Below are 60,948 nucleotides of genomic sequence, written 5' to 3'. Positions count from 1 at the left end.
AGATACATGTTGTGTCCCGTGCCAGATATAAACAGTAGTGTGTGGATGTATATTTTCAGGCTGTAGGTTCACAATTCATGTAATTCTTGTCAAAAACAAGAAAGTTAGACTAGCTAAAGAAAGACAAGTCCAGATACAACGCAGAGATTAATGTGTTGTATTCACAGCACAATAAATTCATCTGGAATACTGAATGGAGATTCTCATTATTCAGTGTGTATCACAACAATTGGCAAAAACATTAACTAAAGTTAACCCTCGTGGGATGCTCAGACACTCTGGGTCCATCTATAGTGAAACTGTCCTCTTCGGTGTCGTTGCACAGCGGGTCTCTGGCGCCATCTTGCGGCCACGCGGTGAAGGTGCAACCACAAGTGGAGCGCGGAGCCTCCGTTTTTTTTTTTGTTGCCAGATTGTGTCTCTCTGCCAAGTTGAGCTACACGTCAGTAGGGGACCTGTACTGGTGACTGGACGTGTGCAGCGCGCGTCAGACGGTTCCCGGATGCACCGAACAGAAACATGGAACGGGTGGTGGTGGAGGTGCCGATCAACAACGGTGAGACACGTTACCACCTCCACGTCTCACGCGCCCTTTCGATCACTTTATATCGACGTCTCTCCTAAACGGCGTTTGGTGCTTCTCTCGCGTCGTGTGCACACGCTCCTCCTCCTCCTCCTCCTCTTCCTCTGACGCGTGGTTCGGCATTGATCGCGCGGCTGTAGCCTCTGTGGGTGCTATCAGGGCTTTACGGGCCATTCGTCTCGTGTCCGTGTGTCCGTGCTTGTAGCTGCTGGCTTCCTGCACGTGTGCACAGCACAGTGGCCCACTCATTACATAGTTTAGATCCCATTAGATTAAACTTTATTGGCATTGCGCAGTCGGCCTACAAGTGCTGAGACAAAGTAATGGTGTTTATTATATGTATGCATGGTAATAGCATATAATAACACAAGTAGACATGAAGTAACCCACTGACCCCCATGCTCATCTCACACTTATCAGTTTAATATCACTTGTAGTCTTATTCCAGGAGCTGTCATGGTTTTGGTCCAGGGATAACAGTGTGCTTCTTTAGGTAACAGTGATTTTAGCACTGGCTAATGCCAAAATTGGTCATCTCTTAAGCTGATAATTACAATGATAACAATAATAATAATGTGGTTATGGGGCGTCATCTATTTTTTCTCGTTTGAAGAAGGCCCAGACTGTCCCTATTCATTATTCTGTTCTATCTCCAACCTTTAGGTTTTTCCCTCGCTGGCCACTCCACGACCCCACGGAAGCGCCAGGTGCGCTTTTCAGCGCGCCATGACATCATCCTGCTGCGGGAGGTTATCGGCCAGAACCCCTTTGCCTCCAAAGAGCCAGGTTAGTCCGGTCCTGAAAGGGCCGATCCGCCTGAAAACACTCAAAGTCTTTTCAGATGCAGTATTGCAGTTCCCGCACAAACGTGGACATGTAAAAAAAAAAGCTACAGTGACATTTAACCCAGGAATAAGTCTCTCTCTGTATATAAATCTGTAATAGCAACTTACAATGTGTGACTCAAACAGTAAAGTTTCCTTTTGCGCTGCCATTTAACAATCGTACATGAAGAAATCCATCACATAACAAGCAGAGAGACCAATAAAAGGGAAGACATGGTGTGCTTAAAACCTGTCCCCTGTGTATTACATTTGTGTGTGTGTGTGTGTGTGTGTGTGTGTGTGTGTGTGTGTGTGTGTGTGTGTGCGTGTGCGTGTGTGCGTATTGTTCGTCATCAGGGCGGATCTGGGCCCGTGTGGGGGAGATCATCACTGCAGCGCTCCAAGATGAAAACTTTGAGGTGGATGCCAGGAGGTGTAGGGAGAGGACCATGCTGCTGCTTGACTACTACAAGAAACAAGACTTCCCAAGTCTGCGCAGGTTAGTTTAGTCACCAGGAGCAAACCGTGCTGTTTCAGGAGGAAATAACCGCAAAAAGTGTAATGTGTATGTGTGCTTTTGGTGCATGCGCTCAGATTTGGAACAGAGAGGTTGTACGCCCAAAAGGAAGATCTGCTCCACGAGGTTTTGGAGCTGGAGGCTGAGAAGGGGCTCCTGGCCAGCGGCGAGAACACAAAGTACCAGGTGGGTGTCGCGTTAGGAGAAAGAAGGGTCAACGTAGGTGACACCACCAGAACTTTCTCCTAAAACTTTCTCCTGCTGCCACTGGGCTGGTTTAGAGGGAAAGATTGAGCGTATTATTTGCAGCTTATCACACAGCTTCATGCTGCAATATCTTTCTTTATTATGTCAACAGCAGTTCTTCAGAGTTACAGACATGTTATTGGCCAACTGAAGACTATGATTCATCACAACTGAGAATACATGCATATTAAAACCACAGACTGTTTTATAGTCTAGTGTAGGGCTGGGCAATACGGCATATTGGTATATATGAGAGTGTACATATTGAGAGATATATTTTGGGTATTGTCTCTTCCTAGCTTTAAAGGACGCATTACAGTAAAGTGATGAACTTACCAGAAGGTTCTAGCTGTTCGGTTATTTGGCATTACACATTTCATTAAATCATGAATTTAATTATTGATGATTATTCATAAAAAATATAATTATTTTCGCAATATGGTTGTTGAGGTATTTGGTCAAAAATATTGTGATATTTACTTTTTTCCTCACGCTCTTCCTCTTTTCTCCTCATTCTCTTCCTCTTCCTCATGCTCTCATTCACTGGTCTACATGTAGACCAGTGAATGAAAAGCCCTTGGTCAATGGTCTCGTCTATATTGCCTGAGATGAGACACATTATACAATATGTTTTTAGCTTCCCTTGCACAATACACCTTCTATCTGTGATCTGTAACTTTGAAACTCATTCCACACTTTCTTAGGGAACAGATGCCCATTATCTTGTTGCACCTCGAGCTGATTCACATTCTTTTTTTCCAGTTCTAACACTTCATTGGATCTGAGGCTAGCCAAAGAAATTGGAAATCCATGTCAGGAGATGTGTTCAGGTTCCCTGTAACTCCCTGACCACTTTTCTTGTCTTCCTCTTTGTCCCATTGACCAACAAGATCATTTAGATTCCAAATCTGTTTACTGCTTATACACCACCACTGCCGCTGCTACAACTACTCTAGTATTGCTATTACTATAGTGCAACGTATACTGCCACCATTGGTAACACTTGCTGCTGCCGCTCATTGTTATTAATGTTGAAGAAGTGATGTTTTTATATACATAATCTTGTCCTTATCTTGGTTAGGATGATGAACTGAGAAGGCGAGCCATGGAAGAGCTGACTCTACCAGAACAGGACAAACCCGACATCACCATCACTCAAACACACGCTGCAGGTAAAAACTTCCAAACAATAGACGTGACGAGACTTGAAAATCACTTCAGATTCGACGGTTGAAAGAATATTTATTCATTAATGCCCCTGAGGTTATTCTATCTCAATCGTTTCATCTGGCTGAGCGGCAGAACACATCTCGTCTAATCGTGGAATATGACTCCGTACGTGATGTTTGTGTCTTGAAAGATGTTGCATACATTAGGGGAGTGAGCCACTGGGGTCACAAATACTGCATCTTTTAACTAATAATAAAGGCCGTCAAGAGTCAAGAGTAACTGCACACAAAGTGTTTCTTTTTAAGCTATAAACTAAATGATATGACAACACATCGATGCTGGTGTTAACATTGTCATTTACAGCTAAATCTATAAAGATCAGCAAATGGCTCAAAAGACCCTCAATCGGCACTTTACAACGCTGTGACACAAATGTGTGGATGAAGGATTAAATTGGGACATTTTTTTAAATTTCCTGAGGGTGAAGTTACACTATCGTATTTAATCTACTCTGAGAAAATAGGAGATTTGAAGAGATTTGATCACTTGCATCACTGAATTATTTGAAAGTATTTGCCCTTCCCAAGTGTCCTTCTGCAACTCATCCCTGCCAGCTCCTTGGATGTTGCTCTCTAGCTGACTGTTTCTTTTCAGAAATTAGTTCATTGTTACATAATTACTGTTTACAGCAGAACCAGAAGATGGCCACGAAGAAATGGCAGAGCTTTCAGCGGCGCCCACAGCCAAGAGGCCCTGCCAGTGCTGCTGCCAGACCTACTCTGAGATTCTCAGCTTCCTGGAGAAACGCTCGGAGGCGGAGCAACGGCTACGGGAGGAGGAGCTTTCCCTGCGCCGGGAGGAGCTAGAGATTCAAAGGAGTAAGATTTTCCGAGAGTAATGTGGTGTGATTTTAAATCCACCCTTGGGATTTTGCTTGTAATGCATGTAATTTTGCATATAATCAAGGGTTTGTCACAGGTATTATGACATTGATTGTATCTAAAATGTGCCTGTGTAACCGAGAAATACGTAAAATTCTCATGAACTTTACGTTAAAGTTAGTCTGATAATAATTCTGAAATTTTAGAGGTCTGGAACGAGGCTAAACTAATGTAAGAAAATGAAATGGGAACCATTATTGTAAGAATGTATATGTAATGTATCAGTGAAGTAATTGATTAAAATGTGAGAGATTTATTCAGTTACAAAAATGTCAACTAAAAAAGTTGTCTTCAAACTGTTATGTTGTCCTCCTCCTTAAGGGGCATTGAACTACAGACTTAATTTCCATTGTATTTTTATTCACAGGTAAGATCTCTCTGGAGAGGGAACGTCTGGCAGCTGAGAGAAAAGAAAGGGAACGTAGATTTGAGCTGGAGAGCCAAGAGAGGCAGGTCATCTTGGACCTGCTGAAAGAGAAGGTGCTGAAGGGCTGAAGAGCTGCATCACCTGCGTCTAATGCCATCTTCTACAAGAAGTCTAAGCATGAAATACGAGGGGAAAAAAAACATAGTTGACCGCATAAACGGAGAAGGGAACCAAGGAAACAGGAAGTGAAAAAAGATCAGTCGCCATCGCCAGGCCATTGTCAACTAAACCTACAAATGGAGGGCAGTGAAGTTAGGTGTTCCACGTTTATGCAGGCGTATACTTTATGTGTGGCTGGTGCACAAAGCGCCTTAAAAAGACATGAACTTGCAGACAGTGTTTAAAAGCTGCAATGTGTGCATAAACCAGCTGCACATAGCTGGCCATGTAGATCTCGATAGACACTCCCTGACTTGTTTTCCTCAAGGCACGGTCTGCATGAGGATTTAAAAGCGCTGCAACTGCTGGAGTGTCACCTGTAAGGGGTGGAATGCACAAAAGGGTGTGGTGGGTGGTGCTGTGTCTTAGGTGTGGCGGTCGCCCAAGCCAGGCAGGATCACCTTGTTTTCATGAGTCCTGATCACACCGTAATCTATTCTGGTGCCAGTATGAAAGAAACTGAGGAACAGCAGATGTTTGTTCAAGCAGTTCACATCAAAGTTGTGGTGCAGCTCAAGCTTTTGAAAACTCTGTAGCGTTGCACAGTGATGAGTTTAAACATGCTTTATTCAACCCCTTCTTTTTAATTTGAAGACATTTTGATTAAAGTAGAAGTAAAATTATATTTTACTGACTGTGAATCCACTGGTAGGCACTTTAGTACCCTGAACAATACAAGCTATTTAGTGGTTGTCCACATTCTATAGATTATACTGGAAAAAACGTTTTTATTTAACCAATCTCCTCAGTTTGATTTGTCGTGGAGGTTTAGTTAACTGACATCGGTTGCATAAACATGGGATTTATGACAGCAGAGCTTTTTATTACGTGTTCCACGGTTTTATTAGATGACACTTGCTAATGGACCTCTGTATATTTTTCATTAAGAAAATGCTATTTTTCTTCAAGTCCACATAACATAACCTATGTTGTATAAAATGAAAGCACCAAAAATAAAAAAGTAACGTGTGACACAATCTATGTTTTTGAACTTGCACATGACTTCAGTTAGCATTACAGCATTATGTGGGTTAGAAATTGGCCCATTTGTCTCACTCTTAACCACAACTGAACTATACTTAAGTAATTATAGTCCATGCTAATTTACACTTCTCCAAAACATGTCAGAAATAAATATTTTACTTTTCCTTCCACTACATCTATCTGAAAGCTTGTGAATACTTTGAAGAATCAGATTTCACAAACAAAACAGACAATCAGGTTATAGGATGCTTGTTTAAATGACCTAAAAGCACGGGGAGCAGCTAAAACTAACACCTCAACTTTCTGCCTCATCTCAGTTTTCATTGGTATTGTACCAATAATGTGACAGCTACAGCATATCAAATCACATATGTCATAATCTGAACGGGGCAACTCTGGATAATAATAATAAGCTTGTTTGCTGATAAATAAAAAATAAATTCAAGATAAACTTGTATTTGTAACCCAGTATTTTACACTGCGTTATTACTGCTTTTACTTTAGTTAATAATCAGCTTTATTGGCCATGTGTATGTACACATGGAATTTGACTCTGGTTACACATTACTCTCGTCATACATATAGACATATTATATACAAATAAACAAGAGAAATATATTTAAAAAAAGACATTAAACACAGAGTAGAACACAGAAACTAAGCATATGAATATTTAACTAATATGTACAACATAAATATATATTGAATAATATATATGAACATAAGAACAATGACAATGCATTTTGGATATTAGTGCAGAAAGGTTGTAATAGTGCAAAGTGTACTTCTTTCTCCATTTTAGCGACTTTAGTCACAAAACCCAAGTATGGACTCACCCCTCTAATCAACTACATCTGACAGTTGGTATATTTAGTGCAAAACAAACTTTCCAACAACCACCCGACACATCTTCTTTCGGTCGTTGCGCCTTTAATTTGAGGTCACACGAATCCCACGCACTGATTGGCCAAAGACATTTCTTACACGTTTACTGTTTCGATCTGGTTTTTCTATTGGTCCGGTTTCAAGTCACTCCCTCGCTTCATCCACCCAATGAACGTGCGCTCGTGGCGCTTTCTGCCTTGCTGCGACCGCATTGCTACAAAGTTTACTGTCGCCACACTTGAACGTTAGCAGCGGAGTTTACAAGTTATTACACTGTAGCGGCGCCCGAGTCAGGCTTTTAGTTTTTTTTGGGGGGGTCCATTTCAGTTCGTCTTCATGATAACACGAACCGGTGTTTGTGTTCTGGAGACGGGAAAGAGTCAGAGACCCGCGTAGAAACAGCGCGCAGCTTTCCATCTGCTGTCGATTTACTGCTAGAACGGGGGGGTTCTCTCTCTGTGTGTGTGTGTGTGTGTGCGCGCGCGTGTGTGTGTGGTGCTGGTCGTTGTGACCAGCGTCGCATGTGGAGCATGTGCGCGTGCTTGTTTTAGTTTACATACACTGTGGCGTTGCACAGCTTCAGCACGATTTGTATTGTCTTCCAGAAACATGCGTCTAGTTGGTGGAAGTCTAAAACCACCCATAGTTTAGATTTCAGCGTAGACACGGCTCTAAAGGACGTTTTTTTTGTTTGTGTGAAGGAGGTAAACGCAACACCACATTGGTTTCTGAAGCAATATGCCCATTAGGCGTTTCGGGGGTCACAGGTCTCTGGTCTCTTTCTCGCATACTCCAAAGCTGTCGTACGGTTACAAGACAATGAACGTCTCAAAGAGTGGCTACCGAGTCTTTTCCGCCAACTCCACCACCGCGTGCACCGAGCTGGCCAAGAAGATCACAGAGTAAGTGAGTTTTGACTGTGACACACATTGATGCCATTTTCCTGTCTGTGTTACCTGACATCCCCCCTGACGCTACACCTGGGAGTCGTCCAGGTGACCTGAGGCCAGTGGGTGTGCATTGTTTTGAATTCAGAGCTGTTTTATTGACACACACACACACACACACACGCACAGTGACACACACTGTACATAGTGTGGAAATCGAGTGGTCGGTCTGAAGTCTGAACTCGCAGTAATAGCAGCACTAAAGTAGTTCATGTCTGTACTAAGGGAAGAATACACACTTTTGTATTGCAAGGCGACTCATTCCTCATTCCACAAAACAGTTGGGTTGTCTACACTTCTTTGTCCAACCCCTTCCATGCATCACACGTCTCATCACGTGCAACAACAACTTAAAACCGGTTTCAGCATCAACACTTGATCAGTTCGTGGGCACCGTTTTCACATGATGTAAAAACAACTTGCTATGTAACCACCTTTTACAAGTCGATGTCCTTAAATGGCCTCATTGCTATTTCAGTGGCCTTGGGATAATCAATCTGAACATTTCTTTCCATGAATTTAATCCAACTTGAAAAAACTTAAAATACTTTGCGCCCCCCCCTTAATCACTATTTCCCTTTCAAGTATCATCCCAGATTACCACTAACAGCACCCCATGCACAACGCCACGTAGTGAGGATGAAAGATTTTTCCTTTTGGATTGTGTCCAATGTGTTTTTTTCCTTCTCTTCTGGGTGTTGGTGTGGGGAACTTAGAAAGCCTCGTCAAGGAGAATCATTATGATGAAAGGAGCAAGCCGTGCAGATGCTGCTCTGTCGAGGGAGAAAAGCAGGGCATGGATAAACCCCGCTGGACGCTGCTTGTGGCAGCCAGGCGTCTTTTCTTAGAGGCAATTATTCCTGTGGTGTTTTTTTTTTTTTTTTTTTTAACTAGTGAAACCAGGAAGGATGTATCTGAATTATGTGAAAGTACAAACGGAGCAGGTGAACCCCTTTTTTTCCGCTGGCCTTTCGACATGTCACTGCAGGGTAAACACAGATGTCAATGATGCCGTTTAATTATGGCCCTGTCTCATCTGAGTGTCCGGGGCCCTTGTTTTTGTGCATTCTTGCTCGCTGCAATTAATTTTGATCAATTACACCTGTGTTTGCCCTGCTATGGCTGCTTTGACAGGGGCGTATCCGTTTGTATTGCTACTAAGAACACCGACCCAGATCTCTGCAAAAAGAAAATCTGCTCTTGTTGGCCTACTGAAATCGGGGAGCAGCCATGTTTTTTCCCTCTGCAGACTTGTCAGACAGCCAAGCCGAGGTTACATTGCTCGCACAGAGGGAAAAAGAGCTCATAGCTCTTTCTCAGTTTTCACTGTTTGGCAACCGTACAGAACATTATTCGGGAGATTATGTTGCCACTCTGAAGCCGAGTAGAGCTTTTCTTGCAAAGCAACGGTTAAATAAAAATGCGTGCACACAGAAAATGTGAATGGATATTCACTCTGAGGTACATGTGATGACTGGGCTGTGTGTAAACCCTCCCCAAACTTAAGTCATCCTTATTTTCAAGACCCTGTAATTCCTCTGAGAATATAACTAATTCAATGCAATGCATGTGAGAATACTTCAATGATATTCTCTGACTGTGTTTTCTATTTGTCTGCTTAATTGCCCCGTAGTCATCATACAAATAAGGCTTCACATACAACAAATGAAACCGGTTGAGGTACGTGGACGAGGCTGCGGAGGCAGAGAAGCAGGATCCCTACTGTCAAGGCCTTATTCATCTGCGGTGTGCTTTTTAAACTTCCACCAAGTTCATTCTTTATCGTGGCTTGGCACTGTTTTAGGTTTTTATAATGACCAAGTTTGCGCCTGAGGCACAGCTGTGTTCATGAAGCCTGGGCTTGTTCAGAGATCGGCTTGTTTTGCACTGAAAGTTAAGATCAACTCGGTCAATGTTTGTGCCAAGTGATTTCATTATCTTCTTGAAGCCGGTAAGAGATTTACAGTCCTATTGCCTTCCCACCGCTGAACGTAACGCAACCTTGAATGCATCGGATTCCTTCATGGTTACCGCATTCGCTCCAAATCACTCGTACTATTACGTGACACGCGCAGCCACAGGGGATGCGTTTGAGAAGTTGGGGCATGTGAAGTTGGTATGTCATAGTTTGAAAAGTTACCCAACATTTTTTTTTTTAATGGTTTGTTAGTCTTCCCATTTCTATTTATTTGTTAATACTTTTATTATTTGGTCAATTAAATGTCCAAAACAAGTCTCTTTCTCGGATTCCAAGTTGATCAAATGTCTCTTTTTGTTCAACATAAATCCCCAATATGCAATAATAAAAAACAAAGCGGTGCCTATGCTGGAAAATTAGATTACCCAAATAGTTGTGGGTTATTTCTCTATTAATTGACTAATACTACAAATTACTTGATGATCATACTCTTTTTTTTCTTTTCTTCTCAGAGTGTTAGGCCTTTTGTGGTCTGGTTGATTCATTAAGCTGCTTGTCACAATAGTAAACACTAATAGATGAGTAGACTCTAGAACATTTACACATTAATGTGTGTGTCTTTAACACCCTTTGGCCTGTTTTTGCTTTCCCAGACGCTTGGGCGTGGAGTTGGGCAAGTCGTTGGTTTATCAAGAGTCAAATGGAGGTAAGCCTGAAAAATATCACATTCCACAGTGAACGTCTTTAGATTAATGAGTTTGTGGTCTCCCTTGACTTTGCACTTGAACCCACAATGTGTGTTTGTTTTTTGGGGGGGGGTTTCTGTCTTTTTTTCATTTTCAGAGACTCGAGTGGACGTGAAAGAGTCCGTCCGTGGACAAGACATCTTCATCATTCAGACCATTCCCAGGTTAGACCCCTCCATTGATGCCTTAATGGTCTGTATCTACAAAGAATCGTATCACTCTGTGTTCATACAATGAACCCTCCGGTAATCGTTAACCACCTCTGAACTCCGCTGAGCTTTTCAGCCTCTTCTCCAGCCCATACGTTTAATATTTGGTCAGCTCTCGTCAGCCTCGTTTCCAGCAGCAGCAGCGCCAAACTTTGCCTGGCATAAAATAACAGGTCGACAAAATTAACAACTTAACGGCGAGGATAAGTGAACGTCTAGCAAGCTGAAGACCCAGATAAAGCATAAACGGATGACAAATGGCATTAAATAACTAGGAACTTGGAACTGCCAGAAAACAATTTTCAAGCCAGTATTCTTGGAATTACTGTGCAATCAATTGAAACGAGTCAAAAAGTTTCTACTTCATATACTCGCTTTGTGACTCTAGTCTTTGTCATTGTGCATTCAAGATTCCTACAGCATCCATTTGCCCGCTAGGTTCAAATGTAGTTTACCTTTGCGCCACACTTACTATGCCCTTTCACTCGTGCCAGGGGAGCCCTCTGGTTGTCCTTGTTAATGAGTTGTCTGAAAGATAACCAGAGGCCAAAGGAGAGGACATCACATTGTGAGATCTCTGGTTTCAACAAGCGGCCGAGGCCAACGAGGCGACATACTGTCTCCTGTTACGCCAGCAGCTCTTCACCTTTCTGAAGTAGTGAAACTATCCTCTTCATCAACTTGGCAGACGTGGTACTCTGTCAGAATCTCGCCACAGATTGAGTTTAGAAATGTCCCATGAGCAAGTATTTTCTTGCCTGCAAGGGGGTATTTGTTTTTTCTCTCCTGAAAACAACTTTATAATTGGGTCATGTTTAGCTATGGAGTTAAGGCGGTGTTTATTTTGTTACAACCTTAACTGTATGACAGCAATCAGTAACTTCCAAGGTTATTTTTGGCTTAGGGATCAGTGGAAAGGCTGGTTAAGGTGGAGTCTAATAACAGGGTGTGTGATAACAATGGAAATAAAAACAGGTTATAAATGTAACACTGTCAGGGGTTTTATTCAGTGTTTTATTGGATGATAGCCAAGTTAACAAACATTGAGCCGCTGACTCATCAATGCTCATCGACATATTCTTCTACGTCTGGATCGTCTTTGTTTTCGACCATTAGCTCAGACCAATTATGTACCAGCATAATGCCTTTTGTGAGTTGTGAAATCTAATGTTGTTCAATGTGTTTCTCAGAGATGTCAACACGGCCATCATGGAGCTTCTGGTCATGGCCTACGCCCTGAAGACGTCCTGTGCCAAGAACATCATCGGGGTCATTCCCTACTTTCCTTACAGCAAGCAGTGCAAGATGAGAAAGAGAGGATCCATTGTCTGCAAGCTGCTAGCGGCCATGTTGGCTAAAGCCGGTATGGACTGATTTGTTATTTCCTCCATCCATTATGTAGTTAAACCTATTGCCACTGATTTAAAGTCAGGTAAACAGACCTGAATCACATTGTCCTCTCGCCTTACGGCTATTGCGCCAATTATGAAAATGATGTGAGCGTGATGACTCGTAGCACCAAGTTGGACCTGTGGTCTGTTCCAGTTGGGTCTGTTGGTGTTGATGGGCAGATGTAATCCTATCGCTTTTGAGCTGTGCAAGCTTTTGGCTGCCGTCCATGTTTGTTTTGGCACAAAAGCAAGCAACAACATCATGCACGCATACCTTTGGCATTTCAGGGCTAACTCACATCATCACCATGGACCTCCATCAGAAAGAAATCCAGGGCTTCTTCAGCTTCCCTGTTGACAACCTGAGAGCTTCCCCATTCCTCATCCAGTACATCCAGGAAGAGGTGAGGCAGAGTGACACTGGACACAAGCACAGCAGGGATGGTGTCCAGCTGGACATCAGAGAATGAGTTTTGGAACCAATGTATAGCTAATATTGTATTATTTTTCCTCAGATCCCAGACTACAGGAATGCCATAATTGTTGCAAAGTCCCCATCAGCTGCCAAGAGGTAACCAGATCGCCTTAAGTTCTCATCCTGCTGTCGTAGTGTAGAGTTTCCCGCTTTCGAGTCACATTATGATATTTTTTATCTTTACATATAACCACTTTTTTCTTTGTAGGCGTGTTAAAGCTTCTGTGATAAATGTCATTTAATTTTTTCCCCCTGCACATTCGTTCATATGTTTCATTTGTTTGTCTCTTGCGTGTCTCTGTCCGCCTCAGAGCCCAGTCCTACGCTGAGAGGCTGCGACTCGGGCTGGCAGTGATGCACGGGGAGGCCCATCATTCAGAGCTGGACATGGCCGATGGACGACAATCTCCCCCGTTCTCTCCCCCCGCTAACCGCACCACCCAAGGACACACCGGCCTTGAGCTGCCATGTAAGACACCCAACCCGGCTTTCTGACTGATTCTGTATGGCTGGTTGTATGGAAACAAAGTTGTTCTACATATTCCACGGAGCCTGCTCTTCTTGGCCCGGTGCCTGGTGAAAACGCCAACAATGTGCCGTGGGTGTTTCCTCACATCTTTTGTCTTTTTTTATTGTTCCCCGCTCAGAGAGAGCTCCTTTTGTTAAGCAACAGTGACAGGGAGAACCTCCAGTCGCTCATCATTTATTTTTCCCCAGCAGTTCAATGATGAGTGGAAGTTGTGAAGTGTTTTCCGGTCAATCACAAGCCCTTTTTTGTTAATTTATAATGGGGGTCATGTGTGCAGCCATAAACGGGAGCATAACTGCATTATCAGCTGGGATCCTATTAATTGTTAATGGAGTGTTTCCACTGCAGACAGGAAACGTTCCTTCCTCCGGCTTCTTGGCCAAATAAAGAGAAACTGTAACTCCTGACCAGTTCTGCTCGTTTGTTGGGTGAAGTGGAGAGCGACATTTCCAACAGGGGAGATTAGTGCTCGAGTTTTGAGCCGTGTGTTTATCGGACTGTGCGAAGCGCCGGGTGCCAAGTATGGCTGTGTGGTGTACCGGTTCCCATACGGTATGAATTTTTCATATAACGTAGCCGTAACAACAGTTGTCGCTCTTCAGCAGGCAGCAACATTTATTTTTCACATCTCATCGCTGAGGGCGCAGCGGTCAGCGCTACTTGTATTACGTGTATTGAGATGGAGTCAGGGTTTTTAACTTTATAACAACAATTAATATCCTACAACTAACACTCTTTAACATGGTAAAACATCAAGACACAACAGTTTGTGACACATAAACAATTTGTAACACTAATAATTGTACATTTATAAAATTACACTGCCGAACTGCATGCTGGGTCCAGCTCGCCCACTATCACAGAAGCTCTGGGGTTTTTTTTCCACCCAGATTCCGCTGGGTCCTAAGTCCCTCCTTGTTTAGCTCCCCCTCGACTTAGAAATGTGTTTTATGTCGACCGTCTCTTTCTCTTCCCCAGCAGGAGCTAAGCTGAGTCACACTCATACAGCCCTCTCTCTTTCTTTCTCTTCACACACTCATTGATTAGGTGAAAGGTAAATTCATGGCACAGAAAGGCTGATTAACCCTAAACACAGCTGCTCGTCCTTTGTAAACCGATGTAATAGTTTTGTTTTGGATATCACGTAAGTACTCTGTAATGGTTTGTGTCCACTGTCTAATTGTGCGATGACATTTCTCCTCCATCCTCTATCTCTTCTCCCCCTCTCTCCCTCTAGCAGGCAGCAGACATCATGCTCCATTTCCTGGCATAGAGCTCCCAAGTATGATCGTAATGCTTGAATCCATTTTGCGCTGCCTTTTGACGCCTCCCTGCATGGAATGACTGAGTTACTGAGGCTTCCACTTCCATTTCCCATCTGAACGTTCAATAATCATGAACACTTGTGTGATCAAGTTTAGGCAGCGATGGCGGATTAGGCTGTTGTTAAGCTGCAAGTTGCAGCACATCATCGCATTTTAAACTGCTGCCATAAAACCGATTTGTGCAGCACGTAGACTCTAAATACCGTATACCAGGATCTCAGCATTTTACTGCACTGCAAGTTCAGATTAACGGATGTCTCCCCAGTGCAGCAAAACTGTGAGCCTATTTAATCTTTGGCCTCTTCCTGCAGCCAAGATGATGTCATCCTTACTGATGTAAGATATTTCACACACTGACCCGAGCTTACTGCTGAGGTTTTAAAGGAATCTACACGTCATCTGTTCAACAATAGCATGGTTCACAATTAGTATTTTTGATTGGACTAGTCATGTGAGTTTACATCTGGGTCAAACGGGACTTTCTACAAAGATATTAAAAGGAATTGGGGAAATGAAACACGCCCACCATAAGTTTCATCAGCATACACGCAACTTGTTTTTGGTAATGGAAAATACTTGGGTCATGAGATGAAAATTGCTTTTCCCTAAGTGGTGAGGCTAATTGTTGGAAGCACTCGTTCTCATATCCTTTTTTCAGGGAAAATGTTGAATTATTACAGGAATAAGAAACTGACATGGATGATATGATTTATGTTCTTCTAGTGTGTGATTCTCAGGCTGCCTAATATTTCAAATATAGATGAAAAAAGACCCATCAGAGACATAAACCAGTCCGTCATTGAATAGCATAATGTTTAATGAACCCACCTACTAGATCTAGCTTAACTTGGAACACTGATGATTGTGAACTAGAGATTTGAATGAATGTATTGCTTGATTTGAACCTCATGTCAAGTGATGATACCCCTGCCTGATTTCTTCCGTTTTGGCTTCTTTCTGCTTGATCTGCTTTGAGTTGAGGGCTCAAACGGCTTGATTCAAGTTTCTTGGCTTCTTTTTCAACCCTGTAACCATTTGAAACATTTTGAATTTGAGTTTTTTGAACAGATGCCTTGCTGGTTGGTCTTGTGGTGGATTTGGGAAGGGACCTCTGAACGTGCCTGGTTTGGAAGAAGGTTTTTGACATGTTAGGTGCCCCGTTGGGACCCTACAAGTGTACTACGGATGTGGTGGGTTCTAGACCTGGATTGATTATTACTTTAAATCCCAAATCTGAATGAACTCCTCAAGATATTTTAATATGCCATTTGGGGTTGAGAGAATTCCAATTGGGGGGCTTGGATAAGCGTCAAGATCAATTACGTTGGGAAAAAAAAGAGAAGGTGTTTGACTAGATTACAAATAATAATAATCAATCCTGTTCTGTGGTTCCTGAAAGAGGCTCTGCTCTACAGCCACTTGGTCATCTCCCACATCCACATGCAGCTGCACCATGTAAACCCATCAAGTCTTGGTCTGCGATAGCCTGCAGTTATTGGATCGGTGCCGTGGTGGAAGCTTGCTGGGGTAGAGATGTCTTGCATGTGACGTTTGCAGGTTTTTAACCCAGTCCCTTCTCACCTTTTCCACTCTTACGTTTATCTCACACCGAGAATCCGTTCCTGAATGGGGTTGGAGGACGGAGCCCTCCATCTTTTTTTGGGGAAATAAACATTCTGTCACCTCATCTGTGTGTTTCAGTAATGATGGCAAAGGAGAAGCCCCCAATCACTGTCGTTGGAGATGTAGGCGGCAGGATCGCCATCATTGTTGTAAGAGTGCAAACGTTTATGTAATTCATTCCTCCTTTTGAAATGAAACATTTGAATTGGAGCGATGCAGTGTGAGGAATTGTTTTATTTCTTGGAAATCATTGTTAATTATGCAGGTTTGTGTGAAAGATTATTTTATAATTTGTGGCATTTTTTTTCTTTTTTTTTGTGACTTTTCTTTCTTTTTTGTGTGCACTACCTGCATGGCATGCCACCTCCCAAAAAAAGTCTTCTCAGAAATGTCCTGCCCTCCATCAATCTAAATGTATATGTTTTTCTTTTCTCTTTGATGCCTAACCCCGTGGACACTTCCTCAGGATGACATCATCGATAATGTGGAGGACTTTGTTGCAGCTGCAGAAATCCTGAAGGAGAGGGGTGCCTACAAGATCTACATCATGGCTACACATGGCCTGCTGTCTGCAGATGCCCCAAGAATAATAGAGGAGTCTTCCATCGATGAGGTAAAGATCATGAGTGGATCTCGTCACTGGAGTTAAAAATCAAAGAGTCAAAAGGTTGATTTGTATCTACATTTAGTAAACTGATCTTATTAATATTGTATGTTCAATGTAATCCAATCCTTTACCAATAATCTAGAACAAATACATACTGTGGATCGAAATTTTGCCATTCTTTCACCTGTAAATACTTTTCACTAGTTTGCGTATATTGATTGATCTTCCTGAAACAAAGCATGGTCACGGTTTTGTGACTTATCCCTATTTATTTACGCTCCATTAGTAAGACTTTTCATACGTTCGTGGTGCCTTGATGAATGTCTCGGGGAGGTTTGAAGCGAAAGAAAGATAACATCCCTCGTAATGCAAACCTTCTGACGGACAGACTTTAACTTGAAGGGGCCTATCCTATCTGAGCACATGTAATTGCATCCATGGTTGGTCTTAAAATACGGACTGGTCCGGCGCATTAATGGCGCATTGCTATCTTTCTTAGTTTCCGCCAAGTATTTTCCTTTTTTCAGATTGTAAAATGCGTCTACGTAGACGGATATTTTGAGTGACAACTTATTGCATTCTGGTGAGTTCTTATGCATCAATTTAGGGCGGAAATGTTTATTTATGCAGGAAAACACAAAATCCTCTGTCAGTCACTCAGAGCCCCCCCCCCCCCCCCCCCCCCAGGTTTCTTTTAAGTCTCCACGCCGGCTACTGCGTCCATCCAGTCCGTTCTCCTGATATCTCGGGAACGCCTCGATGGAATTTCTTCAATTTTGGCAGAAATTCCTTTGGACTCAAGGATGAAGTCAATCGTTATTATGACAATTTCACACACATGACTAAGAGGATAAAGTTATGAAGTGACTGACATGGATGTGAACTGCAACATGACTGGTTTGCAAAGGGCATAATGTATTACGGCCCATTCTGCATCCCAACTGTTTCACTAGCTAAAGGGAGTTGAACCACTAAATGCTCTAAATGCACTTTTAAATGGGCCCACACAGCGTGATAGCCTTTACTTATACTTTGACTTTTGTCTGTTGGTTTGTGGGACTTTGTTTCCTGAATTCAACCTCCCATCAAATGTATTGGCAAGATGTGAGTGTGGAATGGCTTTAATTATTGGGGCATCCTATGTCATGACAATGAGGTTTCAACATGAAGTAAATAACTACTCTAACACAGAGGGGGTTTGTTTCTATACAGAGTAATGTGCTCTTATCATTTCCATGTGGTGTTTGTAATGCCGGCATTATTCCCAGACTATGTACCGCCTCAAGCTGCCCAACTAATCAAACGCTCATGTTTAGAGTTGGATTCATAAAGTTGTAGACATTCAAGTTCAGAAGAAGCTCCATATTTGTTGTTGATCTGGTCTCTTCTAGCTTGATAGTTGGATCAAAAGGCTGACACAAATGCACTAAAGCTGTTGTATTGCGCCTCCAGGTGGTGGTGACCAACACTGTGCCGCACGAGGTGCAGAAGCTTCAGTGTCCAAAAATCAAAACCGTGGATGTCAGTATGATCCTGGCTGAAGCCATCCGGCGGATCCACAATGGAGAATCCATGGCGTATCTGTTCCGCAACATCGCTGTGGACGACTGAGGCGACACACACACACTCACTCGCATTCCCACACACACTCACTCGCATTCCCACACAAACACACAAAGAAACCTGTTGGTCCCGTTTGATTTGCTGATAATCATGTCAAGAGATTGGCTATATTCCCTGCATGGGACACATGAAGCAATTCAAATTGTGCTTTAGTCCACTGATGATGCATAATGGGACTGTACAAACTGTTTCACTCCACTAATACTGTATATGCTTCCTACCATCTCAAAAACATAAATGGCACAACACAATGTATCATGTGCAGCCTCTCGGTACGCTGCAGAATTTGGCAAATAAAACAATTAATCTTGGATGGTCATTTTTCTCCATGTGCAGATTTTAAGCAACACGCGCTTGGATGTGCATGAATAACTGGATGAATGTAGCACGGTACCATTGGGGCATTAGTCCAGGTTTCATTTTGCATCGTAAGCGTGAAGACGTTCCTGGAACGGCCAGACATGTGCAGCCCAGAGGCTTCACACCTGAAACTAAACTTTCAGAAGCGGTTTCAGTCACAGCCGAGGCTGCTCGCTTCATGAAGCATGACGGTTCAAACTGTAGCTGTCAGCTTCGTTTGGATGAAAATGCTCATCATAAAGCATGAGCCAGAAGAGCTCTGCACTGCACGAGGTGTTATGTCATTTTACGGTTGTATGTATGTATGTTTGTTCCACGGCACTTATAAGGAAACGCAGTACGGTAGCGGGCGTTTTGGTGGAACGCTGGCAGGGTTCCTGGATGTGCCTTGATTTCTTTTTTCTTTTTTATCAATCCTGCTTATGTGTGAGAGACATTATCTAAAATTAACCTTTTCCTTCCTGAACTAGTTAGATGGCAGATAAAATGTAGCGTTTGATGCACAAAATGTGACCAATGATGACTCTCCGTGTGTTTAAAGTATATAATCAGTTGGTCAACCTTTTTAAATTACATTTTGGGTCACGATGATTTCCAAATCTAACTTCTGACTACCAATTAAAGAGACATCCATTACTACTTTTTACCCATGATTTAAATGTGCGACTGAGTCTCTCTCTCTCTCTCTCTCTCTCTCACATGACATGAGACCCGGAGAAGAATACAAATAGAATAGACAATAGATGTGACTCATTATGTTTACTCTTCTGTAGAGGCAGAAAATGAAAAGCATTCCTACTTTGCTGACATTTCAACACTCACTCACTATTACTCTTGCTGTGTTCTGCCCAGGACCCTGAACTTGTTCTAAACGCCTCAGAGTTGCTGTAAACCCGCTGAGGAGCTTTGACCAAGTCCAGGGGCCAAGACCTCTGAGAATTGAGTCCCAACTGTATGAATGGCTTCCCTCAGTGCGGCTAATACAAGCAATACTGACGTAAAGGTAGCGCACGTGAAACGGCTGTCCAGAAATCCTCAAATATCCACCGGAGACACAAATTCAAGAGGAACTCCTCGCTACGAGGCGACAAATCCACACACCCGTGTGACCGAAGCTTCTAGGCCGCATTCCTCTCGCAAATGAACAAGAACTGAGTGCGGAAGAGTTTAAATGTGTCCTGAAAGAGGAACTGCCCGCCAACGTTTACTCGGCCACTTCCTCAAATAAAAAAAACAGGAAACTTAGTTCAGTCTAATCTGATGGAGTGTGCACGTGGACCTGTGCACTTCAACTGTCTCCGCTCGGCAGGTTTTCGTGGAGGGGGAACCGTGCACAGCTATTTCAGGAACTGCACCATAGTCCGTTTTGTCAACACGTTCAACAGAATTGCTGCTGAACTATTTCACATTTTAATTTTGTGATGCTCAAGGGGATTTGTTTTAGCCAAACTCTGACTGCTGTCTCTTTTCAAGCCTTAAGAGAGAGACAACACTTGCTTTAATATGAAGTTAAAGCCTCGTAAAAAGCGTTTGTGACAGTATCCAGGCTGTTTCATTTAGGCTTACGGTACGTGAAGTTTGTTGTATGCTTCAGAGAAGTCATCTCTGACAATCCAAGAGGCTCCAACAGTTTGTGTCCCGTCAATCCAACCACTCCAGATGGATAATAACACCGGCACACATTTCTATTGTTCTAACACTATGCAGTTTAGTCTGTCAGGATATTTGATTATTAAAGTGAAAAAACATTTAAAACCTGAGCTATACTGAGATTTTACTAGTTTCAGTGAATGTAATGCATGTTTTTCATCAGCAGATGGCGACAGAGATCTGATAATGTTTGTCTCAGCCAGTTGAGAGATGTAGAGCTCAGACTTGATTTCAGTCCACTACGCATACGTTTTCTAGTTTGTCACTTCAATAATGAATACGATCAAGAACTAGAGCAACACAGGATAGTTTCCGTTGTGCCTGTTGGTTTATTTATTACAAAAATAATCGGTGTTCACGGTTCTGTAATATGTGCTTTAACACGTAGATGCTTCTCTCATACTTCTCCGTACATTTTACAATCAGTGTTCTCGTCCTATCAGAATATCGGTGGCCTTCAGAAATCATTTTGTTCTGTTCTCAGTGGATTAGGATGTGAATCAAGACGACTCCAGCTTTGATTTTATGTAAATTTGAGCAGCTGGCAGTCAAAATGACAGCAGTCCTACAATACAGTACTCTATTCTGTAGCTATACAACTCATTTATTTCTGTATGGTGTCATCAATTGGTGCACTGACAGTTTTAAGTATTTAAAATGTTCAAGTGTGCTAGACTTATTTTTCATAACCTACCTCATTTATAAACAATTGCACACAACAAATTTCACTTTTTGTGTTTATATCTTTTATTACAGTTAGAGCCACATTCCACTTACATTTGTCAAATAAACAGCAAAAAAAATTGTCAGAATATACCATTTGTAAAAAAAAAAGTTAAACAAGAAAAACACCATTAAAACATCGTTTTTGAAAAGTCATTTAAAAATGACAAGTGCATCCACAGTTTACATTTGCATGTCACCACTTAAACGAGTAATATCACGCTCAAAATGGCAAATTGGAATCGAATACAAGAAAAAATGTAAACATCTTGATGTGCTACATACACTGAATTACTAAATTAAAACAATTTACATGAGACGTACAACTCCTGCACGCAGCGCAACATGTTTACACACTTCCCCCTCAGTAAAACATCTGTTGGCAACAGTCCAAATCTTGGTGTCAGTGAACAGTTTCATTTAACAACCTTTTAAAAAGGTATACATTGATCTAAACACCAGCGGCATGTCACCAAATAAGCAGCAACAACATTATATTGAGTAATTAATGAAGCATCCCCTCCCTCTGGCAGTCTGTTCAGGTCCAGTCCTAACACCATTCCCCTCCTCAGTTTCTGTTCCCCTCAGTTTTTGAACCCTGAAGTGTCCGTTGCTGGTCCAGAATCACTCAGCGCCCCCGCTGACTCTCTTTAATCTCTTTCAACGAGTGCTCTCATCACTTGTCCCTCCGTGAGTCAGAACAACACTTCTCCTCCTCCACTAGGACAGGATACAGCTGTTGGTCTTGTTCATGGGCGGACGGAAGTTGGTGTCTTTCGGAAAGGTCTCCCTGCGTCTCCGCAGCGCGGGGCTGAGGCGGCTGGGCAGGTTGGCCTGCTGCAGCAGCTCCTTGAACACCTCCACCACGTTGGAGTTGTCCTTCGCCGACGCCTCCACGTAGCTGTTGTTCCAATCCATCTCCACGGTCGACAGCACGTCCTCGTTGGACACCCGGCGCTCCTTCTCGAGGTCCAACTTGTTCCCCACCACCACGATGGGCGGGTTCTTGTCCTCCTTGATCTCCAGGATCTCATCTCGGAGGCTCTTGACGGTCTCCAGGGACTCGGGGTCGTCCAGGGCGTACACCAGTGCGAAGGCGTCGCTGTTTTGGATGGAGAGCTTGCGCATAGCCGGGAAAGAGTAGCTGCCGCTGGTGTCCAGGATCTCCACCGTGATCTTGACCCCACCGATGTCGTACTCCCGGCTGTGCATCTCCTCCACGGTGCGCCGGTGTTTGGGCTCGAAGGTGTCTTGGAGGAAGCGTTGGATCAGGGCCGTCTTGCCCACTCCTGCTGCCCCCAGAAAGACCATTCGCACCTGCGTCTTCTCCTTCACCTCCAGAGACATCCCGCTTTTTTTGTTGAGGGGATTTTTTTCCCCCGCCAAAATGAGAAAAAGGAAATGTCCCAAAAACGATCTCGGTCGACTCACTTCCTCAGTGCTCTAAAATAGACGCTGCAAATGACAACACCTGTCACTGACTTCTACCTTTCTAAATAGATTCCCTTGAATAGCTCCCTTACAGCAGTTCCTTGAGAGTCTTCATCTTGAGATTCCTTTTCTTGCTTTGTTTCACTTGCTCGGATTTTCTTATTTTATTTAAACTGGCAGTGTCTCTCAAAGCGTCTTAAAGTTGCTTATCAGATGCTCCTGTGCGTCCGATCCCCACAGCTGCCTTTTATGCCTGTTTTGGTGGGAGAGCGTCCATGCCCTCCTGCAGCTGCAACCAATCAGCAGAGGGCAGCCTGTTGCAGCGTAACATCCAGGCAACCAATGGCGATGGAGTATGTAAATCGGTGTACGCGGCCAATTCAGGAGGAGAAAGGAGGCGATATGCAGGCGGAGTGTGGAGAGCACGAGGAAACAAAGACATGGAAACAGGTGTCCGAAGATCCTTTTTAGATTACTGTTCTATTTAGATCGTCTTGCTGCAGAGAGTCCACAACTTCCAGAGTCGAATCATCCTGCTCTCGTGACTGATTAATGGATTCTGTGGTTCCTCTTTATGACAATAAACAAACCTTTGAATCTACACTGTCATAAATTCTTATAATTACAGCTCTGACATCCCTTTGTATGAAAATATTTTGCATGTTCTGCAGCCAATTATTAGAATGCACTGAAGGCTCTGATGGGGCCGGGAACGATATCCGGCACATGGTAAATTCTATTTATTTACTTTTGATGATGTATGCTATGAATGAGAACAACCACCTACAAAGAATGTGTGATACATATGTACACACCGCTCTGGTCACACAGGTGTGGGGAGATGAGAGATGGCATTGCATTAAATATACGGTGTGTATTTCTCATCATGTTTGGGTTATTTTTGCTTTTGAAAACACCTCACAGATTTCTAATTTATTTTCTATATTTATGTACTCACTGTGCATAGCTGAAATTCAATCAAACTGAATAAATAGAAATCCCAGTGCAAAATATTAATATTTGATTTAATAAAAGGTTGTGGCAGAAAGGTTCTACGCCTACATTTTCTGGGAGTTTATTCCAGGTGTATGGTGCATACAAACTGAATGATGATCTGAAAGGTTCAGATGGCTTACATAAACCAATAATAACATTTTGAAATGAATTATTTATTGATCCTTTCCACACCCTGCTCTATATTGTTGACTCTTGTGTACCAAAGACTGATTATTTTTCATTATAAAAATAGTATCTGACTCTTCACCCACTGATGTAACCAGCACAATATTCCTACAGTATTTGAGTGGGGGCCGGTTTCTCCACTCTCAGTCTGTAGTTGCGTTCCTGTTCCTCCAGTAGTAAAGGTGAAGCCTGAGCTGAAACCATGTGATTTACTTCACGCGGTGTGAATTTAGAATAATAAATACCTCTGCAGAACGTATCTGTCCTTAAGCTGATGACATTTTATGCAGATTCTCGGGGGAGCAGCTTATAGATCAGCTCACAAATGCACCACTGAATCGTGAATGGTGTCTAATTAGGTACGATGCATCGCCTGCAAGTTTGTCATGTTTCCCCCTCGAGCCGTGAGCCTGACTCTTGATCTTCCTCAGGTTCTCCTGAGGAGAAGCAGACTGTGACTCTCTGCCTTGTTGGGTTGGGCAACAGCGCGGAACCGAGCCACCAACACACACTTTTAATATTCACTCATACGCTGTACCATCTGATGGGCAGTGGAGCGCAGCTAAGCACTGTGGGAATATTAGCTGTGAACTCTCCTGGCCTGATGCACACAATGTGAGGAACAATGATGGCTGCAGTCACTGCTGTGGGATTTAAAACAGGACGTCTAAACTGATGACAGTTCCCGTCATATTGTTCTGGCAGTGATAAAGAAATATATACATATATATATATTTCCACCTGAAGTCTTTGGTATTCCTCGATAATAGCCATTGCCGCTGAGAGGCAACGGCTATTATCGAGAAATACCAAAGACATCAGGTGGCTCGCAGCCAACGATGCAAACCATTTTTACCTGAAGGGGAACTGGAGGATGGGATTTAATACTCGTTTGTCCGTGTTGTTACTGTGGTTTCATCAGATTTGATGGCAACATAAGCAAACGACGACAAAAATGTCGCTAGATTTTGATATGAATGTTGCCTGATTGGGGCACGGACAAAATGGAAAATAACCAAATAACGTGAAATAACCGAAGCTTTTCAATATTTGGCAGATACGTGTGTCTTCTTGTAGATGAAACCTTTATTTTGATTAATTAGCCAATTGCGATAATAGGTTTTCAGGGCCTTTTTTAAATAGATTTAGTTCAAAATGTTGACACTCACTTGATTGTTGTGATAATCACATGTTGCGCAGTAATTTTGTTGCCTTCAACTTTGCCTTTATTTTAATTGCAAGGACTTGCTAATGCCCTCACGCACCTTCTCTACGAACACACCGCTGCAACATTTAAATCTCTCATCTGGAGGTTTGTTTAGAGGTATTCTGGTGAAAGGCAGGAAATTAAAAACAGAAGTGGGCATATGTGAGGCAAGTGAAGGTAAAATTGCTAAGTACGAGGCCATTGCTGCACACTGTATATCCTGTGATCCAACTTGCACATGACAGAATGCCGCAAACCTACACGGAATACAGACTGAACTCCTATAACATGAAGGTCGGCACCATCAAGAGCTTGAAGTGAAATGAAAAGTGAACCTCCCATCTGTGGCCACTGGATGGATTGTCTTGTGCCTCATGCGCCATTATGTCTCATATCCCGGGCTTTGTATTCCTATTTACGGTCGTGCTGCCCTGCGGTGATGACTATCAGCAGATGGCGTTGCCTGTTGGCCTGAAACGGATTTTCAGACGTGTGCAAATATGAAACTCACATTGAGAATATTGCGGCGTGGAGCAATTGATGGCAAAATGTATTTTATTGACAGGCTGTAGTTCGATCCAGGAAAAGCCCTAAATATATATGATCATCCGGTCATTAATCGGCTTAGTTTTGTTTAGTTGTCAATGCCGGTTCAACAGGTTGCTTTGTCTACGTGACCCGTGTCGTGACACTGAATGCGCCATCGAGTGTGCTTTTCACATGCAACCCTCACTCAATCCTTCTTTTTTTGTCTTTCCCTGTTAATAATTAAATCATCAATCTGACATTGTATTTTTATTATTTCCTGTGTGTCTTTATTTGACATGGATTCCCGAGTGGCTGTGAGGAATAGTCCTGGCTCTGTCTCTTGGCCCCCAGGCCTGATTGTTTTTTTTTTATTGTTGATGTGGAAATGTGACGCATGCCAAATATAAATGTTGCCCTACGTCTGAATTAGCCTTTACATATCTGTACTTACACGGTTGAAGGAGGACTAATAATGTTTTGATGCGGATAAAAAGTGAACGTAATCTAATGAAACCGTTAATGCTCCCCCTCCCCCAAAAGAAAAAAACATAAATAAAAATAAACACACAAACAGAAAAAGAAAACAAGGCCATTTCTTCCTATTAAAGACTTGGATCTTGAAAACCGTTCATTAATATCTAGTCATTTCCTAAAACAGATGAGCACTGTAGTTTACTCAAACAGGAGTTGTTGAGACAGACTTTAAACGTGGGCTCTTCCTGCCCGTCATAAACTGCATCACGTCTTATCAGAGCTAAAGCTGAAATAGTCCAATTCATGCATGTCGGGTATGACAGCCTTCTGTCGCCACTGTGACCTCTGTGGCTGTAACACTGTTGATATGGTGCTTGAGCTTTTTCCAAATGGCGTTCCAGTCCGGCAGAGTCGGTTCATAGGCTCACCTTGTTGAAGCAAATTGAGTTGTACAGGTACAGTGGTTGAGTAAATAGTGAGTGATGATGCCATCTTTATGGTTGGGTTTTTGACTTTATGGCTTTTGTGGCCCGGACATTTATTTCACGACTTCCTTAAGTGGAAACCAATCATCTATTCTTTCCTTTTTTGTTTGCCACATTTTGGAAGAGAGACGGGTCATTTCAAAAGTAAAGACATACGCCCAAGTAGCCGATAAAACAAACATCTTTGCTATCATTGGGGATGAGGCTACACGCTGTAGTGCAGTTCTTAATGACGGACCGACAGGATGTCTGCCAGGATATTGTACGTCAACAGTCAAATCGCCTGTCTGCAACCACTATCAGTGTCCGAGAGAGAGAGCTTCTCTTCTCTGCCAGGAGATAAGGAGGTGTGTGTGTGTGTGTGTGTGTGTCTGTGTGTGTCTGTGTGTGTCTGTGTGTGCATCTGTCCACGGTTAGTCTCGCATTCTGCCCCACCAAACGGCGTAATATTTTGGTGGCTCATTTATGGCTGTATTCTAAAGGACCTCTCGTGATTGCGCTGAATCACACTTGTTTAATTCTGCCACTGATTGACTCCTTTGGCACTCACAGCTCAAGTGACTCTTCACCTGAGTGCTTTGCCGCCGCTCAGCCAGCTGCAGAGACTGTGTTGGTAATCACATACTAATGTACTGCCTACTAAATTAACATTTTACCAGCAGGACTGTGAACACTGAATATGCTCGAGCGACGGTCGGCCCGCTCTCGAGGCGGCTCAGTTAGGACGTTTGCTGCAGCGTTTACAGAGAACTAACAGGACAGAAACATAGATGCTGTTACTTTCTCGCTTAAAAACATATTAAAGCTTTTGTCTGAGACGTGCGAGTGAAAAACCCATCTGATACACCTGCAGCCTAGACGGTGGATTAGCCGACTGTGGGTTGTATCCAGTGAATCACAAAATACAGCATTGGTATTTGCGGAAGCACCTGGTGGTGATCTGCACTCCACTGAGTACACTGTCCTTGTTTATTTTGTGTCATTCCATCAGAAACCTTTCTGCTGTTGTAAATACTCACTGGAGCACCAAATGTGTACCAATCCCCAACTGAAAGCAGTCTCCACCTAACACAAGAAGAATTCCTGTTTGCATCGTTACCCTTTCTGCCTTTGTTCAAATCAGGATATACACAAGAACATTGGTCCCAAAAATCACTGGAAAAGAAGGCTTTTCTATTATTGTTGATCATGTGTCCTGCATGTTGCCTTGATGCTTCATTGCTGTCTACTTATAGGGCTTCATTTTCCCCCTGTTTCTTAACTGCAATGCAATTCAGGGCAGCGAAGCACAATAACAACAATGTTCGATGCACTCCAACTATCTGCGGTCCTCTTTTCTTCTCTTTACTTACGGATGTTTTCTTGAGGCCGTGCACGCGTCTGCAGCCTCAGTCGCCCTGTTGTATATTTTGGACTGTCAAACGTTGGGCTAAAATAGTTTTCTCTCCAGCGTTCATCTGTCATCTTTTGTGGCACTTAAACGCAATCCCACAATCCTTGCTTCGCTGGACATTTGCAAGATTGCACAATGACATATTCAACTTTGTAATCTATGTTTTTTGTGTTTACCTCTGCTTTTCTACCAAAGATGTCAACTCAAAAACGTAACAATTTAATATTATAATATCAAAAAGGAAAGAGGAGCTGACAACAAATCACCTGGGAGTTTATTTTGACAAACATCTCTCTGCCCCGCGAATATATCAGCCTCCTCTCCACATTTCACGTATCTCTTGGGTGTAATAACTAAACCCACCAAAATCCCCAAATGTATGCGCCTGGATTATATATTCCGGTTTTGGATGTGAGCAGCATGTGTGGATGTACAGTAATCCTCCAGGCCTGGACTGTAGGCTCGTGACTCATAGGCATTATGTTAATGTCTGGATTTCAAAAGCCACAACTTCCAATTACTGATTACCAGTGAAACATGCTCAGGTGATAAATAGATGAATACATTGATATTCTAACACATTTCTAACAAAATGTGATAGAATACTTCTGCTGATTTGAGACTTGCCAACGCAGTCGAACATTTTGTGTGTGAAATGATCTGGGGACACTGAGTATTAATATCTTAAGTGGATTAAAAACAACTCAATGCTAATTAAGATGCCACTAATGAGAAACATGTGTCATGCCTGGCACGGCAAATGGGGTTTCATTGGAATTCAAATGGATCCCAGCAACGCATCTGCACGTTCATACACCGCACAGAAGGATGAAATAGGATGATTGTACATTTGCGGTGAAACGCTCATTTAATGACGAATTTAAACGTAAAGTTGACCTCATTTGCCCAGAAAGTTATCATTCTTTAGTGCGTTTGGAGAAGGATCAGATGGGGTTACAAACGTCTCCTCAGTCACGTGACTCACAACTATTTGTTGCAGCGGCTGTCAGGTCCTGTTACCACCGGGAGCTTCCTGTGAGATGCAGCCGTATAGAATGTAAGTCCGACGACAAACTCTATCAGTCAAACCACAGGAGCATGTCTAAAAAGCTCAAATAGTGGGACGTAATCAAATATGTAATGCATTGTTATCTCTTATCTTCATTTAAATTGTGGACACACTGAATGGAAAGTCATCAGGATGTAGGAGAGCAAAAACCCACTCAAGTCGGCAGCTCAACCCCATGACTCGCTTCCAAAAGTGTGAATTAATGCATTCTCTCTATAATCTTTTCGCTAATCGCTTTAGAATAAACTACATACTAAATAACTGTGACTCAGTGATGAGATGCTTCTCGGCATCAAGACAAAAAGAGTCAGAGTTATGCTCGCTTCGAGACTGCGTGTGCCCGTCTGTGTTTGTATGTCAGAGGGAGGGGGGAGAACATTACATCCACACTCTAAAACACACTTAAAAAAGAGCTGCATAGTTTTCTAGATCAAGATGAAGGAACAAATCTGATGCGTCACTCGTGTAAAAAAAAAGGACACGGTGTCATGGCCACAATGTGCAAAAAATAGATATCTGAGTAGTTGGAACAAATATTCAAACATCACTTTGGTAAATTATTCAGCCCTATAGAAGGCTCCAGGTTATGACAGAGATGGAGAAAACAAGAGGATAGCTCTTTCTCTGCTGCATTGATTTTGATCCTTTTATTTCAACTGTCCATCGAGTCCAACAATGTTCAAGGACGGCTTTTCACTAAATAGACCCATTTATGGCTGAATGTTATGTGCACATATTTCTGAATCTCTGAACGACCTCTCATTTCCTATAATTTCTCAAAAGACGGGTACAAAAAGCTTTTAGATTGCGCTAGGTGCAGCTTTTCACCACTTTCTGGCTGGGAGTGCACGTGTGAGCCAGCAGCAGTCGGATGGCTTGTCAGTCTGCATTAAGCTCAACAGTGATCAGTTGGGTGATCAGTCATGCCGCATCCTACCGGATTCATCACAGCGGCATTCCAAGGTTCCACATGATGAAAGTGAAAAAGATGACACATCTTTGAAAAAATTAAAAATATTAGTTTCCGTCGTTCTTGCTGTATAAATACTGCATACATGTCCATATGTGAGTCTTTGTGCGTCTGTGGTTGTTCAGTCTTGTGTGGTCGTTTTTCTCCGTCTACAGGTGCAAACTTAGTCACGGCTTCCATGAAGCTGATGATGATCAGCCAAAGTCTCTCAATCTGAAATGTCACATTTTGGTGGTTTGAAGTTCAGGCCGCCAGCACCATGGACAGATACATCCCTACAGAGAAGAACAATCCTATTTTAAGTGAAAGCGATGCCGATTTAATGGCTTCCCTTTTCTAGCCAAATTAGCCGAGGCTCACTTGTGCCTGATGGCTACTGCATGATACCAGCTCGTCACGTCTGGACTCAAATGCCTTTGAACCACTCTTTTGTGGTTTTTACGTTGGCAAAAGCAGTGGATAGTACCTGGTACCCGGTTAAAACAATGTAATCCATTGTTTAACGAATTGCTGATGATGAATGATGGATGGAGCAACTTAGAATCCTCTACGGTTTCCCGTAGAGGATTCTGTCACGGCAGCTCCGATCCGCTAAGAATCTTCCTAGATTGAGGAGCACCTGGTACAAAAAGGGAGTTTAGTTGGGCCAAACCAAGCAGTGGCGATGAGGCAATAGAGTACTACAGGAGAGACAATAGATATGTCAGCGATCAAATTAAGATCTGATTTTGCCGTACATGTTTTACGAAAAGAATGGATAATTCGATCCAATGTGTTTAAGCGGGATCATTTTCTAGCTTCAGTGGATTGAAAGAACACATAGGTACGGGTTATGGTTAGGTCAGCTGTCTTTCACATTTTAAAACTGATATTGTAGCTACAAGAAACCAGTAAATGGATTTGAGCCAAGAGGCATTGTTTGGGCAAAACTGAATGAGTTAAGAAGGAACAGTCTTTCTGATTGAACCCCAAAGCTACCATTTTATGTATCCAGAAGATAAGTCAGTCAGGTACTGACTCACTGCCACTCACAGTTAGCCCTCCTTCCCCTGACGGTGCTCAGGAAGCATGGCGGTATCACTTCGGTGCCTTGCGGCCACACTGTTCGCCTGCGACTGATGAGATTACGTGTCCTTGTTTGGCTGTTTGATCCGTTCATAGCACAGAACTGTAATTTCGCCACTTCTGGAAAAAAATAAATAAAACAACGACTGGGGAAGTGTAATTGCTCACTTATCCAGAAAATGACATCTTCACCTTTTTAGCAAAGACAAAGAGTTGGCCCCGATGAAATATCGAGAAGAGTCCTCTTGTCGTTGTGCGTGGAGTGGCGCTGTTAGTCACCGAGGGTGGACATGTTATATAATTTGCCTCTGATTGTTGCCCTACATATAATGCCGCCTACTCTTCGAAGCCCATTGGAGTTGTTAAATCTATTCTAAGTTTAAAACCAACCTATTTTTAGGCCTCTGCTCGACAATTACTAAATAACTAAAAAGGGTGTATCTCTGCAACCACTAGGGCTATTTGAATAATGTTGGTGTTATAATAAAAGGCTACACATGTGAGATTTTGTTCAGATGTGTAAATATCAGTCTATATGTTCCTGGTTAAGAGTAAATCAAGATGACACAGCAAAAATGAAAAGGTTTCAGGTCCCTTTCAGGATGATTATTTCTTTGAAATAATGCAGCTGTAGGTCTAACTCTAACCCAAATCATAGCACAATATGTGAACATTCTCTCTGCAAAGGTTAGAGAGGGATTGGTTTTGAATTGGTTAAGTCTATTTTATAAAAAAGGAAAAATAAATACATGCCCCAATGCTGGTCTCTGATCACCCCAGCTGATTGATAGATTAAACCCAGACATGAACCATAACCCTACCTTGACATTTCTGGGCTTTTTAGTGAGATATCTCAACAACTATCAGATAGACTCCAATGGCGTTCGGTACGGACAAACTTTGATGCATCAGCTGACTTCCGAACGTGAGACGACCAGGTGTTCGCAAGTGAAGACCAGCACTCTATTGTCAGTGAGACACATACATCAACCCTCAAGTAGAGGACTAGTTGATATTGTGCACATGAAGTTCTGGAGCTCTGACCCAGAAACGTCCATTTACCCCGCATAAGTAGACAGTTTTATTTTTCTATTATGAATGCTATTGTTGTGTGAGATTGCTGGTAAATGGTGTCGTTAGGCTGCATCACTGATGGAGGCATACAGTACCTAGGGCTCGATGGCACTGTGTCCTTAGAGTTGATACTTTGAAAGCCTTACAGTGAGGTCTTCATCAGAAGCTGACCTAAATAACCATCAACTTAACAATTCAATTGTTCATCATTTATCCATTATCTTAATTTAACTACAGGAGGACATTTTAGTTTTAGATTGCGTAGACTTTTTTTTCCACAATTCTCTCTGATAATAGTGCATTAAAGAAACATGTTTATCTACTTTTCTTGATCATACACTTTGGTGATGTAGTTTTTCAGAAACAAAAGTTTCAACTATGCATTGCTCTTAATAGAGGGCGACTGTAGCTCATGGGGAGAGTGGTCGTCCTGTAAGCACAAGGTAGCCGAGTCGATCTCCTGTCTCTCCATAGTTTGCATGTGGAAGTGTCCTTGAGCAAGACACTGAACCCGGGCAACACACTGCTCCTTCATTACTTAGGATGGGTTAAATGCAGAGAATACTTTCCCCGAGGGGATTAATAAAGGATCATGTTCAATAGTAGGTGCGGCAAAACGTTGATTTAATGATTCTACGAATAAACTGTCAACAAAAACAATTTTTTTTTCTTCTTTGAACTTGTCTCCTACAAAATTACGTTCCTATTCAACTAAATTGCTCTCTCAAATACGTTTAGAGTATTGCAGTCTACACACATGATGAGTGTTTTAAAGTGGAACAAAACAAAACAGTAACAAAACTACTTTATTAAGTCTAGACAACAAAATTAGTAAAATAAAATGAAAACATCATGGTTTGGCTTAAAATTACAACAAAATTGAAACGCAACGAAAGTACTTGGTTATGTTTAGGCAACAAAAGTACTTGGTTATGTTTAGGCAACAAAAGTACTTGGTTATGTTTAGGCAACAAAAGTACTTGGCTCACATGGATGTGATTTTAAGGAAGCAGGGCTGCATTAGTCTACACTTAACACACACTCAACATCTACACCAGCACAATTGCTCAAGCAGCTCATCTGCCCATATTGCTGGATGGTTAATAAACACACTCGAGTACATATCCTCCCACCTTCCATACAGAGAGACGCTGATGGACTCAGTCATTCATTCACTGTCAGTCATCTTGTGTTCCTGTTTTTTATGCAGAGACAAAATGACTCAACATCATATCACTTCATGCCAAGTGTGAATATTTGCTATATATTTATAAATACTTATTTTCCAATGTGTTATCTTGTTATCCACACTCCTTTAACACCACAACCCGAACGGAGACCACGAAGCAACATTTGCCGTTGGTGTGATCGTGATTCTTTACCCAACACATTTGTAACACAACATTAGATACAATATAGTGACTTCTTCTTTTTTTAATAGATTGGTTTGGTTTTACTTTCACAAGATGACTGTTTATAGTATGTAATGTCTATGAACTGCCCAATTAACTTCATTACCTTAATAATATCACAAAGGGGGACAAAGATTTTTTTATTATTCTATTTTTATTTACATAATGTTTTACTGTGTCATGAAACTCTATAGTTGCTGAACTTGATCAACAAGATTTCTCTGTCAAAAAACAGGAGTATTAGTTTTGCCTCCATGTGTCATGTGATCTGCTTATGTACTGCTGTTTTTCTTTTCTTTTTTTGTCATATGTAGAAATGTACTTTTACCAGATTCTCAAGGAGGACGGCACCACCCAGATGAGTCATGATTGAGCTTTGATGAATAATTCTGTTGAAAATACATAATTCTAGATACTTTCCACAAGCGCTTCTCTTCTTCCCTATGCATGAGGCGTCAGCTCAGCTCATACGGTTCAATGGAAGGAAGAATACTGAGGACAACAAATTCCTCCAATAATACATTGTGTTGTGGCTCTCGGGGCTCACATGTCCTGCTCGCTGCATGACTCAGAGGGTCTACTTATCCTCCGTCTGCCTCGCTGTCCCCTTCGCCCTCCATGCGCCTGCGACCCAGACACAGCAGGGCTCCCACATGCGCAGAGAGACCTCAGAATGCTCGTCAGATATTTAACCGAGCTTCTTATGAGTCAGAAATCAGACCAATTAATGATTACTCATATCACATGAGCACAGGGACGGCTGTGAATAGCTCCTTTTTAATCAGCTGTAACCTGCTTCTCTCGTCACGCTTCCTCCTGTCTCATTATGTGACAGATCAATACGACAGCTGTGCATGAGTTCACACCCGTGTGAGTGTGTCGTGTGTGTGTGTGTGTGTCAGTCTGCGTGAGCGATGTAGTGAGGGCGTGAGTTCACCAGACCGTAAACCACTGATCTACTGAGCTCTAATGGCGGTGTGAAGCAACAAGGGGAAAGACATAATCCCTAACCAGGTATATAATGTGCCTTTCTGGAAAAATCTGATTCCACAAATGGGAATTCCCTCTATCTCTATTAAGGAAGTCCATTTTAAGATGCTTCTGTTACACAGCAACACCAACAGTGTTGTTAGCCTGAATCGGTGTGATAATGGGAAATGACAACGACAGATGTGACAGTACCAACAATGCTACCATTCAGACGCTGTTTCCAGTATAGTGGGAATATTCATATTCTAATAATTATGTGTACACGATCACACAACCTCCGATTTTCACTTGCATGGCAGCTTCCAATATTCTATACATTCTAGGAGTTTGTGAATGTATTCTTCGCTTGCATGTGTCCTATTGATTATTTGCTTCTATGCATCAGTTTCTGACATCCTGCATTTCCCAGATGCTTTCAAACAAGAGACAGAACCAATGTGCACATATAGGAACTCGATGTGTGGGCATTGTAGCGTGTCGGTGATCATGGACCTCACAGCACTGACTGCATTGTATTGTATGTATTCGGCTCTATTGATGCAGCCGTCAGTGAAGGAGTTGCATTTCTTCTATGGTGGATTTCTTCATTTATGATTGTTTTGTGCAAAAAGGGAGCTACAGACAAAAATACATCACTTTTTCTAAATCCCCATATTTTGCACAAGGATAGGTCCTATAATGCATGCAAAATATGTGAAAGTCGGAGGAACGCCAACCTTTCGATGATGGAGCACTTTACTTTTCTCAGGGTCTAGTAAGGGGTTGTTATAGTTCTGTTTTATTTTGTAGCTTCTCCAATCCCATTGAACACTGTGACCCTGTTTAATAAACTCTGTATTCATTCTAATCCAAAATATTCCTAAAATAAAACACTTTTGTTCCTTAAGTATGAAACTTCAACTCAGGAATCTTGAATATTTGGGGGAGAGGAGGAATGTGTTTCTCTCTGTGCTCTTATCAAGTGGGTAAAATTGATTTGAACTGTCGGCATGATAATGAAATATTCAACAAATGAATGTTGATCATCAATCACAAAAACAAAAAGTTATTATCTTCCAGAATGTAACTTGTTTTTCTCTTCCCACAACAAATCCAGGCTGAGTGTGTAGATGCGCGAGATGAGTGGTGTTTTCATCTCGCATTAGCCCGCTGCATGGCATAGTATTGCTGACAGGTAAGCTGTCAGAGGCAGCAGAGGGAGACGGCCTGCTGGGCATCCATGTGCTAACAAGTCACATCTGGTTGTGTAACACTGTCAGATATCTAAAGTCTAAACCGAAGTCTCTCTCCGTCTCTCTTTTACAGCGACACACTGCCTGAGGACATTCACAGGCCAAACAAGACAATACATAGTTTTACATCGTCATCCTCTAATGGTGCGTAAATGAATCATATAATGTTCAGTCAAACCATTAACTGTATTTAACTGCGTGTGTGACAACATCATAACATAGTTTGTCAAAACAAATCTAATGAAACATGTCATAGTTTAGTACGTCATAAAAATGGAGAAATGTAGTAGAGTATGTCATTAAATTGTATATTGTACTTTGCCATAAAAATATTGTAACATAGTAGGCTAGTATGTAATATAGTACGTCATAAAAAAGTTAAATTGTAGTATGCCATAAAATTGTCATAAAAATATCATGGTATAGTATTATAGTGTGCAATAAAATGGCATGATGTAGTTTATCACTATGACTTTTTCCAAAATGCTGTACCAGAACTTTTTTGGGACTATAGTATATATAGTATATACTCTTTTATTACTTTTTCTTTAAGAAAAAATCCCCGACATTCTATACAATATATAACTTAAGTATAACTATACTTTTTTCAACATACATAGTGTGTGGTGGTGTCAGTATCTGCAGGGACACTGCCCTCTACCTGTATTTTGTATGTTCTTATTATTTTCACGTGAAGGTGTAACACCCAGACAATAAGCAGGGAGCGAGGCCCGCCCTCATTCCCAGGTCACCGCCACACCGTCAGGGACAGGCGTCTGCATGGATGATGGTCTGAGGTTGAGAGCGTGTCGGGTGTTTTTGGTTGCGTAACATTTATTTACTGAATGTACTTTTTAAATTTTTTTTATAGTTAATTCTGATTATTGTTGCTGGATCCAATAGTTTACAACATTACTTGAAAAACTAAGGATAGAAGGGACACAGCTGACCTCATATTCTCAATGTTCTGTTTATGTTGTGACGCCTTGTCTACATTATTTTTTTCAATTTCTATCCGTAATAAACGCACTTTCAAAGCTCCCACAGGGCTCGGGTGAAATAGATTGGAAGTCTCTACCCAGGCAAACTAACTGAGAGTCATCGTTAGACAACAACGTTGGGTTAGGTCTGTTAAGAACTGTCCTTCATTGAGTCCTTTGATGAAGTATGAAGCACACAGCTGAGCGCCAGAGGGATGTTAACAATTCTGTATGTGGGCTCTGAATCATCGACACAGCCTTCTATTCTAAGTGCATTCACTCTGTAAAACACTTCATCAGGGAAATGTTAGGATGGGAAATCAAATTAGTGTCACCATCAGTTGAGAGTTTGTTTCTCTTTGTGTTTTGGCTCCTGTCTTGCCTAAAGCTGATGGTTGACCCCAGACAACTGGATTCATGTAGAGAGCAAAGTAGGTGTGAAAGCACTTATCAAAACGTATTAATCCCTATTTTCTCTTATTCACTGTGCGCAACGTCAACCGTCAGTTTGTGAACTGCTGTTTTGAAGCCACATGATCAGCATTTTAGCCGTTGCATCTTGGTTTTTGCAACAGGAAGTGACACGAGAGGGAGGAGCTATATACCACTGAACACTGTATTGTTAGGCTACCAGGAGAGGAACAGCATCAGACATTATTTTATATTCAAACCAGTTGAACATAATGCTGAACTGAAGAAGACTTGAAACAATTGAGACCATACATTTGTGTTCACACTGGTTACAGAAGTAACACATCAAGTGAGAAGTAGCGTCATTTTCCCATAGACTTCCATACATTCTGACTTCTTTTTGAGGTTGCCGCCTAAGATTAAATATAATATCAATCTGTTTCAAGACAGCCAATAATTAAATTCTGAAATTGAAATGTTTCTTTGGCATACATTTGAAAATAAATGTATGCTTGCCAACAAATATGTTGTCCTTACTCCTGCATCTTTTACTTGCCATTTGTCACATTAGGTTTCATAGGTTTCCTACAGTATACTGCTATCAAGGTTTGACAAGTCTAACTAAAAGCTTGTGGAGGCAATCCATTACATACATGTTTATTCAGACGTTTTATTGTCAAAGGATTCAGCACAAATCAGATTGTATCTCAGCCCCGTGCCGCAGAAGGATAAGCTGCCACTACAGCTTTATCGGTTCATTAGATTTGTGAAAGTATGGAAGCTAAGTAGAGCTGGTCTTATCTTCATATTGAATGCTAATGAGAACTTGCTGCTGACTACATGCACTTTTGTGCTCCAGACTCTGAAATGTGCTTTGACAAATAAAATACTTTGCTCTGTGACCGATGCATACTTACAGAGGAAATCATTGAGATAAGACTTCATCTTTTTGGCATTAAAATGGAGTTTGTTCTGTTTCCTTTCAGCTTGGGCATGCTTCCCCAAACTCCTAGAATTCATTCTCATTATTTCGTTTCCATTATTCCATAACCTTGTTCTGCTCAGATCAGATCTTGTTATGCATATCCTTTCGGCTTATGCTTAAATGCACATTATGAACTTTCTTGAGAAAGTGAAATAGCGAAAGACAAAAAGATGGGTTCTACAGTTTGGGCGTGCTCCTTTTGTTATTTTTATAGATCCAATCTGAATTGTGCTTTTAAAAAACACTGCATTGTTATTTACAATATCTTAGAGATGTACTGACTGCATGGACGTTGTTAGGATGCAGAAACCTTTCAGGAATCCTCTAGTTCTGAAAAACTGAAAAAAATTGAGAGGAAAATTGTGCAAATATTTTGACATTACTCTTTCGGAACAACAAATACTGTTTTTTAAAAACTGATGAAATGACACAATTAAATATTGCAAAATGTACATTATATGACGTCCTTTATTTTTTCTACTGACACAAAATGTATGTCGAAAATTAAGAAATGTTTTGTTTTTGCCGTATTCCATTGAAATAATCACATAGGCCTGTGCTTATCTCGTGTAATTCATATATGATTAATACTTATTTTCTTTTGAACACTCTGCTGAGGGTTTTAGGGAAAGAGGTAAATGGACTTCATTCATATTGCGCTTTTCTGGTCTTAGAAGCCATTCAAAGCGCTTTACAACACAAGGCAGCATTCACACATGTTCATAACACTACTATACTCGGCTCACAGCCATTTGCCCAAGGACACTTCAGTGGACAACTGCGACACAGCCCACAATGATACATGGACTGTATTTACATAGCAGAAGAAAACCTGTGAACAACTACATATTAAACGCTACATTGTGTGTTTGCATCCACAGCAGTGTTCAAAATATGGCAGCAGAAAACAAAATCTTGTGCTGAATCACACCAGATGGAGTTAAATCCCATAAACTCTCTGCGTGTTGCAAACAGTACGGTTCCCATCCGCTTTGATGGCAGAGCATGATGTTGCCCTTGACAACAAGCTGCCCCGCAGGGCCTCTTTACACCTCAGTCACCGAAAGATTACGGATCCTGATTTTCTTAAATCCCCCATGGGCTGTGCAGCAGGTGAGTCTCTGCACAGGGTGGGACACTAAATATCTGAAGAAATCCGCTCCTGATATGTGCACACATACACATGGTGGTTTATCACAAAGGCCAGCACACACCATGACCTTAATCCGGATTACCTCTCTCTCCTCCACTCTGCTCCCACCTCGTCTTCTCACTTCTTCCTCTATCTTTCCTCATTTTGAAGTTGCTTTCTTTCCGCTCTCTCGTCAAACACATTGAGGCTCCCTCCGTCTCATGCATATAATGACCTGAACACTTTCCAAGGATAGAGAGGAAGGCAGCAGCGTTAACAAGCTGACAGCTCTATCTGCCCTCTGTGTTTCGTCTGTAAGGTTATAGCAGTAGTCATTCGTCTATCAGGGTGTTCGGGAGCTCCTTCAATCCTTGCTGCAAAACAGAGATTCCTGCCAAACCAAAGAGGTAAATTACACTGTGCTCCTGATTCTTTCACTTGAACTCAGAGTGTGAGTAAAGCTTCTCTGTAGTACCTCGTGATTGGGTAGACACCCCGGCATAGCACTCCCTAAAAAAAAAAAAGCAATCCAGTGCGTATGCAATTCACAGGATATGGAAAACACTCACTCTTTTCAAGATGTTACTCCACTTGCTGTGATGCTGATGCTGATTCTGGAATTGCCTTTTTCTGCTGTGTGTGGAATGGAAATAGGGGTCTTTGATGGAAATTGGGGTCATTATTGGGAGGGAATGGGAACTTGGGCACATTAATTAAAAGCATATATTCTTCAGGTTACCCCTGGGAATGAGAAATTCAATTTCAAGGGTAAATAAGACATAAGTAAATGTAACATAATGTGTAATGTCGAAAAAGGTTACCCGCTTCTGGAAACATTTCGCCATATGACAGCTACTTTTAAGCTCCTCTTACTCAAGCTGTCTCCTACTTCTCCACACTCAACAAACCAATTTTAAAGCTACAATGAAGGATTTTTTGGCTACTAGGGGCCGAAGAACTCTAAAACAAGCGGACACAGACCTGATAATAAACCTGAAAAGGTGGTTCAGGGTGCTTATCACTGTATGAGACGGGTCTTAAACAATTGCAATCTATGTCAGAATGTTTTCATATACATTCTGGGGCATGACCACAGTGCTGCATATCCGTGCATCAAAAAAAAACTCAACAGAAAAGAAGAACGCCTAAAAAGTTGGAACATTGCAACTTTGCATCTCATGCATCTACAATATAAATTAAGCTTCCATTACATTTACATTTAATGAGAGTGTTCATCCTCAAAATCGCAAAAACAAGAAACAAAATCAAATCGCAAATGATTGGTTTATTCATTTGTGGAAGTATAGAGGCTCAGGAGCAGTGGTCTAAGCTGAGAAATGAACGCTCATCCTCCAACATGTGCTTTGAGAGATGAAAGACTTTGCTCTGTGCTTGACGAATACTTGCAGAGGGAATAAGTAGTGGATTTCAAATTGTATATTTCATACCTTCCAAACAGTACTCTAGCACTAGTATTTAGTGCTACGGTACAAATGCAACAAGTTGTGTTTCTGGCCATCTGATGAGGTCGGATATACAGTACTGTTCCAGAGAAAGATATCTGGGTCTTATTTGCTCGAAACTTAATCGAGTTAGTTGATCAATTTTGTCTGGTTTTCATTTGGTACTGGCCGAGGTTTGTCCACTCTCTTTTTAGCTTAAGCTGCTGCTCAAACCATCGTTGATGAGATCAGTGGGACTGAACCATTGAGTAAATATGGGGGCCATAAAACCTAAAAAGCTTGCAGTAAGGTGGTAAATCTCAGATAATTTGTCACTGTAAGCAAATCCCTTTTACTGCACACATTGTCATTTAATTCAATATCAATATGAACATATTGATAAATGCGGCTGGAAATAAGCACATTTAAAATACTTTGTGTTGTGATGAGGAAAAGCAGAAGCTCTATCGTGGAAAAGGTTGCATTGGTTTCCCAAGCGCAATCCAGCAGCTCACTTATGAATACATCTTTGAATAAATTATGGTCTATCCCTCCTGCGACTGGTGGACACGGTCATTCTCTGTCCAGGGTCTGACCATGTGTCTTGTGTGTGTGCACGCCACATACAGTATGAGTGATTTCTCCCTTCTATAAAACTCATTACATCCTCCACATCTGATTGTGTGCCGTGTCTCCGGTCTGTAATTGCAGTGAAGCAGAGGGAATATTGATCTCATCCATTCCCTCAGCCCCTCCCTCTTCCATAACTCTTTATTTTTTCCATATTCTCCTTTCACATACACTCATATGTGCCTCCTCCTTATCTCATCTCCTATCTCTTATAACCTCCTTGTCCTTCACCGAGGCAGATAATGAGCCCCGCTCAGCAGTGATCGGTTTCCATGGTATTTTACAGGGAGCTTTCTACCCATTCACGATTCATTCAAGTATTTCATTATATTTGTTTCTCCAGGGTTGGTCCGTCTATGGGAACTATATTCCCTGTCATCAGGTGTGTATTCAATCAACAGTTCAACCGGGAAGTAATTTTCAGCAATATTCATTTATGTTTGAGCCACATGTAAATAAAATGATTTAAATTATATATATATATGCACGTGCCAATTAACATACTGTAGTATATGAAGCACAAGGGCTAATGAGTTTGGAGCCAATGTATTCACTATAACTGAAACAGACAGCAGTTATATAGAGTTTCCCATACACATTTATTGAAGGGACTGTGGAGGTTTGGGGGCCATATGAGTTTTTTTAGGTCGTTCTGTTGGTTGTGGTGGTTGTGCTGACCCAGTGGTGGTTGTGCTGACCCAGAGACAGAGAGAGCGATTGGGCCATCTCATAGAGCGTTAGCTGGCAGTGATTGAGGTCGCTTTTCTTCTTCATAAGTTTTGTTTGAGTTTTGTCCGCCTACATCTCTAATAAAAACCAGACACAGGCTGACTTGGTTGACAGTGTCAAGCATATTACTTTTTTTCCAACCTTTTTTCCAACTTGCCAAAGACCGTGCTGTGTTTGCAGATGGTGTCAAGAGATGAACGAGAGGAGAAACAACTCAATGAATGACAGGTGGCCAGAGGGCTATTCACCTACTCCCACTGTGGACCCACATATTGGTCTCCATGAGGTTCTCACGACTCCAAGCCCACTCAGAACCTTGGATTAGAAACACAAACCAATCACACAGAAGTATAGACTAAACACACACACACACACACACACACACACACACACACACACACACACACACACACAACCTACCACTTTTATACAACCACAACAATAACAACTCTACTGTTGGGCTGTGGTGTTATTGATTTACTCAGCCTGATAGTCTGTTGTGTTGATGCCAAGTATATATGGGGGATTGTTGTGTAACCGAGATGAAACGTCTGCAGCATCCTCGGCTCTGGTGGAAATCAAAACCCTCAAAAACAAGTACCGCCCTCTTCAGAGTTGGCTGGATTGATAGCGTGGAGCTATATTATGCAGCAGACAGAGGACTCTTATTCGTATTTCAGACTCATTTTAAAATGACGCCGGAGCAGAAAATGGAGGCTGCTTTCAAACTCAGAATGCAAATGCATATAGCTGGGCATCTCGCCCGCTGCAGTGTGCACGGTCTGCATTCATACACCTCAGTGGACAAAATGATCATCTGTCTTGCAGGTCCCCACAGTTTTCATATCGCATGTTAAATACACTTTTAGAAACACATGAACGCTACACAATTTCAGTTGCAGAGTGGATTTGTTAATCCTTTAACTGCAGCACAGGGATTAATTGCCACAGATTACTTATTATTGACTCTGTCGCTTATCATGACATTGCCAACGAATGCCTCCAGAGCTCAAGTAAAGCTGCGAGGAGAAAGGTTAAAGTATGTTCTGTGTGCTGAAGAGCCCGTGTGATTAACAGAGGCTTGCGGGAGAGGCATTGTGAAAAAGGACGGCCATGCAGAGCAAAGGGCAAAGGACTTCCACTCAGATATGGAACACGGCACAAGCGCATTTTAATGCTAATCCTCCCCCATTTCCATACATCTCGCACATATTCTCCACGGAGATGAGAACCACTGATTTCGCACAAAAGCGGCGCTCCTCGGAGAAACAGACTTCTCTTGGACGCTGGCACAATTATCTGCATGATTGATCGTGTGTGGATTGCAGGGCTTTCAGTTTCAACTGCAAGCCCCTGAAATCTCGAAGGTCGCAGCTGTGTAAATAACATATGGATTGAACTGTTGGATGAAGGTGTCCCTGCGGCAGGAAACCGCTGTCACTCACACACCACATAAAAGGACTTGAAGTAAATGCCAGGTCCCATGCGATAACAACATATCCACTTGCTGGGTGAAAGGCAAGCCGGTCTTTAGAGTAGGAGGAAAACTGTGTTGAGGTCGAGGCACTTGGAAGCTCCACAGCGGACAAACAACGGACGCCATACCAGCTTGCTGTTGATCATGAACACACCTTTTTTATGGATGAGAGCGGCAACAAAATGTAAAACGCACTGGCCTCATGTTCTTCATGAAAACAGAGTCGATAACAGCGGACTTTTGTGCTCACTGTCATTTCTGCCATTCCGGCTTGTTAATGTGTGCAGAACTGTGTTTGTTCAGCGTATTTACTGTAAGTTCCCGGGCGGCAATCAGTGCTAACATGTTTATTTTTCTCTCTCTCTCTCTCTCTCTCTCTCTCCCGCTCTCCCGCTCTCTCTCTCTCTCTTTCTCTCTCTCTCTCTCTCTCTCTCTCTCTCTCTCTCTACCACTTTGGTTGATACCTGCTACAGTTATCAGTCGCCATGGAAACCCCGAACCAGCCTGTTAAACTGGCAAATAGGTTAATGAAGGGAAACACGGCCCACCTGGCGAGTGAACACTCTGCTCTGGTTATTGCAGTGATAATATCAGAAAGTAACAACAAACATAAACATTTAGAAAATGTCAGCTGCTGGGTTCAAACAGATTGCCCTATAATATTCAATGTTATAAATCTAATATTCAATATATGCAAGGAACTTTTTAATGTATTTATTGGACAGTTTCCTACCAGAGTTAGTTGTGCACTAATATAGTGTACATTGAGACCCTGGCAGGAATCATAAAACAACCTCTCTGTTAAGAAATAAACACTGATATTACTGATATTTTGTCTAGAAATTGAGAAGTGAGAACCAGTCATGTTTTCTATGGACGCTCAGTTTCCAGTTATTTGGCTTTTTCTCTACTGCTTTCACCACAGAATTTGAAACGCTGGCATTATATTAGTCTTAGAAATGGACATAATATTGCTAAATACTGTTAAATACAAATAATGAAAGTCTCTTTATACTGAGGAATCAGGCAAACAAACAATTACGGGTAATGTGTTTAAATATATATTTATTTTTTATTACATGAATGGTATGAGATAGCTGTATAATTACCATATCCATGGTTCCCAGCCAATTTATCCTCATGGCTTTGGCGATCCAGTGATGTTTCATCTAGCCATGTATCATCAGGTCAACATCTCAATTATTTCAATCATTTGCTTTATTACTAAATACCTGCATGACGAATAACGTTCCCATCACCCTCGGCTGTGCTTTGTGTAATTAACTAATTCATTAGTCAATAACATCATGCCAACAAATTAAATGAAAAAGCAGTGAACATGCATCATAGTTATACCTGCTCCGCATCAGTCTGTTACAGATGTGGTTATGCAACCTGTTACGGCTGCGTATGCTCACTGTGCTGTTGTCCCTTTTCCCTCTGCTTCTTCGTTTTAAAAAGGCTTATTGTCTTGTTTGTATGTTTTTTTTGTTCATAAATCCAATGGATTTGATTGTTTTATAGGTGTTTTCTGTGGTTGATTTGGGTCAGTGGTGTTGTGTTTTTGGCCCCATTGGCTGCCGAAGGATGATGCGTAAAACGACCCTCACAGAGCCGCTGGCATGGCTGTCTTCTCTTGCTCGTGTAGTTCGTTTAGGCTCACACACGCACACACACACACACACACACACGCACACACACACACACACACACACACACACACACACACACACACACACACACACACACACACACACACACACACACACACACACACACACACACACACACACACACACAGGTGTTCATGTAAACATAATTCACATGGATGCACCAGTTCTTATACGGTCATTTAGAGTTTTTGTACACTGCCATCCTGCCAGTTTTGAGATTTTAGCCGGTAGGGAGGTGAGGGTGTCAAAATAAATCAAATTATCTCTCTCTGTGACTTCAGCTTAGCATGCTTGACTTGCTTTGCCCGAGGTTATCCTCGCTACAGCCGAGCCAGTTAACAGCACATGAAGAAGTATAGCTGAGTATGAAAATCAATGAAGGCAGCAGTTTGGCAGCAGTCATTTGTTTTGGTGCTGGTATAAAAGCAAAACTACTCTGTTTATGTAAATACTTTCCTGCAGTTGGGTTGATATCAGGCACTTTAACAAGGTTTTTGTTGGCACCAGTTAATGCTGAAAACATTATGTTCTAACCGCTTTCCTCCAGTATTACTGTTTAAATTCCAAGCATCAAAATCACACCATTAAAAAAAAAAGAAGGTCCCCCTCAGTGACAATGTTCGTTGCGTGTGTGATGTTACTTTCTGTGACAAGTTGTCTCTCCAGTTTATTGCCAATATATCAGTTGTGGCATAGAAACCAGTCAGCTCGTTTCTTCTTATTTTTTCTGTGCCCTTATAGCTGTTCCAACTCCATGTATGAGAGGAAGGGAATATACATCCTTTATCAAGTACATATGTGTTATCAAGGATATTGAATCATACTGTTAGCTTGGAAAAATACAACCCAATCACATGTATCTGTCATGTTAAAGCTAATATGGGGTTATTGCTTTATTTGTAGCTTTTGGCCAGTAATAGAATGCCATTTAAATAACATATATAAATTGATTTGTATTAGAGAAAGTGTTGCCAAACAAAAATAGAGCTAAACCTGAGCACACACGCTTAAACACTCACACGTCCTCTTTCACTGTCAGTCTGCGTGTCCTTAAACATCAATCAAGCGTAAATATCAAATGTCAAACAAACAGAAAACGTCTTCTGACTGCGGGTTCAAAAGAAAAAAAGAAAAGGAGGGAGAGTTTGGGGTTTGGAAAGCAGCGTCCCTCCATCAGTTGTGTGTGTACGTTCATGTGCGTCCATGCATGTGCACCAGATGATGACATGTAGTTCTGAGGTCTTAATCCATCTGGAAAGCTCTGCGGGGCTTCTGTAAAGAGAAGCAGGCCTGATTGATCACGACCCGTACATTTCTCTCTGGAGGAAGGTCAGAATAACCTCGTACAGCCTCCTTAGACCTCTGTCGTCTAATTTACTCTGCTGCTGCAGTCTCTAGCCGGGCTTGTACTCCGATTTCATGTATTTTTCTTGTTCAGGAGGGTCAGCCTGACAATGGGCTTTTTTCCCCTCTCCCTCAGTACCTGTTTATGCAGCAAATACGTATAACCAAAAATCCATTTAGACCGAATGTTTAATTCATAGAGAATTGAACCTGCACCTAATGTAAAATGTGAGGCTGTTTTTCTACAGACATGAAGTTATGCAAATTGTGTGAGTCTCAAACTGCCATTATGAAACATGTACTTTATATCAGTGCAAATTGAGTGACAGGGACAGAATGAAACTGCAAATGAAGGGTGTAATTTCCCCCATGGCTCAAAAAAGTTCAATAGAGCAGTCAGCCGAGCAGTAATGTGCCATGGCTGAATGGATAAGTTAATGGCTAAGTGCTGCACTGCAAGTTTTCCAACAGATGCCTGCTCCCAAAAAATAAAATAATCACATGTACCAAAATAATATTGGAAACCCCCCAATGTATACCTTAAATATACTTTTTGATTCCTGTGGGCAACCTTAAATGTGAGGATAGGTTTAGGTATCTCCCTGACTTTCCTTATAACAACCTTTTACCACATCTTAAGTACTTCCACTCTTAAAATGACCATTCATGTATCAACTAGAATTTGTATTTGAAAGTAAGTAAATTTTTTTGGACAGATGTTTTCACACAATACTGCCGAAGCCACGCCGTGAACAGCTGATCCACTGAAGGCCCAGGTAGAAAATCCACGGCGCGCCACTGGAATGCTGGTATAGTGGCGTCGCCAAGGGGGTGGCTGGTCAGGGCCACGGCTACTCTGATACAACCGCTGTATTTATCCCAAATACAGTTTGGCCAAAAGGGGATGTTGTGTGTGTCTTGTTGAGTTCTGTGTATGGGTGTCGGATGTGAAGCTGGGACTCAGGACGTCACGGGATGTGAATGCGATTTGAATGCACCGCTCTGCCCAATGACCCCTATTTGATTACAGCTGGAGATTTATCTTTAAAAAAACAAAAGGATAGGGGGGTTATATCTCGTGTCATGAGCTGAACAGGTTCCCGCCAAAATGATGTTGTGCATGCACATAATGGGACATCTTCGGTGGATAAAATGGTTGACTGCCACAAATCAATACTAAGCTGAGTAGACAGGCACACACGTAAAATGTGTACATTGTGTGTGTGTGTGTGTGTGTGTGTGTGTGTGTGGCATCTGTAAATAAAAGATAACATTTTACCAAAAATTGGAGGTATGAATAAATCATACCATGTTTGATGATCATGAAAACACTTTACAGACACTCATTTCCTCTCACTGAAGCAATGTCCACAGAAACACGGCAAAGGTGTGAAAGACGTGTGTGTGTTTGTGTTTTATTCTGTGTGCACTTGAATGCGCCTCTGTCTGCTTGTGTACTTGCATGTGCCATGTACATGAGCATGTATGTGCTGCGTGCATTCGTGTATGTGTTCAAAACAAAACAAAAAGTGTCTGTTTTATTTGTGGAGTGCAAATAGTTCTTTGCACTCAACACTTCAACACTCCCTGTGTATTGTTTTATCCATTATTTTTCTGGTGACCTTTCCAGAATACGATAATGTAGAAATTGTAGAAATGATGAAGAAATTCAGTTGAATGTTCGAAGAGAAATTACGTATATTGGTACTTAAAATTCTGCAGATTCACGTCACATTTAGAAAAAAGGTCACACGTCAGGAGTCAAAAATCAATCCTTAGATCAACTCCCATTTGGTTTACGTTTAGAAATAATTGATCCCTAATAATATGTTACTGTAAATCAATAGATCTACTTTTCTCCTAGACGGCTCTAATGTCACTTGTCGTTCGATGCCACAATAGCAGCCTCATCTTAGTGTCTTGCCGGTTGTGTCATAGATAATCCCGTTCACAACTTTGCAGGATGATTCAACATGTAAATAAGAATCAATTTATTCCAGGCGTTATGACTGAAATCAGATACCTGCAAGAAACCCAGATGGCATTTGATTTCCGTTGTTTCATAACCTCCATCTTTCACTAATTAGGTGCTTTTCATTTGCCAAAATTAAATGATCCGATCAGAACGCATGAGGGGAACTAATTACCACATACAGATATACTTTATTGTGCACAAAATTGGTCAAAACAGGAGCTGATTATGAGGGAAATGAAAACTGAGATGAGACGGAAAAGTGCTTCTGACATCTATAATTGCCTTTCCCATACTAGCTTTTCAACTTGTACTCCAAGAGTGAGTCATCTACCAGATGGAGTGTGAATATAAAGTTATATCACAGAAAGTCTAAAAACTAAATATATAGCAGAATCATTCCTGAGCGCCCTTTGAATTGGCTCAGTTTCTCCCACCTTAATGAGAGACCGCATTAGCCTCGGTCATCAAACAGCTCCACCTCTCCTTCCTCCGACGCTCTCGGTCACATCTGTTGTACTTGGAAAACAGAAGTACTCAGATCTAGTTATATGGCAATCACTTTATAAAAATGAAATAGCCAGGCATGCTCCCATAGCTTTCAGTCAAATAACTAGATGCACAGTGCTATCAACCAGTTTGGTGGTCAGGGTTAAGGTGCTACATAAATCCTTGAGTTACATGATTTCACAGACACAGCCACGCAGACACACACACACACACACACACACACACGCACAGGAAAACGAAGCAGTGAAACGTACTGTGAAGCTGCTGGGGTCTCAGAGTAATGAGGACCATTTGGATGGTGTTTTCCGAGCACATCGAACCATAACAATCATACACCAGTTCTACCTCCAGTCCTTTGACCCTCTGTTTGTGCAAAGTATGGATGGTGGGCGGTGAGAGCTGTAGATTGAAGGGAAACGCTGAGAATGAGCACAAATTACCTAAAATCTTCCCCTTTCTTTTCGGAGCTGAAGTGCAAGGAAAATGGGAAGGTAATATACACGGAGAGCAGACGGGGAAGACTTTTTGATACAAGCTAATCAACAGCCCTTTCATGCGAGATGTGGAGGTGATTGCAATCCTTCAGAAATGATGTGTTGTGTAACAAGTGCGGGAAATTGAGCTTTTATTGATCCATATTCTAAAAGGACTTGATTTAAGTCTGGCTTGGTCGGTTCTCTTCCAGGCCACCTCCTCAAACTTCGTGCTGTTGTGTGTATATATGGGAAGTTTAAAGCCTTCTGAGTCATACAGAATCGATATCTATTCTGTATGACTCAGAAGGGTTTTAACATGCATATTTCAAAAGTTATCCAGGAAATACCAAGACCCACTCTGTATGAGGGTAGAGGACGCACACAATTTGTAGTCTAACAATTGGTTTGCAAGCACTCAGTGCAACTGCATCTCGGCAGTCTCTCAATATTGTCACTCTAATTTGGACTTTGATCAAAAAAAATTGACCAGTTTTCCTTTGATGATGTGAGTAAGAGCCCTCCTGGAACAGAGAGTCACTGAACCCATGCAAGCAGATGCTTGTGGGGCTTCCTGGTACAGTTTTTGGAGTCAATTTTGTCCTGTGACTTTGGAGTTTTTTAAGGAACATGTAATGTAATCGATGACCTCATGTATCCATCTTACCGGAGATGAAGGTAGTGTAGCACTTATTTTCTTCCCCCCTACATCCCTGCTCTTGTACCGTACTTCTGTGTGTTCCTTCAGGTTGCAGTTACATAAGTCGAGGATACAGCAACAATCAATACATCCCCAACGGGAGAGCGGTCCTATACCTTCTCACAAAGATTGAATGATCAGCGGGTCTCCTTGAGAATGAGGCTTGATTGATGGAGTGCCAACCTCACTCTTCAGAAAAAGATTTCAAACAGCGTTAATAAGAGGGTGTCAGTTTAAAATGTACATTTCTGTCCTCATTGTTAGTCTGACACAAGCATTGCAAAATGAAGGGTCTTAACAAGCTGTTGAGGCCATCGTTATGCACAGACACTTCTTCACAGCAATAAGTTGCTTGTTTCAGAGGCGTGACTGCGTTGGGGTGAAATACGATCTAACATCCAATGCACTTAGCTGAGCCCGGTTATCTCAGCACACTATGTACGTATCCGCGTGTCTATGTGTATGTATCTGTGTATCATACGATGGGTCGGTGAGTTGTTGGTCAGTGTCTGTGTCGTACCTCTCTCACACTCAGCTTTAAGGTTGCACACAGAGACATGCAAATGTAAAAAAAAAAAAAGCCTCAAGCCTCAATCTCTGCACCAACATCATGATGCACAGTGAAGGTCAAACATCCAACCGAAGTAACAAAAAGAGAAACGCATTTTTGAGCAAATACATATGGAGGAATGAGGGGATTTAAGGCAAGTACTGGTTATGCAAAATAGAAAGGTTTTTAGAAAGAATGCATGTATTTGGGAACAAACTCATGCATTGGACTTAATAATTAGACTCGGATTATACAGCTAGAGTTGCATGAGTTTGTACATTTTGATTTAGTTTTTCTGTTGTGTAACACAGCTTCCATCATGTATCAAGGGAATTGATACATGAGTAAAAAAAAAAATCTGAGTCTGTACGTGTTCACTCTGGAAGAATGGCCCTATAAAGCCATGGTACACCTGCACGGGTGCGTTCAATTATTTGGGCTTGAATGGTCTCATTTTCACCTGGTGATCGACTGCATGAATGACATTTCCTCCACAGTGACACCTGGTATTAATACGCGTTCTGGTTGTACTTCAGGAACAATGGAGCCGCTCAGCTCATTTCTGCCCCTCGTGGGTTCATTCTTTCGTGGAATAATGGAAATGTATGAAATCATTTAAATATGGGTATTCAAATGTGCACCTTTTTTAGTCTCATTGCTTTCCCCGAACAGTGTAACATGCCATCATCATTTTACTGTGCATTGCAAATGTGTACAGTTTTTTTTTTAAAGGTTTATGCTAATGAGAGCTTTATTTTGAGAGGTATGGATTATAACTGCCCGTCGTCTCCCACAGCAACAAAGACGAGGAAGGCATGCATCTACACAAAAATGCACATTTCTAAACAAAAATGCCTTTTTGCAGTCTGTGAGCTGTATGAATGCACCAGCTATAGTGTGAAATGTTTTTGAAGGAACAAAACCTGAAGAGGTGAAATGCACAACGCGAGGGAACACTTGAGCTTCACGGTTTCTTCCGTATGAAGCCTCGTGCATCACATCCCGTTTATTCCAGCTTTTAGTCAGTGGTTCTCTTTCCCCATGCATCTTTCCACACAGCTCACTGGAAGTAACGAGGACAAGAATATGTACTGTCACACAAGGGCTCCAAGCCTTAGGTATCGAATGACTTAGGCACCATCGTACCATAGCTATTTGTATCTTCACATATAGGAGGAATCAGAGATGATACAGATGGTGAGAGAAAGAAAGAGAGAAAAATATCAAACTAGGACACATTCACACAACTTTCAGGCTTAATCTGTCAACTAAATGGGGGATATGACAGCCCATATTTTGTCTTCGCTGTCTCACCTGAGAGGAAGACTTAACAGTGTGTGTATCCAAGCCCTCTGCATCTTAGCGTTAGCCGTAATATTTCAGTATCTTATTTTGACACTGAAGACTTCACTGTGTTTGTTGTGAGGCTTCCTCCAGGCGGTGTCTTCAGACGAACAGGGTCGTCGATCCCTCACAGTCACATTGAACAGCCTTTGTCTCCGACTGCTGCAACATATGGCCTCTCAGCGCTTATCGATCTTCGTTCTCATTCATGCTGTTCAACACTTCTACATCTCCCGCTGTAACCGTAACATTTCAAGACAGCGCCTCCTCTCAGCATATAGCAGCTCGCCCCATTCGTGTAAAGCAACAGCTGTTATATAAAAGCTGCCTTCCAGGAGTCTGGATTAACACTGAATGATGGATGAGTTTGTACTCTGAAAAACTTGAGGAAAACTTCGGAGGAGAATAACCAAGACGGCGTCAGTGTTGGAAATGTTTGAGTCACCGCAACCTCTGATCAGCTTCATGATGTTGGCAGTGCGGAGGAGGGATGAAGTGTTTAATTAAACATCCAGTGTTGTCTGTCACCTGAGATATTTACAGAATTTACACAGACATAGTAGGCCGTTAAGGGTTTGAGTCACCAGTGCTTTCTCTTTGACCTACAAACACATCCTGTGTAAACTGCACAGGTAATATGTACTCAAGTACTGTCATTAGATAACATTTGGAGGCACTACACTGCTTATACTCAGCTTCATGTCAGAGGTAAATATTGTTCATTTGACTTTTTTTTTTTACTACATTTATTTACTATAATCTACTCTTTTCCAATTTAGATTTTTAAAGTCAATTTATCCCATTTAGAAAAGATAAAATATGATGCATTTTGTGACGGCTGGAACTAGCCGTCACAGCGACAGGCCCCATTGGAGGTGATGGTTTCTATATCTCTGCAGTGAACACCCCTTTTAGAGGGAACTACAAGCACTTGTGCAACCCATTGTCTTTATTGAGTGCACGCAATTTGGATATATGGAGTTGAGATGAGTGCTAACAGTTTGTCAGTTACCTGCAGGCGATGATCCGTTAAAGAGACTAGCACCGCTGCAGCACACTTGCCTAAATAGGCTGGCCTGGATGATTGGGCCGTGCCATGTTGCCTCGGCCAAAGGGGTGTCCTCAGCGACCGGGCTGTTCTGCACCACTGGGGAGAGGGGTCTCCTCACCCCTTCCAATTAGCATGGACCAGCCGACTGCTATATACCCTGCTGTGGGAGATGGCTGGGAGTGTCTTCTGTACCATGGAGTGCTCAGTATGAGTGTTGCTTCCTTCATGGAGACCTCACTATGTCTGTTTATAACTTTAGTTTATCATTATTGTCACTTTGTTCTGATTGTGTTCCCCATCTGAAAACATCTAAATAGCCTTGGGGCAATAAAATCCTTGTTTTTCCACACTTTACTCTGCCTTCCCAGTTTTGCTTGCCGTGGTCCTTCACAATTTGTTTAGTTTAAGCTACCTGACAGTGTATATAAAGCAGTTCAAATGAATCAAATTAAGGTACTGCTGACATATTCACGCATCAGTATTAATAAGATCTTAATCCACAAAATGAGTAAATGTACCTGTTATACTATAAATACATCGTTAAGTTACATCTAGTTACGGCTAGAAAGCTTTATAAATGATGAATGAAGTGTTTACTCATGCTTTACTAATGCTAAATAGTGTGTAGATATTATAAAGTGTAACCCAAACTCTTTACTTAATTTGAATACTTAAAATACATCATTTACTCGCAATTTGATATTTTAATAGTGTGCTATTGTTGCTCTTTCTTAAACCTGCAAATTCATTTGTCCCCTTGGTATTAGCGCAAACAAGTTATGAACATAGTACATCATCACCTTTTAGTTTGATATGGTGAACTTTTTAGCAAACAGTTGCTTATTTAAACATCCAACAGTTACGGGGCCACATTATCATTGAGTTGGATTTGTGTTTTCACTCTTTTTTTAACTGTTTTTGGTCTCCTCCAGCTCCTGAGGCAAATATATCTAATTTTTTAGCTGCTAAATTCTTTACTATGTTCACCAGCTAGTCCCTTAAGTGTCATATCTGCTTTAATGTACTGCTTTCATGCCTTACGATCCATTAATATAAACATAAAATACTGACAGGGGTCATTCTGCAATATACTACTTTTACTTAATGTGTCTTTAAGTACAAGTTGTTGCCAATACTTATGTACATTTTATTAAGTACAGATTACAATGCAGGACATTTCCTTGTAAAGGGTTTTTACAGCTTTTACAGTATTACTGCTTTCACTTGAGTAAATCTGACGTTGCTCTTATGCTGAACTGAATAAAAACATGCTGCAGGCTGTGAAGAAATTTCAATGTTTCTTTGTTAAAACCAATCGGGGGCAATCTTATGACAAGTGTGTAAAGTCAATGTAACTGCATATCGAGACGGATAGAAAGCACGCCGGAGTCTACGGAAACTGTGCCGAGACTGCCACCAACAGCACGGATCCTCGTGCACATCAGCTCTCAGGGCAATTAATCCTGAGCCAACTCCCTGTTACCGTAACATTGTGCGACTCATCAGTGCTTCACATAAAAACCCTGTTTGTTGACAGAATCTGGCTTTTATCTCCTCTTTCCATTCCTCTGTCTCGCCGTCTTCCCTCTCCCTTCCCCGTCCTATTTGTCCATCCTGTCGAGCTGCTTGTCGGTCAGTCAGTTTCTTATCTTGTTTCTTTTTTATCTGTGTGCACCCCCCCCTCTCCCCTTTCCCCTTCTGCTCTTGTGTATGATATAACCATCTGTGGTCGCTCACCTGACAACGACCACCAGGCTGTCACGGTGATAATGTAAACCTCTCTGAGAGGAGATAACATAATTGGCTACACACACACACGCACACACACACACAGGAAGCCATGGGCACACAGTGAGACACTTCTCTGTTACCATGGGAACTTGACCTGAAGCCCCTGTATACACTCTCTCTCTCACTCACGCACACACTCATGCATCTCAGTGACACACACACACACACACACACACACACACACACACACACACAATGTGCACTTTGCCCAGATGAGGAGCTCGCAGGAGAAGTAAACTTCAAACATGAGAGATGATGTAACAAGGCAGCAGAGAAGAGAGGACGGAGACCCATGTGTCCTGAGGGACCAGAGGAGATCCGGCCACTCGGCTACAACGCCAACATAATTATGTCTGTAATGAGAAGTGCTGCATGGTAGCAGATGTTTATTCAGATTGGGAATTGCTGGACACATTAGTCTGGCTGCAGGCTTTATTGCAACATGTTTGTAGTCTGTTGAACAGTTTTTACACCAACCTCATATTGAAGCAGAGTATGTATTGAGCAGCGAAGATGTTCTCTAAATTCCCTCAGCAGGAACCTGGCTCCTTTGAACCCTGCAGTCCAGCAGAAACATGAAACGCAGTGTTATTTGCCCAGAGGACGACTCGTACGTGTGTAAGTTGTTCCCTCTTGTGGTAGGAAGTGTGTGCTACAAGTACGGAGGGCGACAGTGATGCAGTTTGTCATGTGTGCCGAAGAAAATATTATTCCACTGGAATACAGCAGTTGATCTCGAGGTTCATTCAGTCAGCTTTCAATAATTTGTTTTCTTTAAAAGTGCAGATGCTCAAATTATATTGTTCAACATGGCACACTGTTTTACTTCACCAAACTCCAATTAACAATGGGTTGTATATATATATATATATATATATATATATATATATATATATATATATATATATATATATGTTTAAAATAAATGCTAAATGAGAATTACTTTAACTTTAATAATTAATAAATAATTATTAAGTAATAGTTCATCAGTAATAATTACTTCATGAACGACTTGAACCATTATAAAGTATTACTTGGTGTGTTATGATTGCATCACTATGTTAAATTATGATATTCATCTGTTAGCTCATGGTGTATTCAGTACTTTTTATTGTGTTATATGGCGAGTAGTTTAAATGTGTATTGTTGTTCCTTCACCATGTCAAGTGCGTGATCCCCAGGAAAATTCAGCTGCGATGCAAAAGCTAATAAGGATCTTGACAAACAAATACACATTTTCATCGGCACATGGAATTTGCGCATGCAGTTTTAATGTAGTGTAATGTTCAAACATCCTTCTTTTTTGACACCAGGACTTCTTGTCCAACATGGATACAAAACAAAAAGCCCATTTAAAACCGTCACCAAAAGCTCAAGAATAGCCCCTGAATGGACCTTGATGTGTAATTGTTTTACTTGACAAAGCCAAGAATGGACTGAAGCTCAACTTCACAAGTAGAACTTCATTCTAACTTCATGCAGCAACTTAAAGCCTCTTATATTACATTCAATGTTGCATCTGGGATCAAGCTGTGAGTTTTGGGAAACATCACTTCCTGTCCAGCTTCAATTCATCATACGACTTACATTTTGCTCCAGATTTGTCTGCACACCTTTCCCTCTGAGGTTATCAGGAATGGAAATGCTGAAGAGGTTTTTGATTCATTAAAGAAAGATGAGGAAGCTGCACGTTCATATCTTGCAGTTCTGTCTTTTACTGATGTTTTAGCCTGCTGCCTTCTATAGGTGGCAGTCGTTAACATTTGCATTCATAAATTTGGCAAATGAGGTACAATAAAGGCCACAGTTAATCAAGGAGAAGAAACAAAAAAATATTATAATAGAGAAAACCACCACAAAGCATTTCATTCATAAATGTTATGTATTTCTCTTTAATTAAAGGATCTATTGTAAAAGCTTACAGCAGTTATCACTTGTAGGATTTTTTTGTAAACGTTTAAGTCAGTATACTTCTTTTGAGAATCACTACATGGAAACAAAAATCAATAGTGTTCACAATCATGCATTCTGTTATAGATAATCAGACAGCTCCCTTTAAGGCTGATCAAGACTTCATTAAAAAGATGTAGCCATTTTGAATAATCCAGTAATCACCACTCAGTTTGTGAAAGCGTTATTTAGTCTTGAGATAATACAATCGTCTGTGGGAGTATTTCTCAAAAGTATGCCACTGAGAGATCACTACACCAAGAATGCCCACTGTGTGTGTGTGTGTGTGTGTGTGTGTGTGTGTGTGTGTGTGTGTGTGTGTGTGTGTGTGTTTATATCTATGTGCACTGGAGTATTCAAGGTGATCTCAAAGTCATTCCCCCAGCGGGCTCTCAGCTGCAGCAACGTCTTGCTAAAGTTGAACCTGCCCCTGTGTGGCAACGATTTAGTGACACCATTAGCAGAGAGTCATTCGGTCGGGAAAAAGGCTCTCAAATGTCTCCTCTAAAGGACGATGCACTGCGAGATGGTTGACGTTGGGGAAGAGGAAAACATATGACCTGCTGCACCCAGGACACATTTCGAAGTGAAACCAAACGAAACACACAGTTTCTAACTCGGACCAGCTGGACATCATCAGTGAACCAACCCTTTATTTGCACCCATTCAGCCTTCCATGGACAGTGCAGCCACAGTATCATCCCACACTGACCACAGCTAGCTCACCAGAGGGCAGCATCCATCCACGATAGCTTCACTGAGAGCTTCTGGATCCATAATGTTGCACACAAAGGCTTCTATGTGATTGAGGGAAATTCCTGGGCAGAGCCCATCTTTTTTAGATCTGTGTGTTCAAAGCGTGCAATCACGTCGTAGTCATAGTCAACCATCCAGAGGACACGCGGTGGACACACCTGTCAGCAGACATTTTTTATCTTAACCCTCTCAGAAATGTGTGTGTGTGTGTGTGTGTGTGTGTGTGTGTGTGTGTGTGTGTGTGTGTGTGTGTGTGTGTGTGTGTGTGTGTGTGTGTGTGTGTGTTTGAGAGTAAGGCAGACACCAAGCTCTGCGCATGTACCGGCGACCCTCTATTGAAACAAAACAACAAAGGTATTTGTATACAGCGTAATGATTATTGACCTCCCAGTAGTCTGTAATTTACTTGTCTACTTCAGTCAAGAGCTAAAAGGAAGAAGAATAAACCATGAGAACATGCAGGATAACTCATTCGAGAAAAATAATCTCAGTACCTCATTGTTCCTAATCATTCTTAACCATCACTTCACCCAGATATCTCATCGCACTCCATTATGTGGCTGTACTTCAGCAAATCCATTATTGCAGTGTGGCAGCAAGTACGACTGAAATACACAAAAGTGTCCACACAGGTCCGTGTGATCCAACTCCACTCCTGTTCTTGTTCCCTGTTCTAAATCTGGACGGGGACTCTGGATTCAGTACCAAATGGCTCGCAATGTATCGTCCAGATGCGGTACTCATCAAGGAACAGTTGTGGGGCACGTGTGGACTCTTCCGTTCCAGGTAACTTTGAATAGTTAGCCAACCCTCTTCGTCCACATGTTTCGAGGTGTGTTGGTTTCCAGACCTGTCTGAAAGCTTGTGGGAGCCGTGAAACCAGTGCACATCTCCATCCGGGTAGACATTGTTGAAGGTGCAGGTGAGTCGGTCCTTTGTCCAAACTCCCTCAGCGACCCCACAACATTCTGAGGGGAAGACGAGAAGAAGAAATGAGCCTTAATGAAGCATTTTTAACTGGTAATGTTTTCATTTTGTATGTGAAAACATCAACGAGCCTCCAAACCACCCTGATCTTCATGACCATATCCATCCATACCAATCACAACGGAGCAGTGGTGGGGGTGCAAATTTACTCAATTATTGTTGTGCAATTGCAGTTGTACATTGCTTTATACATGCCACATTTTATAATAAATGAGTTAATTTGACAATTATAGAGACTTTGCATTTTGAGATTTTACACACAAAACACATTATGAGTTGAGGAAATAGGATGTTTATTCTAATTGGTTCCACCTGACGGTACAGAAAGTAGCTCACAGTCGCTCAACCAGCTGCCACATTAAACATTGTAATTAGGCTTTCTGGTAATTCATGCAGATTTGTACATTTTAACTGATGTATTTATGAGCTAGGAAATCATTCATTAATGCATACACTGTAAAACATCACAGCCCTGTTTAGTTATGTCCACTTACTTCTTCTCTTTAACTCAAAGAGCTCTGACAAGTTTTTGATTTCAACTTAACTGTTCAAGTTAAAACTTAGTTCAACTTACAATAATGCTTTGTGTTGACTTTTTGAGATTTGTTAGTGTTCATTAAACTTGACTCTTTAAGTTATCAGAAAAAAACCCCCAGAAAAGACTGGAAAAGGCGGGGTTGAGGATTTAAATAAGCAAATGCTGTCATGTTTGTGTTTTAGGTAAACTGTACTTTTTAAACCATGGCCAGGGTGAAGCCTGGCCAAAATCTACTGGTTAAACACTGCAGATAAGTCATATACTTAAATTCCAATGAAAATATAGGCATTTTGTGGTAAACAAGAAAGGACTATTTCCACCGGCGGAGGGATTCTATTAACCTGACAACCTCCAGTGAATGAGGCGGAGTAATTCACCGTTACTTTCCACCTGCAACAAGTAGAGCCAACTGAACAGAGCGCTGAGGATTATTTTCGCTTGGGCACATGAAGGTGAGTTTAAATCATGACTTTAAGTATTTTTCTTAATTAATAGCATGTGTAACGTTAGTAATGTAACACAGCTATGTAGCTCGTGCTTGTCAATGATCTGGAAAGGCTTAGATACTTTGTGGCGTTAATGTTTAATTAGCTAATTAGAACTTCTTCTAAGACAAATGGTTGACCTATTTGATCCGTCCTGCAGTTGATAAAACGTAATTAATGTAGAAGTACAAGCTATTGGTTCAATTTTTAATGTGGCCACAATTGTCCTGCATTATTTCATGCTTCATTTAAGCTTGGTGGATCAAGTTCAAACAACAAGGGACAAACAGTTCACTCAACTCTGAAAACTTGAATCATAATGTTGAGACAGCTAGCACGTTGTAGATACATTAACCTTATGAACTTTAATTTATCAGTTGAATCAAAGGAAATTTCAAGTTGAGTCAACCAGATCTCTCAAGGCAGCAGGTGAACTTTCGTTTGCAAGTTGAACTGACTTAAAATGTCTTACGGTGTATATGCAACCCAAATTAGCCAGTATAAAAGGACAAGTTTTGGCTTGCAAAGTTGTAAAAGAAAATGTATTTGGCTGGTGTTCGTCTTTAATGAGCATAATTGGCTTTGTCTTTATACTATTCAGCTAATTAATTCATCAGGAAATATCCTCCGATTGGCTGATTCAACCACTTTATTTCAGCAAAAGAGCTGCAGACCAAAATCAATTCATACCTGGTGCCTCATTAGAAAGTGATCAGGTATGCAGTTAAAATGTGTATTAGGTCATTAATAAATGGTTTATTCAGCAATAAACCACTAAGGTGAGTACATTATTTAAAAAAAGTAGTTGTGGATTTCTCATTTCCATATATCCCATTAGTTTGCAGTTGGAAATCATGAATTAATAATTTCTTTTTGGTTCAGATTCTCTGCAGTTGTTTCAGTTGAGAAGGAGAATAAACCATTACGTGTTATCTCTGATGGGGGATAAAAAAACAGGAAGAGAAATGTTTTATAACTTGACAACTTTGTTGTGGTTATTATCGGTCTATACAACGGTAATATGTTACCTATTAGTGATAAAGCCTAGTTGTAATTTACCACACAGTCTCTGAATTGCAGTGGAATCGAAGTATAAAGTAGCAGGAAATAGATATACTCAAGTAAAGTACAAGGTAAGCCTAGTTTATGGTTCTCCGTCAGGTCGACGGCGTACCTACGCTGTCGACGTGACGCCGTCGTTGAGCATTCGAAGTTCTGCATCGAGGGACCGCGTTGCTCTGCAATTAACCGCCATGCCGCCAGGGGGGTGTGCCTGTGTGGCTGTGTGGTTACAGCCGAATTCCGGTCACAGTAAACAATGGCGACCAAGTTGGAGCGGCTGCATTAAAGTTGGAGCTCATCAATATTGAAGATGTTGAAATGTTGAAGCGCAGGCGACAGAGAAGACGTTTGCGGAGGTGGTCTGTACGACCACTAAACCGGTCGAGGCTGGGAAAAAGCAAATGCCGGAAATTACGTTCTGAGCGGACCAATCACAGCGCTTGTGGTCCGCGTCAACGCGACGCGTACATAGGATTCTTTGGAGGTGCGCGTCAGGCTACGGTGTAGGGGTCTGCGTCGACGGCGTAGCTACGGCGTAGGTATGCCGTCGACGTGACGGAGAACCATAAACTAGGCTTAACAACAAATGTTACTCAAGCGCT

The 60,948-nt window shown here is 41.7% G+C and overlaps 3 protein-coding genes across 6 annotated transcripts; 2 read left to right on the top strand and 1 right to left on the bottom strand.

The window, feature by feature from the left end:
- Positions 1-3,260: 3,260 nt before the first annotated feature.
- Positions 3,261-5,790, top strand: LOC306737893 (uncharacterized protein). The gene is made up of 3 exons (XM_079219698.1): positions 3,261-3,342; positions 4,030-4,218; positions 4,649-5,790. Exons 1-3 carry the CDS (start codon positions 3,276-3,278, stop codon positions 4,774-4,776), a joined length of 384 nt encoding a protein of 127 aa, XP_079075824.1. The 5' UTR covers positions 3,261-3,275; the 3' UTR covers positions 4,777-5,790.
- A 1,575-nt stretch (positions 5,791-7,365) lies between these two features.
- LOC306738489 (phosphoribosyl pyrophosphate synthase-associated protein 1-like) lies at positions 7,366-18,440 on the top strand. 4 transcript variants are annotated; one of them, XM_079220347.1, is made up of 12 exons: positions 7,400-7,440; positions 7,535-7,638; positions 10,255-10,307; positions 10,445-10,511; positions 11,747-11,919; positions 12,236-12,351; positions 12,463-12,518; positions 12,734-12,891; positions 14,189-14,233; positions 15,978-16,048; positions 16,366-16,512; positions 17,959-18,440. In XM_079220347.1, the coding sequence occupies exons 2-12, from the start codon at positions 7,556-7,558 to the stop codon at positions 18,115-18,117; spliced, it is 1,128 nt and encodes a 375-aa protein (XP_079076473.1). In that variant the 5' UTR covers positions 7,400-7,440; positions 7,535-7,555; the 3' UTR covers positions 18,118-18,440. The 4 variants fall into 4 exon arrangements, with proteins under 4 accessions (XP_079076471.1, XP_079076470.1, XP_079076472.1 ...); XM_079220345.1 differs by having other exon boundaries at positions 7,366-7,638; positions 14,192-14,233; XM_079220344.1 differs by having other exon boundaries at positions 7,366-7,638.
- Positions 18,441-21,582: 3,142 nt separating this feature from the next.
- On the bottom strand, positions 21,583-22,209 carry LOC306737583 (ras-related protein Rap-2a-like; the record flags this gene model as incomplete). Its single annotated transcript, XM_079219325.1, has 1 exon — positions 21,583-22,209. One exon carries the CDS (start codon positions 22,207-22,209, stop codon positions 21,583-21,585), a length of 627 nt encoding a protein of 208 aa, XP_079075451.1.
- Positions 22,210-60,948: the final 38,739 nt, after the last annotated feature.

The sequence above is a fragment of the Taurulus bubalis genome, assembly GCF_910589615.1.
Source record: "Taurulus bubalis genome assembly, chromosome: 6".
NCBI lineage: Eukaryota > Metazoa > Chordata > Actinopteri > Perciformes > Cottidae > Taurulus > Taurulus bubalis.
This window is presented reverse-complemented; position numbering and strand designations above follow the sequence as displayed.

Coding starts and splice junctions, on each gene's coding strand:
- LOC306737893 (XM_079219698.1), top strand. CDS start 3,276: ATGGAAGAGCTGACTCTACCAGAACAGGACAAACCCGACATCACCATC. Junction 3,343..4,029: donor CACTCAAACACACGCTGCAG/GTAAAAACTTCC, acceptor TACTGTTTACAG/CAGAACCAGAAGATGGCCAC. Junction 4,219..4,648: donor GGAGCTAGAGATTCAAAGGA/GTAAGATTTTCC, acceptor TTTTATTCACAG/GTAAGATCTCTCTGGAGAGG.
- LOC306738489 (XM_079220344.1), top strand. CDS start 7,475: ATGCCCATTAGGCGTTTCGGGGGTCACAGGTCTCTGGTCTCTTTCTCG. Junction 12,519..12,733: donor TCCCCATCAGCTGCCAAGAG/GTAACCAGATCG, acceptor TGTCCGCCTCAG/AGCCCAGTCCTACGCTGAGA. Junction 12,892..14,188: donor CACCGGCCTTGAGCTGCCAT/GTAAGACACCCA, acceptor CTCTCCCTCTAG/CAGGCAGCAGACATCATGCT.